General features: G+C 48.7%; 2 protein-coding genes and 2 long non-coding RNA genes across 6 annotated transcripts; 2 read left to right on the top strand and 2 right to left on the bottom strand.

Moving 5' to 3' along the window:
• Nucleotides 1–13,771: 13,771 nt before the first annotated feature.
• On the bottom strand, nt 13,772–25,648 carry LOC101930856 (membrane-spanning 4-domains subfamily A member 15-like). Of its 2 annotated transcripts, XM_005280557.5 has the most exons (6): nt 22,510–25,648; nt 20,861–20,980; nt 18,827–18,883; nt 17,581–17,712; nt 16,204–16,314; nt 13,772–15,828 (listed from the first exon to the last, which is right to left on the bottom strand). In XM_005280557.5, the coding sequence occupies exons 1-6, from the start codon at nt 22,771–22,773 to the stop codon at nt 15,691–15,693; spliced, it is 822 nt and encodes a 273-aa protein (XP_005280614.1). In that variant the 5' UTR covers nt 22,774–25,648; the 3' UTR covers nt 13,772–15,690. The 2 variants fall into 2 exon arrangements, with proteins under 2 accessions (XP_005280614.1, XP_065447841.1); XM_065591769.1 differs by lacking the exon at nt 20,861–20,980.
• A 6,868-nt stretch (nt 25,649–32,516) lies between these two features.
• LOC135982721 (olfactory receptor 9K2-like) lies at nt 32,517–33,143 on the bottom strand. Its single transcript, XM_065590921.1, has one exon. The coding sequence runs from the start codon at nt 33,141–33,143 to the stop codon at nt 32,517–32,519; it is 627 nt and encodes a 208-aa protein (XP_065446993.1).
• Nucleotides 33,144–38,391: 5,248 nt separating this feature from the next.
• LOC122173104 (uncharacterized) lies at nt 38,392–44,257 on the top strand. Of its 2 annotated transcripts, none has more exons than XR_010600268.1 (7): nt 38,392–38,456; nt 40,628–40,760; nt 41,307–41,822; nt 42,187–42,314; nt 43,195–43,274; nt 43,557–43,662; nt 44,162–44,257. It is a non-coding gene; the product is annotated as an uncharacterized LOC122173104 (long non-coding RNA). The 2 variants fall into 2 exon arrangements; XR_010600269.1 differs by having other exon boundaries at nt 43,554–43,662.
• Nucleotides 44,258–44,990: 733 nt separating this feature from the next.
• LOC135982720 (uncharacterized) lies at nt 44,991–46,457 on the top strand. The gene is made up of 3 exons (XR_010600267.1): nt 44,991–45,104; nt 45,467–45,602; nt 46,362–46,457. It is a non-coding gene; the product is annotated as an uncharacterized LOC135982720 (long non-coding RNA).
• The last annotated feature ends 24,415 nt before the right edge of the window (nt 46,458–70,872 follow it).

The following is a 70,872-nucleotide window of genomic DNA, read 5'->3' as shown; positions in this document are numbered from 1 at the left end:
TGAGCCCCTCTGTTCTAAGCTGGCAGGTGGGGCATTGCTATGAAAGGAACCCCAAGGTCTCTGCTGAGAGGGTTTGGCACAAAGCATAAGACAGTGTGGAAATCATCATCTTCCTCATCCCTATAACCACCACCAGTATCAGTCAACCTCCAGTTAGTGGAGGCTAGGGGGACACTTCCCCGGGTGCAGGTTGCCCTATAACCCCCTGCCATAAGGTTTTTTGAACCTTCCTCTGAAACATCTAGTGCCAGCCACGATCAGATGGAGGAGTCTGGGTTAAATGGACCCCACGGGTTTAATCCAGTGGGACATTTCCTGGGTATCATCCCATTCCCCATCATTTCTTCCAGTTCCCATCAGGCCCTGCGTCAGTCATGCTCCTCACAGCAGGGATGGGGTTTACCACATGCCATTTTCTCACCAGATCCTATTTTAAAATGGTGACCTCATCTGACTTGGGGATGGAGGTGATAGACACAGAACTCCAGGACGTCGAAGAGCAGAAGCATGATGGAAAGTCCCCTGAGGCACATAAAAGCCATAAACACAGTCCCACATGCTGCAGTGATGAGCGCAAAACCCTCTTACTCTGCACCTGCGTGCAGCAAGAAACCCAAAAGCTGGAGATTTGCCCAATCAGCTGCCTCCACATCACAGAGACCTTGTTAATTTCACTCCCTGGCGGCAGCAGCATTACAAATTGTGGGCTGTTTGTAATGTTCCCAATACCCCCTAGAGCTTGGGATGGGCATATTTTAATATGGAGCAACAAATGAAAGGACAATTTACCACTCAGAAGTTGCTATCTTCCAGTGACTCACCCTGAGGATCACTCATCAACTATGTAACCTCCTCCTCCCCTCAGGGCTTGATAAGTGTAATCTTGCCCCACTCAAATCCATTCAAAGTGCTATGGCAACGATCATTTTCCTGGCTCATTGCTCTGACCAGGCCATCTAGAGGTGGGGGAATTTTTTTTGCAAACTGTAAATTCATTGTGCATTTTTTGGGGCACCAAAACCATCAGTGAATTTGGGTTTCAGTGAATAGTTTTAGCCAAAAAAATCCCCCCCACTCAAAAAAAGTTGAAGCTGTTTGTTTCAACCATTTCAAAATGAAACATTTTGACTTTGTTTCAAAACAATGTTTTGTTTAGAAATTTAGCTGCAAGACAAAAGGGGGAAAAGCACCCCAGAATGAAATGACCCTTCCCCCCTCCCGCACACACAAAATAGTTTCAGTTTCTTGTTTTGGGTGTGTTTTTTTATCAAAACTAATTTAGGGAGGATATTTCTTTTCTGCCCCTGAACACCCCTCCCCCAAATATTCACTCTGCTCTAACATCACCCCTCTCTTTTCCTCCCTCCACTGGTTCCCCTGAAGCTGCATCAAACACAAACTACTCATCTTTCTGTCTAAGGCACCTCCCAGCCTCTTGTCTCTCTTACATTATCAATATCGGACTCCCATCTCTGCTCAGCCAATGACCCCAGCCTTCATCATCCATTTAAACTTTTTCCTCCCATGCACCTTCATGCTCTCTACCATGCTGCCCCTGAGGAAGAGCGCCCTAGAAACATCCCCAAAACTACTACTTCATTGTCCTCTCTCAAATCCCTCCTTTGCAATGCTGCCTACAAATAAACTTGACAATGGTTAGATTAATAGATTCCAGGGACAGGAGAGACCAGTGTGATCGTCTAGTCTAACCTCCTGTACAACACAGGCCATAGAACTGCCCCAAAATAATTCCTAGAGCAGATCTGTTAGAAAAACATCCTGTCTTGATTTAAAAGTTGCCAGTAATGAAAAATCCACCACAACCACTGGTAAATTGTACCAATTACCCTCATCATTAAAAATTCACACCTTATTTCCAGTCTGAATTTGTCTGGCTTCAACTTCCAGCCATTAGATAGTGATTGCTAGATTGAAGAGCTTAGTATGAAATATTTGTTCCCCCATCTAGGTATGTACAGACCAGCAGTTCCCAAACTTTTTGCCAGCACAACCCCATTTTAACGAATTATCTCCTTCCAGGGCATGGAGGATGCCATTTTGAGGAGCAAAATGGCATCCTCTGTACAGTGTGACCTCGCACTCAGAGTAAGCGTGAGGTTATACCACATGGGGGATGCCATTTTGCTGTACAAAATGGCCTCCTCCGCACACTAGCGATTGTTGCCACCCCATCTGCTGATGGTACAACACCATTTGGGGCCACGCCTGGGAACCACTGCTATAGACTGATCAACTCACCCCTTAACCTCCTCTTCGTTAAGCTAAATAGATTGAGCTCCTTGAGTCTGTCACTATAAAGCATGCTTTCTAATCTTTATGCCTTAGGAAGCCCATAGTCCTGAAGGGCAAAGGGGAAATCAGGACAATACTATTAAATCTTTCTGCCACGGGTAATGGGGAGTGAAGAGGAATTACAGGGCTCTCTGGAGCCCACTCATGCATGTATAGCATAAAGGCTTGAGTCGTAGCACATTGAAATTAGCAGGAAGCTTTCCATAGACTTCAATGGGCTTTGGGTCAAGCTCTAGATCAGCTGGCAGAGCCAACCAGCTGTTCCTCGAATGCGGAGATAGGAAGGGTTGGTGGCTAGAGGGCACAGAGCTGGGTTCCTGTGAGGAGTGCCGTCACCAGGCAGGTGGGGGTGTGATTCCTGACAAGGGGCACATGGGTTAAGTCATTTCTAGACACACAGAGTAACAACCACAGAACTCACAAAAGGAAGTTCGAACAGCCCCAGTTTTCTCCTTCCCCTCCCTCATAAAGTAGCATCCCCTTGTGACGGGTTCGGTCACAGAGATCACCTTGGGACTGTCACCTGATGTGTTGAAATTACCTTTGAGCCCGTTTTCCCTGACAGCTTGGGACTTCAGAACCCTGCCTTGTTGAGCCAGACATGTTAGCCTGCTGCAACACAGACCCAGGGTCTGAGCCACGCCCCCAAAGCTGCAGACTAACTAAAAACAGCTCAGCAGGGTGCCTGTCTCCAGCACCCAGACACACAGCTCCCAATGGGATCCAAACCCCAAATAAATCCATTTTACTCTGTATAAAGCGTATACAGGGTAAATTAGTAAATTGTTCACCCTCTCTTCATGTGTCATTATATAATGCCTGCATCTGTAACTTTCACTCTGTGCATCTGAAGAAGTGAGGTTTTTTTACCCATGAAAGCTTATGCCCAAATAAATCTGTTAGTCTTTAAGGTGCCACCGGACTCCTTGTTGTTTTTGTTCACCCTCTATATCACAGATAGAAAGATATGCACAGCTGTTTGCTCCCCAGGTATTAATCACTTATTCTGGGTTTATTAATAAACAAAAGTGATTTGATTAAGTATAAAAAGTAGGATTTAAGAGGTTTCAAGTAATAACAGCCAGAACAAAGTAAGTCACAAAGCAAAATAAAACAAAACACGCAAGTATAAGCCTAATACATTAAGAAACTGATTACAGGCAATATCTCACCCTCAAGAATGTTCTAATAAGCTTTTTTCACAGACTAGATTCCTTCCCTCCCTTGGGAGAGGGATAGCTCAGTGGTTTGAGCATTGGCCTGCTAAACCCAGGGTTATGAGTTCAATCCTTGAAGGGGTCATTTAGGGATCTGGGACAAAAATCTGTCAGGGACATTACTTGGTCCTGCTGTGAAGGTAGGGGACTGGACTTGATGACCTTTCAAGGTCCCTTCCAGTTGTATGATTCCTAGTCTTGGCCCAATCCTTTCCCTGATACAGTCTTTCTTAGATTCAGCAGACATCTCAGGTGGTAAGCAGGGGTTTTCTCATGACTGGACACCCCTTTGTCCTGCTTCACCCCCTTTTATAGCTTTGGCACAAGACAAATCTTTTGTCTGTGCTTGTCCCCACCCCAGCCTCATCAATGGAAAAGTACAAGGATTAAGTTGGATTCTAGTATCATATGACATGGTCACATATCACTGTAATACCCTCAGTCTCCATTCTTCCGGGGTTGGCCCACACGTACACAGGAAGGTTTGCAGGTAAATAAACTATTTACAACCAATTGTCCTAGTCAATGGGAGCCATCAAGATTCTAAACCACCATTAATGGCCCACACTTTGCATAATTATAATAGGACCTCAGAGTTATACTTCATATTTCTAGCTTCAGATACAAGAATGATACATGCATACAAACAGGAGGAATATATTCAGTAGGTTATAACCTTTGTTATAATACCTTACAAGAGGCCTTTGGCATAAAGCATATTCCAGTTACATCAGATTTACACTCATAAGCATATTTCCATAAAACATATGGAGTGCAACGTCACACCCCTCTCCAGGGCTTTCAGTGTTCTTAACTAGACATGTTACAATGCACTTACACCAAGCTCCCTGCTGAGCCAGGTCTGATCTCCCTCCAGGCGACAGCAGAACCTCATTGGGAAGTTCCCTCATTTCACACACAAGGCTTGTTATTTAGTGCCAGGTCACTGCTGCTGCTGCTACCTCCTCCCTCTTTATTCCTTTTTGTCACTCTTCCTCCTTCTCTGGGAGGCTCACATCCAGGGCCAGATTAACTCTCCTGTGGGACCGGGGCTATTAGATTTAGTGGGGCCCCTGGAGGTTTGTAGTGTGGGAGTGGGCTCAGGGCTGGGGCAGGGGATTGGGGTGCAGGAGGGGGCGCAGCTCCAGCTGGGGGCATGGCCCCAGGGATGGGACAGGGGGCTGGGATGCAGCAGGAGGTTCAGGGTGCAGGCTCTGGGTGGAGTTTGGGTGTGAGATGGGGCTCAGGGCTTGGATGGGGGTTGGGGTGCAGGTAGGGGCATGAGGTCTGGGAGGGAGTTTGGGTGCAGGAAGGGGCTCCAGGCTGAGGTAGGGGTGCAGGAGGGAGTGTGGGGTGCAGGCTCCAACTGGGAGGTGCTTACCTCGGGCAGCTCCTGGGCAGCAGTGCAGCAGGGGTAAGGCAGGACCCCTGCCTGCCCTGGCTCTGCACTGCTCTGCTCCCCAAGGTGGCCTGCATGTCCAGCCCCTAGGACAAGGGTCCAGGCTGCTCTGCACGGTGCAAGCTGCCCATGCCCCAGGTGCTGCCCCCACAGCTCCCATTGGCCGTGGTTCCTGGCCAATGGGCACTGTGGAGCTGGTGCTGGGGGCAAGGGCAGTGCGCAGAGATTCCCTGAACATTCCTTGCCTAGGGGCCACAGGAGCATGCCAGCAAGCCTGCGCTCGCGGCTCCAGCCCCACAGGGGAGGAGGGGGTACCGAGGCTCAGGGACCAGTGTCCGTCCCGCAGCGCGCTGTGGGCCAGATGAAAAGAAGCAGCAGGCCACATCCAGCCCACCGGCCTGCAGGGCCCCCCTTAGCCCCAGGCCCTGGGCTGCAGCTCCTAAAGCCCCTGCATTAATCCAGCCCTGCTCACATCACATCATTTCAGCTCCCTAGGAGATTGGCTCAGATGTCCTGAATCCCTCTGCAAAGGCTGTAAAATAGCCCAGATTGCTCTTTAAATAACCTTCCTACCCCAGCACTCTGTGGCCAGGTAATGAGTCTGATCAGCAGTACAGCTGGCAAATGTCCCATGTGATTGACAATGTGTGGAGTCATTTGAGCTTGACTACTTCTCTGGGTGAATGATCAGCAATCACTTAGATTGCAAAGGATTAATGGTTCATCCTGTATACTCAGGTTCCAGGTATAAATAGTTTATAAGTGGTTAATAGATGTCTTACTAAATGATTAATCAATTGTTAGAGAGACAAGGTGGGTGTTAACCAACCATAGCATATGCTACTCATATCTGTAATGTGCTTAGAGCATCTGTTAATCACTGAGTGATCCTTTTTAAGAGAAACAAGGTGGGTGAGGGCCAAAAAGATATTACCTCACCCACTTTGTCTTTCTAAGATCCTAGGACTGATACAGTTACAACAACATTGCATAATCCTTTATAAGACATTTATAAATGGAAATATCATGTAGAGTGTGACCAATGAATTTATAGCACCTGGGGTAGTGGTAATACCAGGACTAGGTCAATACAGTTCCGGAGATAGATGCATTCAGGGACTGAAACACTTACTGGAACTGAATGTTGTAACTTGGGCATCTTCACTTAATGAGCTGAAGATGGTGCATTAATGTAACTATATAATGTACCATTCAGTGTGGTGCCCGGTCACCCTCGGGTGGTGGTTTGGGTATGGACCCATTGAAGAGCCTACTAAAGGGTCAAGCTTTTCAGCTCAGGCAAGAGGGGCTCCTGCTGTTAAGATCCAGAGGTTGCAGGTTCAATCCGCACTGCCAAAGCTGGGGCATTATGTTACAAGCGGTGGCCCATGTGATTCAGTGGGGATTACATAACACCTTTGTGTTGTGTACTACTAGTCTCCACTCTGTGGCTGAGCTACAGCAGCTAGCCGGCTGCTGCTTTTCCCACTTAATGGATACAGTCCTTTAGCTCAAATAGGGGCAGGTGCTGCAATGCTGAAGGCCCCACATTCAAATCCTAATGACTACCCCATGGCTACAAAGCTGATCTCAGCAGCTGAAAGTGAAACTGTGCCTCTGCATCTTTTTTTGCCAGTAATAAAGATGCTGAGAGACAATTTTTCCTGTTATTTACACCTCCACAACCCCATCGGCGTCAAATTCTTCCCTCAGATATACTTGTGTGCCATTCCTGCCTTCAGGGATGTGGCACCAGGGTAAGTGAAGACAGAATGTGAAGACAGTGAAGCGAAGTGAAGTGAAGTGAAGTCAGTCCCTGCAGCTGGGACTTAGGCCTTATCTACACTACACAGTTTTGTCGAAAAAAGTTGACTTTTGTCGACAAAACAATGGAGGTGTACACACAAAATCCTCCTGCTGATTTAACTCCTCTGCTATCCTGACAAAACAAAACCACCTTGACAAGCAGCATAGAGCTCTTTGCGATATAGTTAGAGCAATGCAGTGTCAGTGTAGATGGTAGGCTTGCTTATGTTGCCCTAATTGGCCTCCAGGATGTGTCCCACAATGCCCATCAATGACCACTCTGGTCAGCAGTTTGAACTCCGCTGCCCTGCAGGTACACAGGCATGCACCCCATCCCCCTTTAAAGGCCCAGGAATTTTTGAAATTTGTCTTTCTGTTTGCTCGATGTGGACTGTTCACACAGCATCTTCCCAGCTGACCATGCCGGCTTGCTGCAACAGACATGCCACCTCATGGAGTTGTTGGATCTGCTGGGTCTGTGTGGAGAGGAGGCTGGGCAGTTGCAGCTTTGCTCAAGCCATAGGAATTTTGTTATCGACAGGCAGATGGCTTGTGGCATGCAGGAGAAGAGACATGAAAGGGGCATGCAGCAGTGCTGTGCTAAGATCAAGAAATTGAGGCAGGCGTATCAGAAGGCAAGAGAGGGCAACCAGTGTTCTGGTGCAGCGCTGAAGACATGCCACTTCTATTAGGAGCTGCATGTCATCCTCGGCAGTGACCCCACCGCCATGAGTCCCCTGGATACTTCGGGGGGACTGGAGGCAGTGGCCAGCACAGCCAACCCCGAGGATGAAGTGGTGGACGAGGAAGTGGAGATGGAGGAGGATGTGGGACATGCGACAGGGTTGTCAGAGCCTGTTCAGCTATGCAGTGAGGGCCTGGCAGAAAATGTTTTTAATGTACACCGGGCTGTCCTGGGAATGCTCCATTGAGATCTCTAGGAAACTTTCCTGTAGGTATTCTGCAATCCTCTGCCAAAGGATCCTTGGCAGAGCTGTCTTGTTTCTCCCCCCGCTGTAGGAAACTTTGCTGTGCCAACCAGCAATTATTTCTGCAGGGACCACAGCGGCACACAGGTGAGCAGCATACGGAGTCAGTTTGAAGCCACACACATGCAGGAGATGCACCCTTGGATCCTGGGTTACTCTCAGGTTCGATTATCCCATCCTGTGGAAAAGGATGCCAATATTCAGAATATTCTCCCTAGGTGCGTGTAGTGACCTTCTTTGCAAACCACCGAGACCCTTTGTCCCTTCCCCACTTGCCAACCTCCCCACCCCTTGCCGAACTCACCATATTTGGGACTCTCACCGAGCTGTGTGCTAGCAAAGGGACAGTGAGAAAGAGGTGTATGAGACTTTTGTGACTCACTGCTTTGAGTGCACTCACAATACTCTCTTTGTTCATTGTGTCTTTGGCTTCTGAAGGTGTGCCCTGGAGGACCAATGCCTACACACTGGTAGAGTGCCTCTGTCAGATAAGGATGTGAACCAGGAGGAGTAAGGAGGCTATGTTTAGAGACGTTTTGCAGTCAACAGATGCAGCACATAGCAAAACAGGAGTGTGGAGGGAGACAATTAATAAAAAACTCAGGCTGGACAGCCTGGAAAGGAGACAGAGGCAGGAGCAGATGATAAAGCTACTGGAGGGCTAGACAGAGATGCTCAAGTCCCTCATTGTGCAGCTGTCTGAGCATATCCATGCATGTCTCCCCCAGCAGCCAATCCAGAAAAGTGTTTCATGCCTTCCCCAAACTCCCCCAAAATCCTATCACCCTGCCGCAGTCAGGGAATCCCATTGCCGCGAAGCCATCACTAATTTCCTGCACATTACCCAGAGTCACAGTCTTTTGTAGCAGGAAGCAATTATTGGCCCTGCACACCAGGGCCGCCCAGAGGGGGGGGCAAGTGGGGCAATTTGCCCCAGGCCTCAGGCCCCACAGGGGCCCCTACGAGAGTTTTTTGGGGCCCCTGGAGCAGGGTCCTTCACTCTCTCCAGGGCCCCCATAAAACTCTCGTGGTGCCCGGGGCCCCGGAGCTTCTTCCACTCCGGGTCTTCAGCAGGAATTCGGCGGTGGGGGGTCCTACCGCTCCGGACCCGCTGCCAAAGTGCCCTGAAGACCTGCGGCGGGGGGGTCCTTCTGCCCCGGGACCCGCTGCCGAAGACCCCAGGCCCCCTAAATCCTCTGGGCTGCCCTGCTGCACACTTGCATCACTGCAAGCCCCACGGTGGACTTTCCAACTCCAAACTGATTCATGACTGACCAGTAGCAGTCTGGAGTTCCCAACTTCCCCAGAGTGATCGTTTCTCACTTTTCCACTTTGAGGAAAGTTCTCATTCTGGTGTCCTTGTGCTGCAGAGCAGGGACGAGCCCTGCATACAGTTCCAGGAAGGTGGCTTTGCGCATCAGAAAGTTCTGCAGCTACTATTCATCATCCCATATGTACATCACGATGCGATCCCACCACTCAGTGCTTGTTTCCCACACCCAGAACTGATGGGCATGTGCAGCTGCTCCGTGAATGCCAGCAGTAATCTTGTATTGTTTCTTTCCATTGCACAAAGCAGGGCAGGCACTACAGATTCACATTCTGTTTCCCACTCACGTTTCAGAGTAGAAAACACCCTATAACCTTTGGGGGAACACTTTTCAAAGTGATCACTCTATGGCTATATTTACATGACATCATTTACAATGGTGCAGCTGCTGAAGCTCTTCTGGAACTGAATAGAGACACTGGATTTATGGCTTATTACAACAACCTGTAACCTATAACCCCCCCTTTTTGTCCTATGACTACAGAGGTGTCAATAGGTCACTCTGCCTTGAATGGTCCTTTACAATATGCACTAATTACTTATGTTAAACAATCTGTTCCACCTTGCATTTTGCTGTGACACTGGGAGTACCTTGTCAAGACCTGAAGAAGAGCTCGGTGTGACTCAGAAGCTTGTCTCTCTCACCAACAGAAGTTGGGCCAATAAAAGGTATTCCCTCACCCACCTTGTCCCTCTTTTAAGATGAAGAGTTTCAAAAGTGACTAGCCGTGTAGGGGCACCCAAATGGAAACCTCTTAAAGGACACTCACCCTTTGAAAATTAGGTCCCTTTAAAGGATTTCTCGGGTGGGGGGGGGGTGAGGGGACCAAAAATCAGTAGGCATTTTCGAAAATCTTGGCAGTGGCCTAGTGGACTAGATTGGGACTTCAGGAAACCTGCATTCTTTTCCCAGCTCTGGTGTGCTGGGTAACCTTGGCACATCACTTCCCTTTGCTGTACCTCAGTTTCCCCATCTGTAAAATGGGGATAATGATACTGACCTCCTTGGTAAAGTGCTTTGAGATCTACTCATGAAGAGTACTAGGTGTGACATTATTGACATAAACTTTGACCATACAGATCATTGTTGCAACCAGGGTCCTATGGTTGCACCAGTTCTTATACAGAGGAGGCCAAGTGGGGTGTCTATTGGAAGGTTGTAGTTTGCTGGTTATGATTATGCTGTCTGTATCATTTTTGTATTTGAAGTTATGAATATTGGCTATGTATTTGTTTGATTCTAAGTAGCCTCAGTGAAGCATTTGGTCAACTTCTTGAGAAAGGACTATTCTCAGCAAGTGCCCAATCAAGAAACACTTAACTGACAATGGACTTTGGGAGACGCCAATCCACATCTGAGCTTTCCTGGAAATGTTCAAACTAACATGTAAACAATGGCATCGTTCTGCAAAAAGCTGAATCATTCATAGACATGTGACTTGCCCAGGTGACTGCAAACTCCATCTTGTTGAGGAGATTTTACACAGGAGAACAAGGGGGTTTCCACCCACAAAAGAGTATATAAAAGGCCCTGGAAACCCCTTCATTTTGTCTTCAGCTGGCTCAAAAGATAGCCTCTCCACCCCAAAGAGATGCCCGAAAGAAACTGGAACAAAGGACAGTAACTATGGGGGTGTGAGTGGACCCAGACTAGGAAGGAGTCTAGTCTGTGAAAGAAGCTTATCGGAACATCTCTGAGGGTGAGATTTACCTGCATTTCGTTTCCTACTGTATTAGGCTAAGACTTGCGTGTTTGTGTTTTATTTTGCTTGGTAATTTACTTTGTTCTGTCTGTTATTACTTGGAACCACTTAAATCCTACTTTTTATACTTAATAAAATCACTTTTTGCTTATTAACTAACCCAGAGCAAGTAATTAATTCCTGGGGGAGCAAACAGCTGTGCATATCTCAGTGTTATAGAGGGCAGACAATTTATGAGTTTACCCTGTATAAGCTTTATACAGAGTAAAATGGATTTGGGGTGGGTGGGTGGATCCCATTGGGAACTGGGTATCTGGGTGCTAGAGACAAGATCACTTCTTAAGCCAATTTAAGTTAAGTCTGCAGCTTTTGGTGGACGTGGTTCAGATCTGGGTCTTTGTTTGCAACAGGCTAGCATGTCTGGCTCAACAAGACAGGGTACTGGAGTCCCAAGCTGGCAGGGAAAGCAGGCTCAGAGGTAGTCTCAGCACATCAGGTGGCAGTCCCAAGGGGGTTGCTGTGACCCAACCCATCACACTAGCTATTATTATTAGTAATGGCTAGACTTGCCCCGAGGAGTTTCTTACTCTGTAAGGAGTAATCCCAGGTACCTGAGTCCTAAGCAGTCTACGCTGGAACATGACACCTGTCTGTCTAGTGGCTGTAAAGTCAGTGACATAATCATGCCAATACTAAGGTTGTTTACTATCACAGTGTACATATGTTGCCCTAAATCTAGTCTCTTATGTAACCATACCATTCTCTTTCAAATGCCGACTTGCTGCTCAGCTGATAACACACACTGTGAGTTTTGTGGGTTTATTGTACTGATCTACCTTGCTGATTGCTACTGGCTCTCTGATGCATTAGCCACTGGTTCAGCAGAGGTCCCCATGGGTATTTACAGGAGTCCAGAGCTTCCAGGATTCCTCGTCGTCATAGTGAGTGAGAGCAGTTCAAAGGTCAGATCCTTAGTCAGTGGAAATAGGCATAGCTCCTTTGCAGCCATTTACATCAGCTGAGAAGCTGTGCCTATGTTTCTATATATAGTAACCCGCCTTCTGATGTATCCTTGAAATCATTTTTAATGCTGTAAGCGGGACTCATCCTTTGAGTGTCTCTTTGTGGCTGGGTGCAGTATTGTAGTCCTTTCCCTGCTCCTGGTGTCCCTATAGGTTGTCAGCCTCACCTGGTGGGATTTCAGTGGCTCAGCCCTCTGGCCAGGTCACACAGCCAAAATGAACCCCTTCTGGGGTGGCAGAGTCCAATAAATAAACAATCTATCTGCTCTTACCAAAGTCTTCAGCCCTGGCTCTGAACCCTTTAAATTCAGCTCTTCACTCTGGCTTCCAAACAAGTCCTGTCCCATTCTTGGAGCTTAGGTTAGGCTTGTCCTCCGCTTCTTGGGGTTTACACCACTTCACTGGTGGGGGAACTCAGGCCTGCACACTACTCCAGATCCCAACCCAGGGACCTGATAAACATCAGCCATATACTGCTCAATTCAGTTGGTGGTTGCTAGTTCCCTAGAGTGAACACCTTTTCAAAAGGGAAAAGTGGAGAGCCCCACCTCCCTTTGTGGTTCCACTCCTGCTCCTCCTCTTCCCCCCAAGGCTCCACCCCCTGGCCAGTCCAGAAGCTGGAGCCAGGCCATGGTAAGAGCCACCCAGGGAGCCCCAGCTGCTGTGGAGAGCCCCGGACTCTCCACCTGCCCTGGGTGCGGGATTGGGGTGCCCGAGAGCAGCCCCCAGCCCATGTCCCTGCCCTCCCGGTGTCACTTGCCAGGGTAGGTGGAGGGTCCGGTGCCCCTGGTCAGGTCCCTCTCTCCCTGGTAACCCAGCTATACAAGTGCAGCCACAGAAAAACCCTGGCTAATCCTCAGGCTCCTGTGGCCAGAGAGAAACACATTTCCCTGCTCCTCTGCTCCCAGCCAGCTTCCACACTGCCCTGCTAAGGGCCTGAAGCTCCTTTTACCTGAGCCTGCTGGACTCTGATTGGGTGTCACTAGCCCTTGAAAGGTCACGTATCTGTAGTTTCCAAGATGGCTGTTCCAGAGAGGCCTGCAGGAGCTCCTTTGCTGCTTCATTCCTCCCACTTCGCTGCTTCCTGGGGCAGGGTGTACCAGGACCATGGGGCCTCCTGTAGAGAACCCTAAAGGCCATGTGCACCCTGTCACAAACACCTTCATCTCAATGAATAGGCTGCTCATACAACACTTACCCGCAATGCTCGCCTTTGAGAAGTTTCTCCGCTGTCCTTTGGGTCGTGTGCCCAATACGGAGAAGGCTGTGGGGCTGGTTCCTGTGAAACACAGCCCAGAAAGGCTGGCGTAGCTGGACTTCAGACTGCAAGTCCTAGGGAGTAGCATTCCAAAAGGCAGGTGGTATCAGGGACCACTGCCTGCTTGGTCCAGTCAGTACTGGCACCAGATTTGTGGTAATAGAAATAATGATAAATTCCAGAGTGGAGAAAGGCATTGGCTTTCTTTGTGCCATTCAGTCCTTGGCTCTCTGCTAGAGTTGGGTGAAACTTTTCACACTAAACTATTTTTGGTGACAAATGCAGATTTGGTGACACAAAAATGTTTTGTGAGTTCATGTCAATTTTGCCATATTGTTCATTTTGGGGAACCCTCCTCCCCAAATTCCTGAAAAAAATCAAATTGTTTTGATGTTTTCTAAGTGTAACCCCTCAATGTTTTGGCTCGAACCAACTTTTCATTTCAAAATTTCCTTTCATTTTGTTTTTAAAAAAATCTAAAAATGGTCAAAATCTAAAATGTTACAGTTTTGTGAAAACAAAACATTTTGTTCAATCCTAAATATTGCTTTTATCTTTGTGATTTGTCGAAAAATTTGAACATTTGTGTTTTCCCAAACAAAAATTTTGTCTCGACTTTTTGAAATTGCCAACAAATGGAAAATTCCATTATTCACCCAGCTCTAATGTCTACAGAGACTGGCTGCAAGGGTGTATCTCGCTCCAAGATGGCACAAAATACCCAGAGATCAGGATTTAAAGTTTTAAACAGGTGGTTTATTTAAAAAGTAAAATAAAAACAACCAGAAATACAACCAAACATAAAAAGATTGAGCCAGATGCAGGACATTTAGGCAAGTTTCAATATATCTTAAATGTTCCTATAAGTTACCAAACTTACAACCACAAGGGTATGTCTACACTGCGTAAAAAACCCATGTCACTGAGTCTCAGAGCCCGGGTCAGTTGACTTGGGCTCTCAGGGCTCAGGGCTATGAAACTGCAGTGTAGATGTTCAGGCTTGGGATGGAGACAGGGCTCTGAGATCCTCTGCCTTTATCAGGTCTCAAAGCCCAGGCTCCAGCACGAACATCCACACTGGAATTTTATAGCCCTGCAGCTCAAGCCCCACAAGGCCTAGTCAGCTGAGCCAGGCCAGCCGTGGCAATGCTGCGGGTCTTTTATTGCAGGGTAGACGTATCCGAAGGATGACTGTTATAAAGGTCACCTTACGCTAAGGATCCCTGATTTCCAGATAGGCTTTTTATAGCCGGAAGAAATTTCCCATGATTGTTCTTAAAGGACCTCATGCAAGGTCTATAGAAGCCAGTGGGAGACTCCCCCACCCAACCCTCCCACCCACCTTTCCCCTATAAGGCTCTTCTCAAAAGAAGCCAATAAGCATTAGAGAAAAATCACTCAGTCACACTACAGGGGAGAAAAAAGCCATGCCCATTTGTTTGGGGACTGGCTACACCATGAGGATAGAGAGACTGGTTATAAACCAATGGCTTCCTTCTTGCGGCAGCCATATTTACCTGGGAGGCCATGACTCCTCTGTCTAAATAGGGCTCTCCAGCCTTTTATCTGTGGAGGAACCCGGAGATGGGGAATTTCTCTTTATGGCCCAGGCCCCTTACCCCCTGCCCTGCTGTGCAGAGCAGTTGCCAACCCCTCGGGGTGGTGTGTCATAGGAGTTGAGGCCCATCATAGTGGGGTTTTTGTTACCTGGTGGCCTTGCCTACTAAGAACTAGGCCTCATTTTGCATGGGACACCAGGCTGTCAGATGATAACGCTTTTCAGCCACTGCTGACCTGCTGCTAGATTAGCATCAATGATCTGGAGGCTTCAAAGTCTGTGCCCTTCACCCACCCACAGTGAAGGCCTGTCTGGGTCGCTGCCTGGGACAAAATCCAGTGATGAAGAGAGAAGGGCCATAGTCACTCTGCAGCCATTGGACACTGGCTACGCTGTTCCAAAGCCGTGCAAAGCAGCAACACCCCTGGCCGTTCCCCCAGTGCAGCAGACCCCTGGATCAGGACTTTCCAGGGTGTGTGGCCAGGGCAGCTCTGTGCGCTGGCTATTCCCCAGCTGCCACGAGGACCAGGGGCAGCCAGGTGCAAATTAGAGCATCCCTCAAGGCTGTTTTAACTAGAACAGGGTCAGGATTCCAAGCTGCTACTCCCTGTTCCTGTGCTGGGTTTGTGCTGATGGAGGGTTGAATGCGGGCCTGGGAGAGCGCGGCTAGATACACGGGTGATTGTCACATGTTTGTTTGGAGGTGCTCCTGCCCCATGTTTCACTCTAGCCCCCTGCCTGCTCTCAGATCTCTCTGCCCAGGGGGCACTCATGCACAGCTGACGTGCTGCCCCTTTGACAGATTCATTGACCAATTCCCCATGCAGCCTACAGGGAGTGCGGGCTAGATGTTACCTCTTGGTTCAAGGCAGAGCTGGCCGGGGAACATGCTTTAAAGTCTTATCTGTGGGCAACACACAGGCCTGAGCCCGTCCCGGAAGAAGGGGAGAGCAGGTCCCTCGGAACTCAAGACAGGGACTGGGGTGGGAAGAACATTGGCAGTAACTGAAGGAAATCTGTCATGCAGGCAAGGGGCCAGAATTTGCTCCTCAGAGAAGGAGGAGCTGCTGCTTCTGCTCTTGGGCCGACTTCTCCTCAGGTTCTTTCTTGGGTCCCCCACTCAGACTGGTCCTTCGGATCATAGGCCGTATCACTGTAAGTTGGCGGATGAGGCAATTCTGCAGTGGGCACCATGAGGTCCGCCCTGATGGTGTTGGGCACAATCAGCATGGACTGGAAAACAGGGAAATCAGCCTCTGATTGGCATCATCATCACCACCACTTGGCATCATCATCACCACCACTATCACCCGCATGCAGTCTCAGAGGAACTGAGACAATGCCCACCGAGGTCCATGGACATCTCTCCAGTGATTCCACTGGACCATGTCCTGTTCACCAGCAGCATCCGCTACACCCACTGCCATCTTCCTGGCATCATTTGAATCATAGTGGCCACCACGCCCATGTTACCCCACTAATAGCCCCACTATTGCCTCCCTGAGATATACTCTGCTAAACAGGGATGGGATTAAATGGAAGCAAATCTCTCGCCATGCTTCCCAGACATGGAGCTGGCCAGCATGCCCGTGGGATCAAAACGCTCACCTCATGAGAGTTGAGGCGGGTTGCCCGGCACCAAAAGAGTGCGGTGGCGACTGCAATGCAGAACTCCAGGATAGTGAAGATCAGCAGCACGATGGAGATCCCGTTCCCGGCCTGCTCGAGAACAGAAAACCACAACAGCATAGCCATTAACACCATATACCCTCGACCAGGGCTGAGGCTGCTGTGTGCTACATACAACTCACACCCTCTCCTGCCTCGAGCTGCCCCCCAGAGTCCATTCCTGGAGGCACAAAAATCCAGTTCCACTTCTTCTTCTCATCCAACGAGGTACACCAAGAATCCATTCCAGTGGGCCCCCCCAGTATCAGCTCAGACTTTTCTATCTGCCAGGATGTTGCACCCCAAGGGCCAGATTCTTCACTAGTGTAAATCAGCTTTAAATTGGCTTCAATGGAGCAACATCGATTTACACCAGATGAGGATCCGTCCGCAGTGTCATCCTCAATCCAGGTTTGCAGGGTTATAGCTGTGCAGGCCCCAGGATATGGGTGAGGCAAAATCTTTTATTGGACCAACTTCTGTTGGTGAAAGAGACACGCTTTCCAGCTAGACAGAGCTCTGCTTCAGACCAACTTCTGTTGGTCCAATATAAGATTTTGCCTCACCCACTTTGTCTCTCTCTAATCCTCAATCCATATTATTTAGCATCTAGAATGTCCTGGGCACATCCCCTTCAGATTCTTGACTTAGACTTCAGCGCCAGCAAAGAGGAAGCCCCGTCCCTTCTCCAAGGGAATCTATCTCAGAGTTTATGCCTTGACCAGTGCATGATGGGGCAAGGACTTAGGAGTTTTGCTGGTGCTGTGTGAAGATTCAGGGAGTGTAGTTTAGGGTCCCACCTCAACAAAGCACTTTCATTCCAATTTTAACCTTTTTATACTTTTTTTCTTTTAAAAGGTTAAAATTTTTTAACCTTTTTATACTTTTTTTTCTTTAAAAAGATATAAAAAACAATTACGTTTGTTTTGAAATAGTCCTCTCAAAACGTTCTGTTCTGTACATACTGAAATGGGATATTTTGACATTTTCAAAACTGCTTTTCCCCAATTTTTCTTCCTAAACAAAACATTGTCACTGCTGGCACATTTTTAAACGTTTCAATTTTGATAAAAGCAGCATTTTTTGTCTACAAAGGGGGTCACTCTCAAAATGCCAACCAATGCCAATGTAATTTGTGCCATGCTCATCACCTTAGCATCTCAGCCCCCTCGCCACTGTTCCCATACCTACAAAGAAGGCTAGATCCTCCTCTGTCTCCATCTCTCTTAGAGCAACAACAGATCTCCCCAAGATGTTCATTCCAAACCAATGATCTGTGATCAGAAAGCCGCCGGCAGGATCTGGACAGTCACTTACCATCACTAGATAGTTGTAGTAGTCATAGTTGGAGTGGTACAGTCCATTTATATTCAGGTCTATTATAAAAGCCACTATCCCAAGTAATGCAAAGATGGCACTGATGACATTCATGGTCTGGCTTCCTTTCACCTGGAACATACACACAGAGGGGGGAAGGGATATTGCTAGGTGTGGATGAAATAAATAATCAGCTGGAAGCTGGTTAGTAACTTGCACGTAATCTTGCAAGTAACTTGAACCAACCCTCTAATCTGAAACCATGGATCTGTGTATCCTGGCTTTGTCTGGACCCAGGGGGTAAAAATCCACATTCTGAAAACCCAGCCTCTGAAGCTTTTCCGAGAGTTGACCTGTAATAGGAAACTCCAGAGATCACGAGATGATGTTCCCAGCCTGGGATCTTGCAGACCAAAGAGCTCAGGAAGATTAGATGTTAATATGGAGAATGAGAACATCCATAGCCACATTAGACAGGATTAAAATTAATTTAGACTAGGTATAAACTCTCTTGCTACAGAGAACAAACCAGTCATCAGCTATCTGTGGGTAGGAAGGAACTTTCAATAGCGGCAGGTTATGGGGTTTCTTGCACCTTCCTATGAAGCATCTGATATTGGCCACCACCAGAGACAGGGTTCTGGGCTAGATGGCCTTGGGTCTAATCCAATGTGGCAGTTCCTGTGTTGCTCAAGTTTGGAGGAGCATCTGAACTTTGGGTGTATAGCTGGCCCTCATGAGGTTGGTCCATAATTTGGTTATAGCTCCTCATAACATGGCTGCAGCTATGCAACTGAGAACTGTTATTGGTGGACGAAGGTTACGAGCCTACATAGAACTCGTTGGCCATCTCCCTATTGTATCCCTCTCCCTGGAATATGTCTGAGATGATGGTTTTCCTCATTCAGACAAACATCTCAGGACTTAGAGTGAGGACTTTTCTGATCTTCACACAAACCTACCCACTGGACTGCAACATAACCTCTCTCTCCACTCCCTGAACTTTTAACGGAGGGCAAACCCCCACCACATGCTACAGGGGGATGCCATGAAATATCATCAGATACTTCATGTGAACCCCACCCCTGCCCTGGAGAGGATCCTCTCCCACACCAGAAACCACACCTCCTGGGGGAGGGGAGGAATTCAGCCTTTGTGTTCACCTGCTGCCTGGCATTCTGCTTTCACCCTGGTTCGAGTGGAGTTAAACTAAAGCCTCCAAAGAGAAGGCAGTGCTAGGACTTACTGCGCATTCGGTCGGGCTCTTCTCAGCTCCAATAGAGAGGCAGCCAGAAATGATGAACTGTGTGGGGAAGGGGAAATGATCATTGTCAGGTACACCTTGTTCACGGCTGGTTGCAGGGCTGCTACTAGCCCATCAGGCATCTGTACCAGATATGGCCTAGCTACAGAGCTTCATTATATACACCAGATGCATACATTGTAAGATCCTTTAATGCACTGTCAGGAATGGCTACTGTGAGCTTAAGTAAGGAATGTCACACACAGCACTGCCTACTGCCAGAACAGTATAATACAGTTGAGCATGCCATTACTGTCTCATAGACTTTAAGGTCAGAAGGGACCATCATGATCATCTAGTCTGACCTCCTGCACATTGCAGGCTATAGAACCTCACCCACCCACTTCTGTCATAGACCCATAACCTCTGGCTGAGTTACTGAAGCCCTCAAATCATGATTTAAAGACTTCAAGTTACAGAGAACCCACCATTTACACTAGTTTAAACCTGCAAGTGACTGATGCCCCATGTTGCAGAAGAAGGCAAAAAACCACCAGGATCTCTGCCAATTTGACCCAAGGGAAAATTCCTTTCTGACCCCAAATATTAGACCCTGAGCATGTGGGCAAGACTCACCAGCCAGACACCTGGGAAAGAATTATCTGTAGTAACTCAGAGCCCTCTCCACCTAATGTCTGATCACCAGCTACTGGAGATATTTGCTGCTAGCAGTCGCAGATCAGCTACATGCTATTGTACGCAGTCCTGTCATACCATCCCCTCCATAAACTTATTAAGCTCAGTCTGGAAGCCAGTTAGGTTTTTTGCCCCCACTACTCCCCTTGGAAGACTGTTACAAAAATTCACTCCTCTGATGGCTAGAAACCTTCCTCTAATTTCAAGCCTAAACTTGTTGATGGCCAGTTTATATCCATATGTTCTTGTGTCCACATTGGCACTTAACTTAAATAACTCCTCTCCCTCCCTGTATTTATCCCTCTGATGTATTTATAGAGAGCAATCACATCTCCCTCAGCCTTCTGTTGGTTAGGCTAAACAAGCCAAGCTCTTTGAGTCTCCTCTCATAAGGGAGGTTTTCCATTCCTCCGAACATCCTAGTAGCCCTTCTCTGCACCTGTTCCTGTTTGAATTCATCTTTGTTAAACATGGAAGCACATAGTACTCCAGATGAGGTCTCACCAGAGCCTTGTATAATGGATATTAACACTTCCCTGTCTCTACTGGAAATACCTTGCCTGATGCATCCTAGGACTGCATTAGTCTTTTTCACAGCTTCATATTATTAAGCTGTGGGTCTCTTTAAACTTTGGGATAAATTCTGGTTCCCCTAAGGGATCCGTCTCTGATGGAAATGAGGTGGGAGCATGGACCCCATCATCCCTCACAGGATGGTGAGCTCAGGAAACAGAGTCTGCTTCTGCCAGAAAGCAGTTACCTCTCTGGACTCCTGCAATCAGGAATCTCTGCTGTCTGGCTGGAAGGTGGGTTTCTCCAGGTAAGTAGGCCCTATACTTTCAGGCACAGGGCCCCTAAGGCCCAAACTCTCAAAGGTAAGTGGCAGTTTGACTACTGTTGAAATCAGTGAATTAAGTCCCTAAATACCCCTGAGGATCCGGGCCTGGGGCATGGATCATCTTTTTGTTTTGTGTCTGCACAGCACTTAGCACCATGGGGTCCTGGTCCAGGACTAGGGGCCCCAGGAGATATTGCAACATAAATAATAATAATCCATCTAATTTGTCAGCATTCCGATCCTCTGTGCCTCTAAAAGACATTGCAAGTGAGAGACAATCCCCTTGGCTAGGCCATGGGACAGTCATACAAACCCAGTCCTCGGTGGGTAGAGAGGAGAGAAAATGGGCTGGTCATGGGAAGCCAGTCTGAGGTGGGCTGAGAGGGGAGAACACAGGATGGTCATGGAAAGCCAGCCCAAAGAGGGAGGAGAGGGGAGAACATGAGATGGTCATGGGAAGCCAACCCAGCCTGGATTCATTCAGTTCCATTTATGCTACTCACAGACACGCCTCCCAGGAAGGGGATCTCTCCAATCACAAAGACAGAGGTGTAAACGTTGGTGATGGTTGTCAGGACAATCCCGAAGCCGATGTGCATGAAGCCCATCATGATCTGGATAGTCTGAGAGAATGATCACAGCAATAACATGGGTCACAGTCACCCCTGCCATCACACTGCTGACTTTACAGAGGGGTGCCCAGCAGCTCTAAAGTTCAAAAGCACTGTGCAAATGCAGCATGGGCTAGGTATGGGCCATTAAGGGCACTGTTGCAGCTTATCACCGCATAGCTTGTGCTATTTAGCTTTGAGAGTTCAAACCCCGCTGTTGACTCAAGCAGGGGTCAGTGACACAAACATCAACTAGCCCTCCCATATTCTCCCTGTTTGATAGATGTAGAAATTGAGGCAGAGCAGTGAAGTGACCTGCTGTAGCACTTCCACCCAACCAAGCTGGGTTTAGTGCTCAGCAGTGGTTGACTCCTAGCCACACTGAGCTCAGGACCATAGGCCAGAGCCAGAGGAGAACAAGAGAAGGGGGAAGGCAGGAATTGCTGTGTGATGAGTTCTGACATCCTCAATGGTGTCTGGAAAGAGCATCATGAAAGGCCCTGAAGGCAGGACAGTGCAAGGGCCAGATTCCTTTTTCTGCCATATTCTGGGATTGTGGGGGGTCCCCATGTCCCCCCAGCATATCCCCCTCCGTGCATGGCCAGCACCCTTCCTTTTGGGGGCTGCTCTTTACCCAGCCAGAGGGGAGCCCTGCAAAAGATGCTCCCTGATGTGCCAAAGCAAAGCTCTGTAACCCCCTAGATAGGATGCAGCTCTGCAGAAACTTCAGCCTTTGCCAGCAGGAGAATGGGCCTATGAATCTGCTGTGTCTGGGAGCTGTGCTTTGCTCTGTGGAGCTCTTGGCAGGAGAGAACAGGCCCAGGGGGTTCTGTGGGGCTGCCAGCCTCTGCCCTCCCAAGCAGAGGGAGGGAGCAGGGCTGACCGTGGAAGCCAAGGCAGAGCAGAGTGCCCTCAGATGGGCAGGCCTTGGAACCCTCACACTATGCCCGTGCTGGCACTGGGACTCTGCTCTCCTGACACTGACCAGAGCCCCTGCTGCTGCCAGTGACACGCTCACCCTGGCCAGCTGCCAATCCCACGGCTGGCAGCACCTGGGGGTGCCACCTGGAACAGGTGTCAGCCCAGGTCTGCTTGCCCCTCCCTCCATCAGCTGGAGAATCAGGCTTGCAGGCCCCTGAGCAAGAGGCAGGGCAACCAGATAGCAAGTGTGAAAAATCAGGACGGGGTGGGGGGTAATCTGCCCCTATATAAAACGAAGCCCCAGATATCGGGAGTGTCCCTATAAAACTGGGACATCTGGTCACCCTTGCGTGGGGGTCACCTTGCCACACAAGCGCCTCTCAAGGAACAGCATTCCGGGCAGGGCCCCCCCGAGGGGCAGCGGCAGGGGGCTTTGGCTGCTGGATTTTCAGCCCAGGAGGGAGCGCTATGATCCTCCTCCGACAACCTGCATAGCGCAGGCCAGGAGGGGGAAGCGCCCCACCTCTCCCCGGCACTCGGAGGCGGCTCAGGCCCTACCATTCCCCGCACCCCCCTGCCCAGTGCAGCCCCCCCTTTTCCCATCTTTCAGCCACACTCACCCCCATCACTCGGTTCTTCCCCTTGGGAATCGTCTCCGCCGTGTACATCACGGCGCGTCTCCCCAGCCGTATGGTCCCCTCCCCTGGCATGGACGCCACCGGGGTGTTCGCTCCCAGCCCTTCGGGGTCCCCGGCGGCTGGACCCGAAGCTGCATCAGCCCCCCACCCCCCCGCTCCCACGCCTGGCTGAGCCTGGACCACGAGCGCCGGCCCGGCTCCCCAGCACCAGCGCTCCTCGGTGGGAAGGAGCCGGGGCGATCCCATTGGCTGCCGCGGAGGATGAGCTCACGGAGACAGAAGTGCTGGAGGACGCGCACACAGCAGGGAAAGGCGCGCAGGCGGGGGGGCGGAAATTCATTCACAAGCGCGAGCTCCAGCCCTGATTATGCAGGAGTAGGAACTGGGGTGGCAGCTCGGGGCGTGGGGGTTGAGTTGCAGGGCCCCCCCCGGCTGCGGCTGCGGCTGCTGCTGCCAGCACTTCAATCCATTCCATGAGGCGAGGAAAGGAAACGCCAGTCGCGGGGCTGATGGGGTCGTGGGTCAGAAGCGGAGAGCAAGAATGGGAGGAACCGGTATTTACAGAGCGGACCAGCTGGAGCCTGAGGTTTCAGAGGAAAGTGAGAACTCTCGTTTGCAAGGAGCTAGAGCAGGGAAGTGTCTTCACGCAGAGGCGCCCAGGCTCCATTGTTGACCACTGTGCTCCCTGAAGGGTTAGATGTGAACACTCTGTTTCAATCCCTACAAATGGTTATGGACAATCAGCCAAAGGAAAAAGCCAGCCAAAATACTCAATGGCCTCATGTAGGCAGAGTCCCACAGGCCCTGGGACTGCTTCCTTTCTTTTCTTGAAAATGTCACGGCCATTCATTTCATTGGGTGACTCCCTTGCTCAGTATATATGGTCAGATCTTGGAGGCAACAGGCTTCCAGCAGCTTGGTGGCCACTAAAATCCAGCCCCCAGAATGCCTATTTTCTGCTGCAGCAGAGAGAGCTCTCTGACACCCTAGCCCTAACTTAACCTCTACCCTCACCCTGAGGTCACTGCCTCACCCCAGTATCCAGAACCTATATAACCATAGCAATCAGGATTTTCTGGTTCCCCCATTGTCCCCCAGATCAATAGATCTCCACCCATGGAAACCTACAACATTCCCTGCAATTCTGGAATGGAGCAGATGCAGACAGACAGACATATCATCAAGTTGAGCATAAGGCCTTGCTTTGCATCCTTATGCCATGCCTGAGAGGTAGGGATGCATTAGCCCTCCTTTTATAGGCGGGGCAATATGGAAAAACTTTCTAACTCTAAGGGTAGTTCAGCTCTGGAACAGGTTCCAAGGGAGGCTGTGGCATCCCCATTGTTGGAGGTTTCTAAGTATGTCTACACTACGGGATTACTCCGAATTTACAGAATTCGATTTTTGGCAACAGATTGTATAAAGTCGAGTGCATGTGGCCACACTAAGAACACTAATTCCGCGGTGCGCATCCATGTACCGAGGCTAGCATCGACTTCCAGAGTGTTGCACTGTGGGTAGCTATCCCATAGCTATCCCATAGTTCCCGCAGTCTCCCCCGCCCATTGGAATTATGGGTTCAGATCCCAATGCCTGATGGGGCAAAAACCATTGTTGCGGGTGGTTCTGGGTACATGTCGTCAGGCCCCCCTCTCCCTCCCTCCGTGAAAGCAACGGTAGACAACCTGGGTGAACTGTGCAGATGCCATACCACGGCAAGCATGGAGCCTGCTCAGCTCAAGACAGCAGTCATGAACATTGTAAACACCTCGCACATTATTGTGCAGTCTATGCTGAACCAGAACCTGCAAAACCAGGCAAGGAGGAGGTGGCTATGGCAGTGCAGCGACGAGAGTGATGAGGACATGGACACAGAATTCTCTCAAACCACGGGCCGCTTTGGAAATCATGTTGTTAATGGGGCAGGTTCTAGCCATGGAACGCTGATTCTGGGACCGGGAAACAAGCACAGACTGATGGGACCACATAGTGTTGCAGGTGTGGGATGATTCCCAGTGGCTGCGAAACTTTCGCATGCGTAAGGGCACTTTCATGGAACTTTGTGACTTGCTCTCCTCTGCCCTGAAGCACCAGAATACCAAAATGAGAGCAGCCCTCACAGTTGAGAAGCGAGTGGCAATAGCCCTGTGGAAGCTTGCAATGCCAGACAGCTACCGGTCAATCGGGAATCAATTTGGAGTGGGCTACTGTGGGGACTGCTGTGATGCAAGTAGCCAAAGCAATAGCTGAGCTGCTGCTATCAAAGGTAGTGACTCTGGGAAATGTGCAGGTCATAGTAGATGGCTTTGCTGCAATGGGATTTCCTAACTGTGGTGGGGCGATAGATGGAACCCATATCCCTATCTTGGCACCGGAGCAACAGGGCAGCCAGTACATAAACCGCAAGGGGTACTTTTCAATGGTGCTGCAAGCACTGGTGGATCACAAGGGACGTTTCACCAACATCAACATGGGATGGCCAGGAAGGGTTCATGACGCTCGTGTCTTCAGGAACACTAGTCTGTTTAAATGGCTGCAGCAAGGGATTTACTTCCCGGACCAGAAAATAACCATTGGGGATGTTGAGATGCCTATAGTTATCCTTGGGGATCCAGCCTACCCCTTAATGCCATGGCTCATGAAGCCATACACAGGCAGCCTGGACAGTATTCAGGAGCCGTTCAACTACAGGCTGAGCAAGTGCAGAATGGTAGTAGAATGTGCCTTTGGATGTTTAAAGGTCACTGGTGCACGTTACTGACTCGCTCAGATCTCAGCCAAACCAATATTCCTATTGTTATTGTTGCTTGCTGTGTGCTCCACAATCTCTGTGAGAGTAAGGGGGAGACCTTTATGGTGGGGTGGGAGGTTGAGGCAAATCGCCTGGCCACTGATTACGTGCAGCCAGACACCAGGGCGATTAGAAGAGCACACCAGGAAGCGCTGCACATCAGAGAAGCTTTGAAAACCAGTTTCATGACTGGTCAGGCTATGGTGTGACAGTTCTGTTTGTTTCGCCTTGATGAAAACCCGCCCCCTTGATTGACTCGTTCTCTGTAAGCAACCCACCCTCCCTCTTCGATCACAGCTTGCTTTCAAAGGAAATAAAGTCACTATCATTTAAAAATCATGTATTCTTTATTAATTGATTATAAACATAGGGAGAGAACTGATAAGGTAGGTCGGGTGGGGTTTGGGAGGAGGATAGGAGGGAAGGAAAAGGCAACTTCAAAAGTTCAAAATAATGAAAGCCTTTTGCTTGGGCTGTCCACTGGGGTGGAGTGGAAGGGTGGATGGAGCCTCCACGCCCCCGCATTCTTGGGCATCTGGATTTGGAGGCTATGGAACATGGTGAGGGGGGAGGGCGGTTATACAGGGGCTGCAGCGGCACTCTGTGATCCTGCTGCCATTCCTGAAGCTCCACCAGATGCTGGAGCATGTCCATTTGCTCACGCAGCAGCCCCAGCATTGCATCCCGCCACCTCTCATCTCGAGCGTCCCTCCTCTCCTCACGTTCGTCCCTCCTGGCCTCACAGTCGTCCCTCCTATCCTCACATTGGTCCCTCCTGTCCTCACGTTCACTGGCATCTTTACTGTACTTTGATACCGTGTCCTTCCACTCATTCAGATGAGCTCTTTCATCGCAGGTCGATTGCATGATTTCCAAGAACATTTCATCTCGCGTGCGTTTTTTTTGCCGCCTTATCTAAGATAGCCTTTGGGACGGAGGAGGGAGGCTTGAAAAATTTGCAGCTGCGGGAGGGAGGGAAAAAACGGAGAGAAGTATTTTAAAAGATACATTTTACAGAACAATGCTTATACTTTTTCACAGTGAACAACACTATTCACATTACATAGCACATGTGATTTTGATACAAGATCGCATTTTGCATCTTATATTGAGTGCCTGCGGCTTTGGTGTTAGAGATCACAGATGCAGGGCCGGGCAATAGAATTCGGCTTGCATGCAGCCATGGTAAGCCATTGTCTTTCGGCTTCTGGAACCTTCATAAAAGCAGCGCCCTCCTTTCCCATACCAAGCAAAGCCCATTGAGTGCTGCGGTTTTCCTGTTAACGTGCAGCAGCAGAAACCAAACTAACCCCCCACCACCACCCATCCAATTCTCTGGGATGATCGCTTTACCCCTCCCCCCACCATGTGGCTGGTATCAGGGAAGATCCCTGCAGAAACCAAACTACCCCCCCCATCCAATTCTGTGGGATGATCGCTTTACCCCTCCCCCCACCGTGTGGCTGGTATCAGGGAAGATCCCTACTAGCCAAACGTGAAAAGCCAATGCCTCCCCGCCCCCCGCACCGCTTGGCTAACTGCAGGGAAGGATTTCTTTTCAGCCACAGGCAACCAGCCCCGTAGGAATGGCCACCTCTGTCCCCTTAAGTAAATTCCCGTATTTCAACCAGGTTACCATGAACGATATCACTCTCCTGAGGATAACAGCGAGATAAAGAACAGATGTTGCTTGAATGCCAGCAAACACTGGGACCATACGCTGCAAGGCTTTGTCATACAATGATACCAGATTACTTGCTACTAGCATGGCATGGTCAAGTGTCCTACCATGGAGGATGGAATAAGGCTGCACTGCCCAGAAACCTTCTGCAAAGGCTTTTGGAGTACCTCCAGGAGAGCTTCATGGAGATGTCCCTGGAGGATTTCCGCTCCATCCCCAGACACATTAACAGACTTTTCCAGTAGCTATACTGGCCGTGAATGCATCCCAAGTCCTCAGGGCAAATTAATCATTAAAAAACGCTTGCTTTTAAACCATGTTTTATATTTACAAAGGTACACTCACCGGAGGTCCCTTCCATGGCTTCATGGTCTGGGATACCGCCTTGGGAGGCTTGGGAGGGTACTTCAGTCAGGCTGAGAAAAAGATTCTGGTTGTTGGGGAGAATGGTGTGCTGCGTGCTCTCCGCAAGCTCGTCCTCCTCCTCCTCCTCTTCCCCGTCCGCAAAGTCCTCAGGCATGGCTGAGAGTACCCCCTCCTCGGAATCCATGGTCAGGGGTGGGGTAATGGTGGCGGCCCCCCCTAGAATTGCTTGCAGCTCAGCGTAGAAGCAGCATGTCTGCGGTCTGCCCCGGACCTTCTGTTTGCTTCTTTGGTTTTCTGGTATGCTTGTCTGAGCTCCTTAACTTTCATGCGGCACTGATATGAGTCCCTATTGTGGCTTCTCTCCATCATGCCCTTGGAGATTTTTTCAAATGTTTTGGCATTTCGTCTTTTGGAACGTAGTTCTGCTAGCACGGAATCCTCTCCCCATATAGCGATCAGATCCAGTACCTCCTGTATGGTCCATGTTGGTGCTCAGAAGACTGAATTGATTTGTAGCTTTCTTCTGGCAATAGACCTCAACAAGAATTACGATTCTCACCCCAGTTTTTGTCCTGTAATGTTAAAATGGCTTGTTGCGATGAAGAGATCTCTCTTGCTGGAATTCAAATAGATCATGTAGAGTGTAATTAGAATCAGGGTGTATATATTTGGTCTTCTGGTGTTTGGGGGCAGAATTCCTCAGCGCTCTGAATCTCAGGTCAGGCACAAAAGGTATCATTAAAACACCATTTATGTCTGCTGGCACCAGGAGATAGCTAGTCACCGCTATACTGTCTTCAAATACTGTTCATGTTTTTGGAAATGGTAATGCATCACTTTGTTCTCGTCCTCTCTTTTATGCAGTCCATAAATCTGAAAATCCCCCTAGGACTTCCAGTCAGGCATACACTTGGAAATGTTCCCCCCACCCACTTTCAGGGATTAGCTATGCCGGCAATGGGTTGAGGTTCAAGTATTATAAGCAACAGTTATTTGCTTCAAAGGGCGAACTAAGGTAGGGCTGCCTCACTGTAAAACAAGTCTCAACCATACGCTACTTTTAACAGCAGAGGGGTCAGGCAAGGAAGAGTCTCCAAACCTCCCCCATAGCCAAATTCTTTTCTCTGCCATCGTGTTGTGAAAACTGGGCCTGAAAATTTGCTCTAATTGTGATCTCTACTGTAAAAAGTATATGAAACATTATAAAATAATACTAGAATAACAAAACTTGTTGGCAAAATAGATCAAGCAGTTTTCAATAATAAATATTATAAACAGGTGCAAAAGAACTAGACAGAGAGACTAAATTAGGTCCATAACTCAAGGAATATGTTGAAATTATGCTTGGTAAAAACAGAAGATGTGGAACCAGAAATTAATAGACCAAAATTGGTATATCAGATATTAAGCCAAAATAATGAGCGGATGGGCTATTCCACCCAACATTTCTTTTCTTGGTCCTGAGAGAAAGAGACTTTGGGGGGAACCTGGGGGTATATGAGGAGAGGGGCAGTCTAGGGGAAGCACACAGGACCCTGGAGAGTGGGAAGCCTGGGAACTGGGCATTGTAGCTGCCCCTCAGATGAGCAGCTGTGCACAGGGACCTGACTGGTTTCCTTTCAAAGTGGTGACATAAGCAACATTGTTCTGTGCAATGGTTTGATTCTATTTCAGATGGAGATCTATTCCACTGGAAACTTTTTGACCTGCTCTGTTCGTGAACCTCTTATTTCATTTGCTTGTATACATCTCAGCTATGATCTCGTGAGCTTCAGGCTTGACCCCGCTCTCGTTTTCACCAGCCACGTGTCTCTCCACTGAAGCCCATGGAGTTGCACTGGTGAGAGCAAGGTCAGAATCTGCTCTCAATCTTCATACCATTCCTTCAAGTCCCTCCATAAAACTCACCCCTCTCGCAAAGGCTGCAGAAAACTGTCAATAGATAATAGGCAGGGTGTGAACTGTTCCTATGGCATTTGCTACGACTGATTGACTTACTGCAGCTATGAACCATGCTCACAGAGACAAGGTGGGTGAGGGAATATCCTTTATTGCACCAAGTTCTGCAGGTGAGAGAGACAAATGTCTGAGCCACACAGAGCTCTTTCTCGGGTCTGGGAAAGGTACTCGGAGCATCACAGTTAAATGCAAGTTGGAACAAATTGCTTGGCATAAATTGCTAGCACATATTGTAATGGACCATTGAAATACCTTTTCCAGACCTGAAGAAAAGCTCTGTTTGGCTGAAAACTTGTATCTCTCACCAACAGAAGTTGGTCCAAGGTAAGATAGTAAACCATCCACATTTTCTCTCTAATATCCTGGGGCCAACATGGCCAGAACTACACTGCATATAGCCCTGCTCTAAGACAGTTTGTATTAAAACATCCTGTTGTTGTTTCTCCCCCCCTTCCTTCCCGTTAACTCATGGATTCATAGATTTCATGGCCAGAAGGGACCACTGTGATCATTTGGTCTGACCTCCTGTATAACGCAGGCCAGAGAACTTCCCCTGCTCTCCAACTTCTGCATGTGAATAAAGTGCCAGATTAAGTCCATGCTTTCTTGCTCCAAAGTAACTCAAAAGTGGTTGAAGTTTAAAATAAAATGTTTGCCAGGTGTTTGTTGTGCTCAGTTGCAAATGACATCTTGTAGATGCAAGGCCAGGCACTATTCTGGGTCAGTAAATTTAGTCTGAATATTTATTCCTCTGTAATCTTAAACTCATGGAACAGAATATGCTGGAACACAAAGTTGCACTGGACTGACCAAACATGCATACTAATGAAGACATCCTGTGTTGACTTTATCCAGTACGTTAGTGTGATGCATCCTTATGTACATAGAGGACTTTAAGGATTGTGACATCACACAGTGCTTATGTAATGAAAATATCTTATCCAAAGAACATGAGTTGTATCTTTTGTTCTCAGCACAAATATTATTATTAAAGGAACTCATATGGGCAAAGATGAGTCCCCAATAACCATGTGTAGTAAAAATATCCCAAACATACACATTGCTGCTCTGGCAGCTTCTAAAACACAGAACACTGTGAGCACCACTAGAGAGTTTACAGACTACTTAAAGGAATATCACCTTATTGCCGGTATACTACAGTCAGAGGATGACATGATGGATTACCTACCATTTATCATCAAGCTGTTTTTTTTAAATTATTAATATTATTTTAGCACAGCCAGCAATGTGCATGGGAGGCTTCAAAAATCAGATCCCTGCCTCAGAGAGCTTACAATCTCAATATCACACAAGATTCAGTACAATAGAGAAACAAACAGGAAGAAGAGAACATAAGGTTTACTCGTAATGTTTTCAAAAGTAACTAGTGATGTGGGTTGTCACCATTGTGGATGCCCAAGTTGACATACCTTAAAAAGGCTGTTGAGAGTGGGTGAAAATCAGGTTCCTTTGAGGTGTCTCAAAGTGGGAGGCCAGAAATTGACTCATGGAAAATCACTTCTGAAATGTCAATGTGCTAGAGTACACTTAAGCAGCTACTTTAGCCTCTCATGCAAATCCATTTTTATCTACTTTTATGGCCCCTCTCTGTGTTGGAGCATCTCACAGCTTTTAATGGATTTATTCTCATAGTATCTCCATGAGGTAGGAAAATCATAGAAACAAAGAACTGGATTGAACTTTGAGAGGTCATCAAGTCCAGTCCCCTGTACTCATGGCAGGACCAAGCACCATCTAGAACATCCCTGACAGGTGTTGTTCTAACCTGCTCTTAAAAATCTCCAATGATGGAGATTCCACAACCTCCGTAGGCAATTTATTCCAGTGCCTAACCACCCTGACAGTAAGGAATTTTTTCCTAATCTCCAGCCTAAACTGCCCTTGCTGCAATTTAAGCCCATTGCGTCTTGTCCTATCATCAGAGGTTAAGGAGAATAATTTTTCTCCCTCCTGCTTGTAACTGCCTTTTAGGTACTTGAAAAATGTAATCAGGTCTCCTCTCAGTCTTCTCTTTTCCTGACTAAACAAATCCAGTTCTTTCAATCTTCCCTCATAGACCTTTAATCATTTTTGTTGCTCTTCTCTGGATTTTTTCCCCAATTTCTCCACATCTTTCCTGAAAACTGGTGCCCAGAACTGGATGCAATACTCCAGTTGAGGCCTAATTAGCGTGGAGTAGAGCAGAAGAATTACTTCTCGTGTCTTGCTTACAACACTCCTGCTCTTACCTCCACATTGCAAGTGACAAACTGAGGCAAAGGGAGACTAAACCCAAGATTTCTAAAGGTATTTAGGGAGTTCAATCCCATTTATTTCAATGGGAGTTAGGAACTGAAATTCCTTTTAAAAAATCTGTCCCTAAGTGATTTGCTTAAGGTCACAAAGGAAGTCTGCAGTGGAGGAGTTTAAACTCAGACCCCTTAAATCTTAGGCAAGTGCAATACCCTCTGAACAATCCTTCCTTTCTCATGTGTGTGTATAATGATGTGTTTCTGTCTACCTGTCCCCATACATAACCATCTCTCTGTCTATCTATCCCTGTTTAAAAAATCTATCTATCTAGTGTCTACCTGTCTGTCCCCAAACAGAACCATCTGTATGACTATCTATCTATAAAAAACATCTCTCCATGTACACCTCCCTTTATTTAATTGTACAGTGATTTTAGGTGGGGGCAGTGGGAATTAAGTTAATAGCAGTGGCAAACAAAAACAATTACAGTATCCGAGTATCTCCTCTTTATATCATCTGCTGAAGTAACCAATATAATTCAAAAAGTAGTGGAACAGCAGGGAGAGATGCCTATATTGCAGAAATCACATATCAGTGCATAAAGGAGAAGCTGTAACACAGTTACTGGACACTGTTTTTCAAGGGAAATAGTGTCTTTCTTCATTATCTGGCTCAAGTTCCATTTCCTTATTGTATTCTCCTGTAAGTCACATGATGACAGAAATTTCTGCATAATGACTTAACGAGTGAGAACTAGCTCATATCTGCACTCCAGTACTGATCAGTAAAAACCAGTCCCCATATTTACTTACAGCGAGGAATAATTTTCTGGTATATTGTTTTCCTCAGGGCATCCTTCACCTCCTTGTTCCTCAGGCTGTAGATCAGGGGGTTCAGCATGGGGATCACAAGGGTATCGAACACGGCCACCATTTTCTCTCAGTCCACTGAGCTGCCAGATGAGGGTCGTAAATATGTAAAGATCAGAGTCCCATATAAGATGGAAATGACAGTCAGGTGGGAGGCGCAGGTGGAGAAGGCTTTGTGCCTTCCTGCAGTGAAGCGGATCCTCAGGATGGCTAAGATGATGTAAATGTAGGAGATGAGGATGATGAAAATGGTGCCTATTGTTTCTATGATGAAATGCACGAGCTTATTGATATGAAAGTCAGAGCAGGAGATTTCTTGGAGTGGGCAAATATCACAGAAGAAATGATCGAGGACATTGGAGTGGCTGAAGGACAGACTGAATACAGTACACATATGCACAGTAGCATTGACACAGGCACATAGGTAAGAGCCAGCCACCAGCTGGAAGCAGACTCTCTTGGACATGATGACATTATAAAGCAATGGGTTGCAGATGGCCACGAAGCGATCGTACGCCATCACAGCCAGGAGGCAAAGCTCATTGTTGGCACAGAAAGAGAAGAGGAAAAACTGAACCACACACCCAGGGAAAGAAATGCCTTTACTCTTTGCTAGGGAACTGACCATCGCCTTGGGGGCAATCACAGAGAAGTAGACAACATCTAAGAGTGACAAATTGCTGAGGAAAAAGTACATGGAGCGGTGGACTTGGGAATCAACCCTAATCAGCACAATCATCCCGACATTCCCCACTAGGGTGCAGAAATAAATGGCACAGAAGAACACCAAGAGGATGTTTTGCAGCTTTGGACTGTCGGTTATTCCCCGGAAAATGAAGCCAGTCACTCTGGTGCAGTTCCCGGGAGCCATTTCTCCTGTCACTGTGCTCTGAGTCAAAAAAAGGCAGAGGGGGGGATAGAAACAATGGGTACCACAACAATAAATCTGATGTACAGTGGAGTCTCATGTTATCTCTTAAGAGATGCCTAAACAACGGAAATTTAATTTAGTCATAGATTCCAAAGCCCAAAGGAACCATTTTGATTATCTAGACCAGTGGGTTTTTTTTCATTTGCGGACCAATCAAAAATTTTGAATGGAGATGGAAATTGTAGACATAATCTGTGGACCCCTAGGAATCCACAGACCACGGGTTGAAAACCAGTGTCCTATGGTAACAACAACTTTTTGAGGACCCCTTAGGTATAGTCTGTGGATCCCAAGGTGTTCGCAGATGATAAATTCAACCCCCCCGGTCTAGTCTAATTGCTTGTATAACACAGGTCATAATATTTTTCCAATATTTTTCATTGTAAATTAGAGCATATCTTTTAAAAAATCATCCAATCTTGAATTAAAAATTGTCCATAAACTAAGTATCTACCACGACCCTTGGTAAATCATTCCAAGGGTTAATTACCCTCACTGTTAATAGAGGCTTTTTATGTAGAGCTGTTTATCCAAGAGTTCAGAGTATGGGCTATACAGCCTGTGCTGAAGCCCATGGTCTTTAGCAAGTTCACAAATAGAAATCAGTGCCCCTCTGTCCATTTCTCCACAGGCAGGCAGGTGGGGGTGGAGGGGTTCAAACACCGCTTGGATCAATGCTCTCCATCCTAGCTCAGGCTTTGGTTGGTTTCCTTCATTTCCCCCCAGTCCTGGTAGCTTATTCTGGGACAAGTATCAGAGGGGTAGCCGTGTTAGTCTGAATCTGTAAAAAGCAACAGAGGGTCCTGTGGCACCTTTGAGACTAACAGAAGTACTGGGAGCATAAGCTTTCGTGGGTAAGAACCTCACTTCTTCAGATGCAAGTAATGGAAATCTCCAGAGGCAGGTATATATCAGTGTGGAGATAACGAGGTTAGTTCAATCAGGGAGGGTGAGGTGCTCTGCTAGCAGTTGAGGTGTGAACACCAAGGGAGGAGAAACTGTTTCTGTAGTTGGCTAGCCATTCACAGTCTTTGTTTAATCCTGATCTGATGGTGTCAAATTTGCAAATGAACTGGAGCTCAGCAGTTTCTCTTTGGAGTCTGGTCCTGAAGTTTTTTTGCTGTAAGATGGCTACCATGTAAGGTATCTTGCATCTGAAGAAGTGAGGTTCTTACCAACGAAAGCTTATGCTCCCAGTACTTCTGTTAGTCTCAAAGCTTTTTACAGGACCCTCTGTTGCTTTATTCTGGGATGTTTCTCAGGCAGCATGAATTCTCAATGGCCTTTCAGGCAGGGCCGGCTCCAGGCACCAGCAAACCGAGCAGGTGCTTAGGGCGGCACATTTTCAGGGGCGGCATTCCAGCCAGCCTTTTTTTTTTTTTTTTTTTTTTTGGCGCTTGGGCGGCAAAAGCCTAGAACTGGCCCTGGCAGCAGCAGCGCGTCCTGCACCGGGGGTGCCCTGGGGCCGCTGTGGTTCGCGTCGGGGAGCAGCGCCCGCACCTTATGGCCTCCAAGCACGGGACATTCAGGCGGGGGGCCACCCCTCGGGGCACACGGAGCCGCCTGCAGCTGCTGCAGGGCAGCCGCTCCCCAGTGCCACAGCTGGGGTGGGGCGAAGCAGCCCGAGTTGCCCAGGGACTGCGGCAAGGCAGCCAGGAGCAGCAGCAGTGGAGCCATAGTGGGGACCGGTGCCCGGGGCGCTGCTGTGCGGGGCCTGCATTCCGCTCTCCGGGGCTCCACTCCCTCTGGGGTTGCCCTGCCCCGGCTCCTCTGCCGGGCAATCCCCCAGCTCTGCCCTCCCGGGTCCTGGCCGGTTATGGAGGCGGGTGCCCCGGCTTGGGGGACCCTGAGCTGAAGCGCGGCCCGGGAGCCCCGCTGCTTACCCTGATCCTGCCAGCACCGGACTGGCTGGAGGCAAGGGGGGAGTGGGCGGAGTCAGCACTGGTGGGGGGAAGCCCAGCGCTGGGGCAGCAGGGAGTGCGGGTGGGGTGGGGGGGAGAGCCCAGGTTTGGGGCGGCAGGGGGTGTAGGTCAGGGAGGGAGAGCCCAGGGCTGGGGCGGCAGGGAGGTGCGGGGGGAGCCCAGGGCTGGGGTGGGGGGTAGCCAAAATTTTTTTTGCTTGGGGTGGCAAAAAACCTAGAGCCGGTCCTGCTTTCAGGAGAACTGGGAGTGCAAACCTGCTAGGGCCTCCATAATAGCTAGGTCCCTACCAAATTCAGGGCTCACTTTGACTAATTTAAAAACCCTCTGGACTTGAAATTGACCAATGTCACCATTTCGATGTTTCCATCTGAAATGTCATGGTATTGTAACCACGGGGGTCCCGACCAAAATGGGAGAATAGGGGAGTTCAGAGGTTGTTGTAGGGGGGGTCACAGCATTCCCACCCTCACTTCTGTGCTGCCTTCAGACCTGGGCTCCAAGGGCAGCAGCCAGCAACCTTCCTGAAGCTAGAGGAGGTTCCCAGATGTGCAGGTGGGTCCCTGCTGTTGGGAGCACATCAGCTTCTACCTACTACTTGGGAGCACCTCAGCTCCTACCTATTAGTCCCTGGCAGATTAACGCAAGAGCCTTGGCCATTTTCGGGGCATCCAGAAAAATGGACACCTGAGCCCCAGAAGGAACTGCAAGGGAAGCCCCGAGCCCCAGCTATAGATGCTGGGCAGAAGCCCCGAGCCCAGGCACCCAGAGTGCAAAAGAGAAGTAAAGCACGCATTTTTGACAATGAGGGAGACTAGTCATTGGAACAAATTACCCAGGGGAAAGGTGGAGTCTCTGTTTCCTGGTGTCCTCACATCACAACTGCCCATCATTCTGGAAGGTGCCTTTTAGTGAATTACAAGCAATTGGGCTTAATATGGTGCAAAGTGTGTGAAATTTCATAGCCCGTGAAATAGAGGCCAGATTAGGAGATTTAATTGTTTCACAACCAATGTCTCTATGAAAAACTCAGTGTGGGGCAAGGAACAGACTCTGCTGTTTTACTGGGTGGCCTGCTTGCTCCCCAGAATCAATAATGAGCAAGTGGGGAGATCCAGGGTGCAGCTCAAACATCCAACCAGGCTGGCCAGAAGCAAACATCAGGCCTACAAGGGAAAGGTGAGTGTGGCAGTGACTTCACAAAGGCCTTTGGCAGGAACTCAGCCTATTGGGCAAAGATGATGAGGTGGCTGTGACCTCACAGAGCTCCCTTGACAACAGTCAGGCAGGACAGGGATGCAGGGCAGGGGGAACCTTGGAGACCCTTGTAGCCTTGCTGCAGCAAGTCTCCATCTCGCAGTCTCTGTGAGGACCAAGAGACGGTTGGTGTGGAGGAGATATTTTGGCAGTTTTTTTCATTTCTGTGTGGATTTTTTTGAAAGAAATCGTCATCTGTGTAGAAGGTAAGAAAAAATATAGGCTCTAAGTACAAGATAGGGGACTCTATCCTAGCAGATTCAAAGGTATCACCACCCTCCTAGGGAAAAAGTTTTTCCTAATATCCAAGCCTTCCACACTGCAACTTGAGATCATTGCTCCTTGTTCTGTCATCTGCCAGCTCTAAGAATTTCATGAGAATCAATCTTTCATTAGAAAAATAATTAAAAAATACAAATACAAAAAACTTTGAGTGAAATCAATCCATCCTGATCTTTAGTGTCTGGGGGTGTGGGCCTCGGAGGCCAGACTGAGACCCTCATTGGCTAGTAACACCCAGGAAGCCAGTAAAAAAATTCTGGTCCTCTTAGCAACCAAGCCTCCATAATCCAAGGAACACCTGAGGGCTGCGGGAGATATAGGGGTGCTGAGAATGTCTAACTCATGACTGAAAATACAGAGATGTATTATTGGCTTTGGTTGGGGGGCAAGTATAAAATCCTTCGGGATTCTTGCCCCAAACAACAATCACTCATTGTCCTTTAGAGCACAAGGGCTCTAACGCGCCTGACGTGCTCAAATCTCTTGCCTGCTAAGACTTAGAGAATTTTCTCCATTCCCATGATACAGAGGGAAAGAGAAAAGAAGTGACCTCTCTTTGGTCACACAGTAAGGGCATGCTAGAGCTAAAAAGAGAAGCATAAAACAAAAGTTGTATCAAAATGTTTTGCATTTAAAACTAACTGATTTCTTAAACAAAGGAAATTTGATGTGTGGTTAGTGAACTGAAATGATACATTCTGGTCTTCACGTGTTTCTAGATTTATGAACCAGTAGATCCATCCCCTCACACCTAGTTTTTATCCATAGATTGAGGGAGGAAAACAAGTTTGCCTGTTTTGTGAACTCCCAATGGCTTTCTTGAATTTCAACGAACTAGTCAATTGAACTGAACTATTTGAATAAACTGAAACGAAGACAATATTTTCTGCACCTTTCAAGGAAGCTACTGCTGTCCAAAGCTGGGTTAGCATTTCAGCTAACTTTGATTCCAGGGCCTTGGCTATCACGTCAATGACTTCACAAAGGCCCTGGCAGGAACTCAGCCTATTGGGCAAAGATGATGAGGTGGCTGTGACCTCACAGAGCTCCCTTGACAACAGCCAGGCAAGACAGGGTTGCGGGGCAGGGAGAACCTTGGAGACCCCTGTAGCCTTGCTACAGCAAGTCTCCATCTTGCAGTCTCTCTGTGAGGACCAAGAGACAGTTGGTGTGGAGGAGATATTTTGGCAGTTTTTTTCATTTCTGTGTGGATTTTTTTGAAAGAAACCGTCATCTGTGTAGAAGGTAAGAAAAAATATAGGCTCTATGTATGAGATAGAGAACTCTATCCTAGCAGAGTCTCATGTAGAGGTAGAGAGGTTTGATATCTCTGTACTGGGCACTGGTGCAACCACTCCTGGAATATTGTGTCCATTTCTGGTGTCCACAATTTGAGACGCTTATAAATCAGAGAGGGTTCACAGAAGAGCCACAAGAATGATGAAAGGATTAGAAAACCTGCCCTGTGGTGACAGACTACAGGAGGTCAATCAAAGAGAAGGTTAAGCGGTGAGCCTATGGGAACAAATATTTACTAATGGGCTCTTCACTTTACCAGATAAAGGTTATGAACAGACAATGGCTGGAAGTTGAAGCTAGACCAATTCACACTGGAAATAAGGTGAGCATTTTTAACATCAGAGTTTGGAGCAATTCATTGAGGGTTGTGCTGGATTTTCCACAACTGGCCTATTTTAAAATCAAGATTGGGTGTTTTACTAAAATATCTGCTCTAATTCCTATGGGAATTATTTTGAGGGCCGAAGTGAAACAGAAAGTCAGACCAGAGTGGTTCCTTCTAGGCTTGGAATTTATGAATCTGAGATTTGCTGGGGGCATTTGGAATTTGTCCCTTTTTGCTTCCTTCTTCCTCCTTCCCTCTTGACTCTTCTTCTCTTTTCTCTTCTTCCATTTCTTTCCGCTGCTCTTCTTCCTGGGCAGGGTGGGGCTGTGCTCCAGCTGTCATTGTAGGAGATCCTCACAAAGAGGTGGGGCTGGAATTGTGCGCTGATGGTGATCTCCACCGTAGTGATCTCCTGTGGTGACTAGTGCTGGCTTTTGCCTGTCTGTTGAGAATGCTCAGCCTCCAGGCCTGAGAGTCTCCACAGTGATCAGCCAAGTGTGGGGCTATTGCTGGGTTAATAGGGAGGAGACTCAGCCACTCTTGGCTGAGTGCAGTGAGGCCTAAGGCTCAATTCAATGGCATTTCTTTGTCTCTAAGGCGGTAATTTTTGAAGGCTACATCCAATTGATTCCAAAATTTCAGGGAATTTCTAGGCATCAGTGGGAAGAACCTCGTTGATTTTGGTGACAATTGGAAAACAACACCACCAAAAAAGCCTGATTTCCACCCTGTGCCCCTTCCATTGGTACTGTAAGCTGAAGGGCCTTGTGACTTGAGAGTGAATTCAGCCAGTCAGTGCTAACTCTCCACAGGTGATTTACATAAGTCAGTAAATGAACCTGCAGGTTTCCGTGAGAGCGATGCCCAAGGCAGGGTGCAGGCTTAGGGTTTATGCTCAGGGTTAGTGGAGTGAGTGAGCGACAGGTGGCTGAGTTACCTCTGGTGTCACAGTGTTACTGCTCAGGTTCCTCTGCCTGCTGCACCAACTGGGCAGTGACTGTCCAGGGGAAGGTTTTGTAGATTTGAAACTTATAAACCAGGAAGCGCAGAAGAGGAATGGCTTAGATGATTTGGCAATAAAATGTAGGTTTTGTGGCAATATCCTGTGCAATTGCTACTGGTTCAGGGACGGAAACAGCATTCCTGCCCCTCTTACCACTTCTGAGCAGGGGTTGGACTAGATGACCTCCTGAGGTCCCGTCCAACCCTGACATTCTAAGATTCTATGATTCTTAGTCTGGCCTCCATAAAAGAGACTAACTAGCGTTTCGGATACCTGTTTGCTTAAGACTGAGCAATAAGGCACAACAAATTACTGATATGATGAATTTTGCTGCTTCCTCTCTAATAGAATATGAGCAGTTTATGATTCTCTCGAATGAAGTAAAAAGCAACAGAGGGTCCTGTGGCACCTTTGAGACTAACAGAAGTACTGGGAGCATAAGCTTTCGTGGGTCAGAAGAAGTGAGGTTCTGACCCATGAAAGCTTATGCTCCCAGTACTTCTGTTAGTCTCAAAGGTGCCACAGGACCCTCTGTTGCTTTTTACAGATTCAGACTAACACGGCTACCCCTCTGATACTTGACTCGAATGAAGTAGTTCTTCTAAAATCAAGGTGAATACCAATCAATGGCTATTTCAAAACCAAAAAACCCCCAAAAGGATTTTTTTTTATTTATACTGGATTTTTAAAATGTAAATTTAAAAACAGTTTGTTTCTTTAACAAACCTATCGGGGATAAAAAAATTTTGTCAAGCTGGACCTTACAAATCTCTAAGGATGAAGAGTCCACCCCCTCCATAGGTCACACTCAGAGCCAGGGAGACTGGGAATAGAGTCCCGCTGGCACTTCCCAGCTCTGGAAGGGAGTGTTCCTCTGGTGGTTAGTGCGGGAGCCTGGACAAAGGTTCTATCCCCGCTCTATACCTGACTCCCAGTGCGACTCTGAGGCAGTGGCTTCTCCTGCCAAGGCCTCTGTTTCCATCAGTGGGGCTGGGGACACTGCCCTAGAGCCCTTGGGCCGTCACGCTTCAGGAATGTGCATGAGGTACTAGGAGACCTGGAGATGGGAGGTGTCCTGCTGACCGTAGGTCAGTGTTGTGAAACCTGAGTTGCTAGGCTGAGTTTATCCATCCCCTGGCAATAAAACATCGTCTTGTTTTCACAGCCACTTTCGATCTCCTGGCTTCTACCCCCTACCCTGCTGGCAGGGCATTGTGCAGCACCCTTTCCAGCCCACCTGGGTGCAGGAGATCGAGGAAGAGAGCATCTGCCATCCAACTCTTTCCCATCTAGAGCAAGTGAGTGGAGTTCTCCAGAGCCATCCCCAGTGTGGTGGGAATGGCCCAGCAATAGGGCTCCCAGCCCTTCCCTTGCAGGAGATTGTTCCCCACGTCGAGAGTCTTTGGGAAGGGCAGAACCTGCCAGGTGCTGAACACCCACAACCGCAATCAGTGAAATCAGTGGGAACTGAGGGCGACTCCTCCCTCCTAGGATTGGCACTTTGTGAACGAACTTTTGTTGGGGACTATACGGTTTCTGCTCTTTCTCTGGCCTGGGAGGGAGTGGGGCCTACTGGGGTGGAGGGAGCTGCTTGTCCAAACTAACAGAGAGCCCCATTGCTCTGAAAGGACGAGACTCTCTCAGTATCATTGGTGAGGGGGAACGTTGGGAGCAGCATGTGCTGTGAGCGGCTGGCAGTGTGTGTGGACAGCAGCCCCCTGCCCTGGGGTGGGGTGTGTGGTGAGGAGGAATTGCCTCAGCAGAGGGGACGTGGGCAGGGGAGCAGGCAGGCCCGTTAATGAGAGGCTGCCTTGAGCCCAGACTCATGGCTGCTCCCCACTCAGTTCCAGGATGAAGAGGCTGAAGCAGATGCTCAGGAGGAAGGCTTGGCAGGTGGCTCCGGAGCCAGTAGGGAGCACCGTCCGTCTTGCCCAGAAGGAGAGCGGCTCCTCTGTCCCCGCAGGCGGGGAAGAGGCCAGTGAGCAGGCAAAGCAGAGGAACTCCCTGACCTTCTGGAGGAAGAGAAAAACACCAGCTCCCTTAGCAGGCCCTGAGGCACCTTCTGGTCCCAAATGGAGGTGGCCCAGGGTGATGCTATGTAGGAGGGACCCAGGAGAGGGTGGGAGCCGGGCAAGGTGGCTCTGCGGCTTCCTTTACAGGAAGCAGAGGAGCCAGGAGCCCAGCCCCAGGGCCCAGCAGGAGCCATCCACCAGCCTGGCCACTGAGGAGCCCTCCAGCTGGCCCACTGCAGGAGCTGGGCGACTCTGGCACGGGAACCAGCAGCTCTGCCTATTCCCGAGGGGCCAGAAGCTCCTCCGTGGGGTCTGACAGTCCTGAGGCTGAAGGCTCCCTCTTTGCAGGTGAGGGGAGACCCAGGGGACAGGGGGAAAGACAGGGGTGGTGGGGGACTAGTAACACCCTATGCCCATTGGCTCACCAAGGCGCCAGGACTGAGCCACGGGAGCCCCACAAACACCAGTGGGAGTGGCACAGCCACACCCTGTGGCAGGGGATGCTGGGCAGAGTCGGGGGAGCTCCAGCCTCCCCTGATGATATTGGGGGCGGGGGGGCTGATGGGCCTGAGGGCGTCTCTGGGAGGGCAGGGTGGGGCCCTCTATGCCATGGGGTTCCTTGTTGAGGATGGGGAACATTGAACCATTTCTCTAAACTGCATCCCCCCAGTGGCAGCAGGGATTATCCTTTCTCCTTCTCTCCCTGGTGCAGAGACCCCCAGTGCCCAGCTGGAGTGGGTTGAGGAGGAGGAGGAGGAGGAGAAGGAGGAGGAGGAGGATGTGTCCCCTGAACAAGACACCATCAGGACCATCCAGCAGCACCTCCAGGGCAGAGCTGAGGTACAAAAATCTTCCAGCTGTGCTGACCTCGAGTCTGTCCTGCCCCTTGTTCCATCCCCACCCATGCAGGAGGGGTCTTGTCCCAGAGAATCCATCACCCCCAATGGGAGGAACTCCTCCCCTGTTACTTGGCATCCCAAAGTGGGGGCAGTTGTCTCACGCAGGCTAAGGTGTCCGCTCCCTGCAGACACTGTCCCAGTTACAATCCCAGTCTGTGCAGGGTGACACTGGTTTCAGGAAGTGGGGCGACTTTCCCTGTCCAACTCCATGGGGTTCCTGAGCCGTGGAGCTGGTGTAGGTGGGTTGGGGAGGTCCCTACCTAACCCTCTCTCTCTCTCTCTCTCTCTCTCTCTCTCTCTCTCTCCCCCCCCCCCACCCCACTCCTAGTTGGTGGAGGACAGGGCCAAACAGCTCCGCTTCCTCCATGCTGTCCCACGTCTGTGCTTCTTGGAACAGAAGCAGGGGCTGGACACTCTGGAGCCCCACTTCTCCAAAGTGGCCCTCGTGAAGAGCATTGCGGTGAGTGGGACCCCATGTCTGGCCCCTGGGGCGAGGGACCCAGAAATGGGAGGAAGAGTTGGTGGGGCCAGAGGGGGAAGCAGAGGACAGGGGTTCCTGGGGCTGAGGGCTGGGGAGCAGGGAAGAGAGAGCTTCTGACACCGATCGAGAGCTGGCAGTGGGGGAATTGTAAGGCCGGAGGGGAGGGGAGGAGAGGGGGAAGGAAGTTTGATGGATGGGAGGAATGGGGGGCCCAGCTGGTTGGGGGTGGGGGTCACACTGGCTGTTTCTGCAGAGCACTTTGGCCTCCTCCCTGGGAAGTGCCTGTGGGTCTGTGGGTCCTGAGTCTCACATGCAATTTTATTTTCTTGGGGTCTCTCAGGAGCTGATTGAAAATCTGCCCATGGTGCCAGAGCCAACCTCCATCATCTCCAGCTCCATGGCTGCAGTTTGCAGCCTCAGGTACCAGGAACCTCCCATCTAGCTACCCTAACCCTGGTACTGATTGGGTCTGGAGCCGGGAGTCCCAGATCCTCTCTGGCCTAGATTACCCCCAGCCATGGCTGTTTGCATCCCTCAGCAGAGGAGGCGGGAACATCCCCTCTTTCCTGGCTAGGGGGTGATTTCACTCCAGTAGAGTGGCCATAGGGAGGGGATCACTGTGGGGGAGGGGGTCATGTCCATGTCAGTGCCAGCGCCACTCCGGTGCTGCCAAGGATAACACGGGCTCCTCTCTCCCAGCAGCAAACTGAAGCCGACGCTTGCCCTGGAGCTGGAATCACGCCTCCTGCGGGCTCTTCTTTACACCAACTTCACCATGGGCACTGGGCAGGATACCACCCACTGACGGGTAGGTCATGATCCTACTTCTCTGTCCCAGGAGCAGGAGCTGCCTCTGGTCCCTGTTCCCTTGGTTTGATGGAGCTGCTGAGAATAGGGGAGGGGTGAGCAGAGCTGGGAACAGGCCCGGGACAAACTGGCAGGGAGGGCCCCTTCCCTCCAGGGCGGATTGTGTTACCCCTCTGTGGCTGATCCCAGCCTTCCCTCTCCTCATTCTGTGCTCTGCTGCCTGGACTCTCCCAGTGATCCTACCTCCCACTCATGGCAGTTTGGCTGTTCCATAGTCTGCGGGGTACCAGGCCCTGCGCAGAGAACTGCTAAGGGCAAGGATTGAAGAGCCAGCAGGCATCCGGCCATGAACTCTTGCTAAGTGTCCCTGGAGTGATGTGAATGGGAGAGGCCAGGATGTGCCTTTTGGGTCTGGCCAAGGCTCCCCAGAGAACCCCCCTGGTCCCGTGACTGGTGTAGCCCCATGTCCCATGACTGACGGGTGTTCCCTCTTCTTGCAGGCTCTGCACAATACCTATTTACAGAGCCTGGATGCCATGCTCGGGTGCCTGCTCACCGAGACCCCCACCACAGACAAGCTGCAGCACTTCTTGGAGGTGAGTAGAATGGGACGGTCTGGGGCGGAATTTCCCCTTAACCCCGTCAGAGGGCTGCAAAGGAGAGACTAGAAGAGTCACGTTTCCATTGTGTCCTCCCAGCTTGGACCCAAGCGGCCACACGTTCCCAGAGCTGTCAGTGCAGTGCAATGTTGGGACCCTTATGCCTCACGGGGCGTGGGGGCGGGGGAGGGAAGGAGCTGGGACTGTCAGCCAGAGCTCTGCATGGTTGCATTAAGCACTAACAGTGAGCACCAGGCCTGGCTGGGGACTGAGAGACTGAAACCCCTGTGAGATCTAGGACATGGGCCTCTGAGAAAGGTCACTGGCCCCTTTCTAGGGAGACCCTGAGATACAGGAGGAGCCTCAGGGAATCAGCTCTTCTGTCCTAGTGACACTGCAGTTCCTGGAGGGATTGTCCTCATGGCCACTCCATCCATCCTACCAAGGCTTTTGCAGCTGGTGTCTGGGGGTCTAGGGCATGTGACTTGATCCTGACATGCTATTCATGGAGCAGGGATTCAGAGCAAATAGACCAGCCCCAAGACCGAACATTGTCCCAGCCTGGAGAGACAATGACAGCTTGTGCCCAGCAAGATGTGGGCAGTGTCATGAACCCCCACATGAGAAGTCAGCTATTCCCCCCTGAGCACAAGGTCTCAGCCCCATGGGGAGGGGGGAGGCTCATTTGTAGAGCACGTACACCTGCCCGCTGACCCTCCTCTCCCTCCTTCTCCCGCAGCATGTCCATTTCTGGCTCCACTCCAAAAACACCCAGGAGAGAGCTAGAGCCATACGGAGCAGCGCTGCCCTGCTCCAATTCGCCACCTCCCTCCCAGGATTTGACGTAAGTGACCTTTGACCCCAGCATCCTGCAGAGTCAGGGCTTGAGTCAAGTTCCTCATCCCCTGGCTAAGTGGTCCCCTCTGGGTCCATAAGGGACTGCGTTCCATAGGCCACTAGCTGGCAGGGTCGTGCCTGGCCTCAGGGCCCTTGTTATTCTGGAGCAGCCAGGCAGCGAGTGCTCATAGAGGGTCCATGCCCTGGTCCCTTTGCTCCAAGCTCCTTTGGGGTCAGAGAGAAAGAGGGCTCTAGTTCCTCTCCCTCAGCGCCTCCTACAGATGGATGGAAGCATAGCTCTGGTCCAGGGGAGCTGGAGAGCTGAAGGGAGAATGTTGATGGATTCCCCTCTTCTCCTCCTCCCACCAGACCTCCTCCGATTTCCCCAAGGCGGGCAACTTTGTGCTGCAGCTGGGTTTGTACATCTCTGACCCAGCCAACGACATCAGCCAGCAAGCCAGAAGTGGGATATATTGGCTGCAGAGGCTCCTGCTGCAGAGGAGGGGTAAGAAACCCAGCTGGGCAATGGGACCCCATAGAAGTGAGTCCCTTGGCAACTAGCTCCAGCTGGCCATTGGGACGCCAATAGAACTAAGGCCTCTTCTGTTAGACCAACTGCAGCAGGGCAGAGGGACTGCAATGGAAACAAGGCCCCTGTTTTGGGGCCCCCACTTGCTGGCCATGGGACCCTACAGAAAGAAGCCCCCTCCTCTGAGACCGACCCCAGCTTAGATGATGACTCACACTCACCTCCCTAATTCAGGGAGAGAGGAAGGGGACGAACATGCCAGGGAAATTGGCTGCTTTACCTCAGAGTCTGGCTCCGTCCCCCAGCCCAGGGAAATCAGCCCACCCAGGGGGCTGCCAGCTGGTGAGGGGACAGGAACAGAGCTATTGAGACACGTGGAGGGAAAGAGCCCATCATGACGGCAGGGGCAGAGGCAGGGACCACAGGGGAAGGACACAAAGCTTGTAGGATGTCACCAATTGGGTAGCTAGGGCCAGATCCTGACTTCAGTGGGTGGGGGGGTTCTCAGTATTAGATGCCACCATTAATAGGTGCCCACTCCCAGAGCACAATGGCCGTAAGGGTCCCATGATTGCTGTGATGAATGAGACAAATCCCCCTTCAGGTACTAAACTGCCTGGTCCATTGGGAACCACGAGAACCCTGGCCAGTGTTCACCCAGCAAAGGGAACAGAAGGAAACAGGCACTAAAACCGGAGGCCAAACCTCCCCAATGGGTGTGTTTTTCTCCCCCAGGGTTGAACATCTAAGAGGTGAGCGATCTGTGGTGTCGGGACGGGCTCCAAGACACCGAGCGCCTGGCCTACAGAAATATGGCCAGGGTGGGGGAGGTAAGGACTCTGCCGGTGCATTGCAGCAGTTCAGGTGTGGAGCTGTCTCCCCCAGCAGTGAGCATGTTATGGAGGGGGAGGGATAGCTCAGTGGTTTGAGTGTTTGCCTGCTAAACCTAGGGTTGTGAGTTCAATCCTTGAGGGGGCCATTTAGGGATCTGGGGCAAATATCTGTCTGGGGATTGGTCCTGCTTTGAGCAGGGGGGTTGGACTAGATGACCTCCTGAGGTCCTTTCCAACCCTGATATTCTATGAGACTTATTTCCAGCTGACAGTGTTCTGTTGCAAGAGCCGAGGACTCTGGGTTGGAGCCTTGCTAATGGTCCAGGCTTGTGTGTTTTCCTTTTTATGTCTACGTGGCATAAAAGGGATCCCCTGGTGGGTTGAGTTAATGAAGGATTGTATCTCCAGGGATCTGACTCCGCTCACTATCTCCCCTGGTGTCTGAGAGGGGAGCCCCTGAGTCAGTGAGTTGGGAAGCTCACACCAGCTATTGCTGGACCAAATCCTCGTTGGAGTCCCTGCCCCCGTGGAAGCACAGGCAGGGTGTGGGGTTTGCTCAGCACCATGGTGAGTCAGGGAGCAGAACCTGCCCCTGCCCTGGGCATTGGGTGAGGAACACTGAGCTCCTACCCTAGGCTGAGTCACTGCACCGTGACACTCGTGGGAATGTCAGTGGGGTGAGGAGCTGGAATGGAAGCAGATCTAAAAGGCCCTTTCCTCTAGTGGGTAAGCTGCAGGAGATATCGCTGCTGGGAGCAGTAGCGATCCTTTCTTGTTTGTGTGAGCTGGGTTCCAGAGCGCGCAAACACATTCCCAGCATGTCATGGCATCTGCAGTGAATCCTGCTCCAGAAAGAGCTATTCCTCAGTGCCTGAAACCTCTTACTGAAGGGGGTTCCTTGGTCCACGGGACCCCAAAGGTTGGCTGCCCCAGGACTCTTCTCCACCTTGTGACCCACTAGAGGGATTTGGAGCTTGGTTCTGGGCAATTGCCAAGGGCTCAGGTGCTGTTGGTTTTAGGTCTTTGGAGAGATCTTTATGGAAGGCCACAGAAGAACTTTCCTCCAGGCGGCGCGTCTGGCCATACACGACCCCCAGCTCCGTGTCAGCCAGGCTGGCCGGTGCTGACATATTCCATCCAGGGGGAAGCCTGCCAGCTGATAGGGGACGAGGTAACCAAAGAAGGATCAATTGGGGAGGGACCCCCAGGGCCTTTCACCTCCAGGCCATTGACAGTCACTCCCATCCCATCCCATCCCCATGCGCTGACCTGGGAGCAAGGAGAGTATGAACCCTGGTGCCAGCTTGTCCCCTGAGCAGCTCAAAGCAGGGCAGACCCAGCTCTCCAGCAAGGCTATTTCCTAACAGGCATCACATCAACACGACACACTGCCATTGCTCATGCTAGGGGCTGCCAATTCCCCTAGCAAACTCTGTGAGCCTTTCCTACCCCTCTGGGCCTCAGGCTGGTTCCTAGTGCTCTGGTATCATGTTATCCACCACCTGCTCTGGGAGAACTGGAGGAGTCAGTCAGCAGAGGCTGCTCAAGTGCCCCATTCCCCAGAGTGACTGTCCATGTTGTCATCTTAACAACAGGGGCATCCCTTGGGAAAGGTGTTCACATCCTCTCACCCCACAGCACTACTGCCCAGAGCCCCCCAGCTGGAGGGGGAGAGGGTGGCTGAGGGGATTCTGATGAGCGGAGCTGAATCCCCAGCTGGGTTGGGAGGTAGAACAGCTCTCACCAGGGGACTGAGAGGAATGGGGGCAGGAGTTCATTCCACAATGGTGGGAGTGGGGTTGGAGGTCACTAGAGAGGAGACAAGATTTCTTCTCGGGGGTGGGGGAATCCGTCCCTTAGACGTGGGGAGGGCTGGGGTGGAAATTCTGCTGGTTCCCGTTGCCATTAATGCCCTTCGTTGCCATGGGTGTCGGAGTCTCTGACTAATTCTTGTTCTCTTGCAGCAGGAGGATGTTACAGCGACGATAATGGCACACCTGTTCTACATCCGGTGCTTGCGCCAGGTGCCCAAAGCACTGCAGGGGCTGTGTGCAGTGGGACACCTTTGAAGCCCCCCCCTCGCATGACCAGAAGCTCCCACACCCTGCCGCAGGTACTGCTCTTTCTCACTGGGCCTGGGGGAGAAGGTCTGGGGGGAGTGGACATAAATCCCATAGCACTGAGAGAAACCCAGGCCGAGCACCTCGCTCTCACCACCATGTCCCACCCCGACCCCTGGAGCTGGGGCCAGGCCAGATATGGTCCCTGCCCCCATGCCTAGAGGCCAGTTTCGGAAGCATCAGGCTGTCAGAGCCGTGGGGTTGGCTCAGAAATGAGAGCATCCGCAGAGCCAGGGGTTATCCTCAGTAACCACTGCAGTCTGGGAGGGGTGGCCCGATGTGGAGCCCCTCCCCTGCCGTCACTGCTCAGACCTCCCCCTGGCCCATGTCACCCCTGACACAGTGAATGTCTGACCATCCTCCACCTGGGGCCCAATCCACCCACCTGGTATCTGAACCCTTCCCAGCCAGGAATGAAACTCCCCCTAGCACCTTGGGGCAAGGAAGGATCCTCCCATGTGACAGGTGGGGTCTGAGACACAGAGGAAGATCTGTGCTCCTGGTCACACACTCCTGGGGATAGATCTGGGAACTGGACTGAGTCCCAGGCTAGTCCCTTTCCCCCAGGGGCACCTTCGCTTTCTGCCCTTTATTCTTCCCTCCTGCAAGGGGGGGGTCTCTGAATGTGAAATGAACCAGGAGGGTGATGGGGTCCTGGCACAATGCCGGGGTGGGAGCTCCCCTTGGCTTGGACCCAGGGTCAGAGACATCTTTGTCATCTTGCTTGCCTTCTTTTATTCCTAGGAAAGGAATCCCCTGCTGAGGGGTCTCTAGAGCTCCAGCTGGGCATTGCCTAGGAGAACCTGTAAGTCATCCTGGTTCCTGCCTGCACGCACCACCCTACCCTGCCCTGCCCTCCGGTTCCTCGCTATTGACTCTAGCTTGACCCTTGGCTCCAGTCTCTGGTTATGACTACGGCGTGACCCTTCTTGGCTCCAGATGTTGGCTACCCAGCCTGGTTCCGTATTCTCCTTGCCCTTCTTGAGGCCTGCTCCAGGCCCCACACTGACCCGCTCCAGTATTGCCTTCTCCTCCTGATCTTCCCCAACCCCTCGGACTTTGACTACCCAGCTTTGACCCTCGGCCTGTATCTGGACTTTGGCTTGGCATGGACTTGGCTGATCTTTGGTCTCTGACTACCCGGCTATGACCTCTGGCATGGACTTAGGCACTGTCTCTGCTTCTGCTTCGTCGATGAACTCTGATCTTGGTTATGACCCTGGTGTGTCCCTGGACCTTGATTCTGATTTTAGCCTAGGCACCATCCTGCACCTCACTGCAACCTGCGCTTCAACCACTAGGCCTAATTATCAGATGCAGCATGTGACATTAGGTGGTGCAGCTTTTTGCAGAAAAGCAGGCTCTCTGCAAGTAAGTGGCCCGTATGCAACAGGGGACCCATCACACCAGGTGTGAACCATGGCCTCACTATATGGGCCTGGGCTGATGATGCCCCTACTAGAATTGTGCAATGGAAATGACTGAAAATGTCGGGGTTCCTTTAACCAGCCTCCGCCCCTGGACCTACTCCACCCTTCTTGACTCAAACACCCGGCATTCCTGATAAATACCCGCCTTACATGGATACCTTTGAAAGAAATGGGGACTCATTGTCTCTGCACCGGGACTATGACTGCCCTATTGGCCTACAACCTTGGTTGAAAGTTGCCTTCACCAGTATTTACACATTGTTGGAACCAGAATTAGTGGCTCTCCCTGCGTACAGTCCTAAGAGTTTAGGAGCAAATAAGCGTTTCCCAGGGGTGCCCAGGCCCTTTTTGGGAAGAAGAAATGTAGGACTCTACTACGCCTCTCTTTAGACAATAAGCCCCTGAAAAAAGTGATCGTTTGGAACCATTACCCCCTGCTGTGAATCCCACAATTGTTGGCTCACAGGAAATCTGCAAAGTTGTTCATCAAACTTCATCTGCGAGGATTTCCAATCTAACACTCATTTGGGCAGGGGACAAATGAAAAACAGATTTCAAAGCACACTATAGACATTTTAACTGTCTGATATGCCATTTGAGCGAACTAACGGTCCCCTGACCTTGCAACACTTCATCAGTGATGTATTTGGGGACATTGTGGATCCACACAGTCTCATCTATTCAGGTGACAGACTTCTCTTTTTGGAGAACCCAGAGCAGCACGTGCACCACATCCGAACCTGGAGAGGTTTCGGCAGCATGGTCTCAACACAGAATTGGAAAAGCATACCTCCAGCCAACTCTCCTCAGAGTTTTAGGGTACGTCCTCTCCCCAGAAGGTGTTACGATTGATCCAAATAGAGTGGAAGCCATTCATAGATGGGACGAAGTTTGAAGTCCTCAAGAAGACAGCACTTCCTAGACTTCACGCGCTTTACTGCTGCTTCGGCCCAGGGTTCTCAGAGCCAATAACCCCCACACGAGCTCTCCTCCACATAACAGCCACATTCGTTTGGTCACCCAAATTCCAACAAGCCCATAAACAGCTCAGAATTGCCTTCACCACTGCACCTATTCGGAGACTCAGCATTTATCATGGAAGTAGACGCATCTACTATGACCACCAGGGCCTGCTTCATTTGGTGGTGCCAGATATGGGCTGAAATTCAGATTTAGCTTGACTGACGTCACTTCTGCGCTTTCACCAAGGCACCACTCACCAAACTTCTTGGCATCTCAGGCCTCTGGAGACCCTGCCCTGGCCATAGGCAGCCATTGCAAGGAATTTTACCGAATCAAATGGCCACATGATGGAACTGACTCTCATAGATCACCTGACCACAATGGCGTTCTTCATCCCCTTGTGAACATGTACCATCGATTGAGAGGACAGATCAGTTCCGAATTTGCAAAGGGCAATGAAACCTTTATTTTGCTAAATGTAGCTTTCCCACTGATTTCATGCCACGCTACGAACGGCCTCTCCGAACTTCCCAGCTATCGACCTGAGTCACATTCAAAAAGAATGAAGGGAGCCCCTTCAGGACACTAGGAAGGAGTTCAGATAGTGTACGGACTGCTGATGACAAGAGGGAAGCCATTTGCTGAAGGGAGGTACAAAGTCCCTGGCACTGACCAAATCCCTAAGCCCCATCTGTTGCAGCAGTTCATGACCCATCAAAAAGAACAGGAGTACTTGTGGCACCTTAGAGACTAACAAATTTATTTGAGCATAAGCTTTCGTGGCCTACAGCCCACTTCATCGGATGCATAGAATGGAACACACAGAAAGAAGATATTTATACATACAGAGACCATGAAAAGGTGGAAGTAGCCATACCAACTGTAAGAGGCCAATCAATTGAGATGAGCTATCATCAGCAGGAGAAAAAAAAAAAAAGTTGAAGTGATAATCGAGATGACCCATAGAAGGTGAGGATACTTAACATGGGGAAAATAGATTCAATTAGTGTAATGATCCAACCGTTCCCAGTCTCTGTTCAAACCTAAGTTAATTGTATCTAATTTGCATATTAATTCAAGTTCAGCAGTCTGTCTTTGGAGTCTGTTTTTGAAATTTTTTTGTTGCAAAATTGCCACCTTCAAGTCTGTCACTGAGTGGTTAGAGAGGCTGAAGTGTTCTCCCACTGGTTTTTTAATGTTATAATTCCTGATGTCAGATTTGTGTCCATTTATTCTTTTGCGTAGAGACTGTCCGGTTTGGCCAATGTACATGGCAGAGGGGCATTGCTGGCACATGATGGCATATATCACATTGGTAGATGTGCAGGTGAACGAGCCCCTGATGGTATGGCTGATGTGATTAGGTCCTATGATGGTGTCACTTGAATAGATATGTGGACAGAGTTGGCATCGGGCTTTGTTACAAGGATAGGTTCCTGGGTTACTGTTTATGTTGTATGGCGTGCAGTTGCTGGTGAGTATTTGCTTCAGGTTGGGGGGCTGTCTGTAAGCGAGGACTGGGCTGTCTCCCAAGATCTGTGAAAGTGAGGGATCATCTTTCAGGATAGGTTGTAGATCTTTGATGATGTGCTGGAGAGGTTTTAGTTGGGGGCTGAAGGTGACGGCTAGTGGCATTCTGTTATTTTCTTTGTTAGGCCTGTCCTGTAGTAGGTGACTTCTGGGTACTCTTCTGGCTCTGTCAATCTGTTTTTTTCACTTCAGCAGGTGGGTATTGTAGTTTTAAGAATGCTTGATAGAGGTTTTGTAGGTGTTTGTCTCTGTCTGAGGGATTGGAGCAAATGTGGTTGTATCTTAGAGCTTGGCTGTAGACAATGGATCGTGTGGTGTGTCCTGAATGGAAGCTGGAGGGATGTAGGTAAGTATAGCAGTCAGTGGGTTTCCGGTATAGGGTGGTGTTTATGTGACCATTGCTTATTAGCACAGTAGTGTCTAGGAAATGGACCACTTGTGTGGATTCATCTAGGCTGAGGTTGATGGTGGGATGGAAATTGTTGAAATCCATGGTGGAATTCCTTGAGGGCTTCTGTTCCAGGGTCCAGATGATGAAGGTGTCATCAATGTAGCGCAAGTAGAGTAGGGGCGTTAGGGGACGAAAGCTAAGGAAGCGTTGTTCTAAGTCAGCCATAAAAATGTTGGCATACTGTGGGGCCATGAGGGTACCCATAGCAGTGCCGCTGACTTGAAGGTATAGAATGTCTCCAAATGTGAAATAGTTGTGAGTGGGGGCAAAGTCACAAAGTTCAGCCATCAGGTTTGCTGTGATATTATCGGGGATACTATTCCTGATGGCTTGTAGTCCATCTTTGTGTGGAATGTTGGTGTAGAGGGCTTCTACATCCATAGTGGCCAGGATGGTGTTTTCTGGAAGATCACCAATGGATTGTAGTTTCCTCAGGAAGTGAGTGGTGTCTCGAAGATAGCTGGGAGTGCTGGTAGCGTAGGGCCTGAGGAGAGAGTCCACATAGCCAGACAATCCTGCTGTTAGGGTGCCAATGCTTGAGATGATGGGGCATCCAAGATTTCCAGGTTTATGGATCTTGGGTAGCAAATAGAATACACCTGGTCGGGGTTCTAGTCATGTGTCCGTACAGATCTGTTCCTGTGCTTTTTCAGGGAGTTTCTTGAGCAGATGGTGTAGTTTCTTTTGGTAATCATCAGTGGGATCAGAGGATAATGGCCTGTAGAATGTGGAGTTAGAATGTGCCAGCAATGCCCCTCTGCCATATACATTAGCCAAACCGGACAGTCTCTATGCAAAAGAATAAATGGATACAAATCTGACATCAGGAATTATAACATTCAAAAACCAGTGGGAGAACACTTCAACCTCTCTAACCATTCAGAGAGGGACTTGAAGGTGGCAATTTTGCAACAAAAAAACTTCAAAAACAGACTCCAAAGAGAGACTGCTGAACTTGAATTAATATGCAAATTAGATACAATTAACTTAGGTTTGAACAGAGACTGGGAATGGTTGGATCATTACACTAATTGAATCTATTTCCCCATGTTAAGTATCCTCACACCTTCTATGGGTCATCTCGATTATCACTTCAAAAGTTTTTTTTTTCTCTTACTTAATTGGCCTCTCAGAGTTGGTAAGACAACTCCCACCTGTTCATGCTCTCTGTACGTGTGTATATATATCTCCTCAATATATGTTTCACTCTATATGCATCCGAAGAAGTGGGTTGTAGCCCACGAAAGCTTATGCTCTAATAAATTTGTTAGTCTCTAAGGTGCCACAAGTACTCCTGTTCACTTAAAAACAGAGTTCCCACTGCCAAATAGCTGGAAGTCCCTTCACAATCACTGCTAAATGAAACAACATTGTGCAGAACCAAGAGCAGCCCTGCTGTACCGTTAGGAAGGCCTGCAGGAGAATCAGCAAATCAATCTATGATTCTCTGCTTATACGTAGTAGTTACCAAGTGTGATCACTGAATGGGTGGGCGGGTAGCTCCATTTTCTGGACACCCAGCTGGCCAGTAGCTATAAAATCCCTCTGAGAAACTGCTCTCTAATTGCTCTACCTGTAAAGGGTTAAAAGTCTCACTGCTCTGCATAGGTGAAAGGAAGTGAGTGGACATCTGGCCAAAAGAGCCGTAGGGAAGGCTAGAACTGTTTAAAATGGAGAAAAGACTCCTTTTGTCAGTGAGCGAATGGGGGAATGAGGGACTAGTGTGGTAACAGCAGCAGTGTGGCTGTGGGGCTCGGCTGGTGGCTGGGGCCAGTCGCCTGAGCATGAACCCAGCCAACCCCATGAGATGGACCCAGGTCACCAGCCCAACCCACCATGCGGCTGCTACTGCTGCCCTGTTAGTGTGCGAGCTCCAACAGATCACGCTGGGGAGACCCCACAGCTGCAAGGTAGATGCCCCTGAGCACATGGCAGGACACAGCAGGCAGCTGGAAAGCGGAGCCCAGGGACAGTGTGGTGGGGAGAGAAGGGAGGTCAGCCAGAGACCTGCCTCATCTGCGACGCTCCCACTGGGCTGCTCTGGGCCCTGCATGGCGCCTGGATCCCCAAGTAACCACAACAGCAAAAGCCTCATCGCCTCGGCCCGAAGTCTGCACTGATCAGAAGCAGGCCTCACCCAGAGTGTATCCTGCCCACCCCCCCACCTCTCTGAGAGATCTACGGCTCATTACTTCAGCTAGGGATGGACCGACATGCCCTGAACAGCTCCAGCTGGTTCAACATGCCGCACAGGTCACCCCAGTACCTGCTCTCTGCTCCAGCTCCCCTCTCACAGAGTCCAGGGCTAGGGCTCCAGCTGCTGTTCACACCTTCTCCACCAGGGAGATTGTCCCTGACCTCTCCTGACAGCTGCATTCCAGCAGCTCACCTGGACAGGGAGGCTTTTCAATACAGGAAGCAGAGCTCTCCCTGTTAAATTCGACCTAAACTCATAGTGTAGACCAGGCCTAAGAACAGGTGGGGCAAACACCTGTCAGGGATGGTTTAGGTTTACTGAGTCCTGCCTCAGCGCAGGGGACTGGACTCGATAACCTCTCGAGGTCCCTTCCAGCCATAAGTTTCTCTGATTCTGTCATGGCCCTGCCCTGCCTCCCAGGGGTACAATGAGGATAAATACAATAAAGATGGTGCCACACTTTGAGATCTCTGCCTGAAAAGCGATAGCGATGCATTATACCAATAAAAAAGCCCAGATAGGGCATAAGCACAGACAATGTTGGTGTCATTCTTATATGGAAACCCTAACTTGTACGGAAACCGAGACAAGAAAGGTAATGCAGAGCCAAGGTTGGCCAGCAAAGGACCGCCACCCCTCTCCCTTTCATCTGTTAAGGCAAACCCAGGCCCCCTCTGCTGATCTGGCACTGCTCCCTCTCCAGGGCTTTAACCAATAGCCTCATCACACATTTACAATGCTCTTACTCTGCTTGTCATGCTGGGTCTATTCCTGGCACCCTGCTGGCTGCAGGTGTCTCTGACAGGAGGCTCCCAGCAAAGCCACCTGAATGGCTTTATTGCTTTCACAGCTGGAATCCACCTTGGAGTGTGTTGCCTGATTTTAGGAGGTTAATATTACTAATTTGGATAGTATGGCTTATAGACTCGCCAGTTAATCTGATCAGAAGATAATAAAAGATTCTTGTCCCAGAATCAGGCTACACAGAGTTTGCAAGGACCCTTGGGATGTATGACAGGACACTCACACACAGACACATGTAACCTTAACGACTTTTATTGAGATAAATAGAATAGTAATCATATAGTAAAATAATCAGAGTTACAAAGGCAATAATATTGTTCTAGAGATACATGTGACATTATATACTAGAGAGCTTTTGAGTAATATACTCACCCCCTTCCTTGATAACCTGGTTGTAAGACACAAAGGACCAGCCTCACCTCTGGCATGCCAAGGGAGTTCAGGTCCAGGTTCCTCAATTCTTGAGTGGGAAGTGCAGAGCTTAGGAGAAGCTGAAGAGCTATCGAAGCTAACTTAGTTTTACTTCACTGACTTAAAATTTACAATTAAGAACTAACAGACTAAAACCAAAGAAGCCTGGAAACTTGAAGCTTAGAAACCCAGAAGCTTCCTTGGCATGGTGGGTCACCCAGAGCTTGAGTACCTGAGCCCTCCTATGTCCAAACTTAGTTTCCTCACCCACAATCTGTTGGGGGTACACTTACTCCATAGGCTGGTATGTTTGTATGTATTGATGACATATACATACATATTAATGACATTGGCTCATTGTCACATTTGTTATTTCAGTCCTACCCAGTTATTTCGGTTCTTTCCCTGCGGTTTACCTGTTAAGTTTAAAAGGGTATGAACTTAAGAAGCCCCCTATGGCAACCTGCTTCCGCATATCCTTTATCTATCTAGGTTAAAGGTTGCAGCCATATATGGACCTTATGCTTTAGCTCATCACCACCTATCTAGGTGAAAGATTCCCAGACATATGTATACTAACTTTACCTTAGCTCAACATACAGGATGTGGCCTGTAGGTCCCTTGTCTTACAGCCAAAATACTTTTATATTAACCTATAAATATATTATAATAAAAAATAATCAAACCCATAAGAAAATAAGAAATTAATAAGAAAAGATATATTGGCAAGCAAACAGGCTAGCCCTATAGGCTACAAGTGGGACCCACCTCCACCCCTCTTCTTCCAGCCCCAAAACTCCCCTCTCCCTGCCTGATACCAGAATTCCCCTTCTTGTTCCTGTCTGCACACCTGCTCCACAATCAACATGTTTTATTTTAAATTTTAGCCACTTTTAAACATTTTGGATTGATTTCATTACAAAAGCAAAGGACACAGACAAAGTCATTTTGAACCAAAACGCCAAATCATTTTGATTTTTTCAGAATGTATTTTAGGTTTTTGTTGTTTTTTCCCCCCCTGACTGACACCATTTACCAAAACCAACACTAATTCCCAAAATGTTTTGGGGGTTGCCAAATCGGCATTTTTCACTGAAAAAAGTTTCAGGCACAAAATGTCACCCTGTTCTAAATCGCACTTGAGAATCAGCCTGAGGATGTTCTGATCAGAGACGGAGGGACTGATGCTGGTTTCTGGGTGAACTCCTGCTTCCTCTAAAGCTGTAGGTTGTGCTTCTCCAGTGCAACACAAGGGTGGAGGGCTTGGACCTAATTACCAGAGAAGGGAGTGTCCATCACTAGAGACTGAGAGGAGAGTTCAAGGCTTGGTCCATCCTGGACCTTTCTGCTGACATTACCCAATGAGGGGGACCATGGAGCTCACCCCCCTGGATAGGTTGACAATAGCATGACCCTCACGGTGGATGGATCTTGCTAATGTATGGCGCAGAGCAACCAGGGATTGGGAATGTAACATTTCAAATGGGAGGAAGGGGGGTTATTGTAAAGCAACAGACCAAAACAATATACTGCCAAGAGCAAAAACTGAGCCAGATTCCAGCCATCTGTTTCCATAAGGAACCAAATATGCAACAGCAACACTGCTGGGGACCTCTCTGCCTGACTATCCAACCCTATTCTCCAGCCAGGCTTTTTATAGCCACTGGAGAGATCCCATGAGCACTTGCTCTTAAAGTGACAGTCTTTTATACACAGATTGTCTTCTTAACTAAGTAGCACTTGATACCCACATGATTTCCAAATACCATTGGAGCCTTCTTTTTGAGTCAGCAGAGCAGAGTCCTGTTTGAGTCAAACCAGGATCGATATCTAGGAGCAATCAGTAGAGTGATGCTCTTGCTAGCCGGATCAGTGGAGAGTACAGAGAGAGAGAGAGAGAGAGAGAGAGGGAAGAAGGGAGGGAGGGAGGGAAATGAATGGATGGGTGCTGAGGGGGGATGGGAGCATACAACTTGATCTTTCCCATGCTGGGGAAGGGCAGACAGGGATGTGCCCAGATCTGTAAGGCACTCACTCATAGGTCCATAAAACCAGAGATAAGAGTCTAATTACATCTTATTAATTTGGTTCTGGAACTTCTATTTGGCACCAGGCACTAGATCTGAACAGAGGCATCTCAGGAAGGGCTGGTGACATTTTCTGTCTGAAACTTTTTTAGGTCAAAAATGGAGATGGAGTGACCCTGAAATGCTTCATGAATTCGTGCCGGTTTTGCTGAGCTGGTTTGGCAAAACAAACAAACAACCTCCCAACCCTAAAAATATTCTGAAAAACTCAAGGTGTTTCACTGACATTTTTGAAATGTCAAGTTTTTTTTTTTGCTTTGAAATGTCTTTTCTTTTAGAAATTTACTTTTTTTTTATTTTAAAATTCCCAAAATCAAAATCTAACATTTTGTTTGACCCCCAGACCATTTTTTTTAAACTTCTTGATTTGCCAAACATTTTATTTTAGGTTCGACCCAATTATTTCCTCCCCCCAGTGGTATGGAATTACCAGGGAACTGAAAAATCGGTTATTCACCAAGCTCTAATCCCAGTGGTAGATATTTCATGTGGAAACTGCTCATGGATAATACTTTTCCTAGGTCTGTGCAAAAAAGCATTGTAGGAAAGCTGAAATGTGAAAAGTGTGTTGGATTGGGGAGAGAGGCTGTATCTCAAGAACCCCAAGATCAGATGACCTCAAATTTGTGCCACAATCTCTATCCTGGCTCCTGAGTTGGCATGCCAATTTACAAGTCAATCTGACGTAGAAGGTGGATTTTAGAAAGGTTTGCAGAGATTGGATGATAAACAGAAACTCTGGTGCGGTCTTGGCTGTGGTGGCCTGTGATGAGTGGGTGGATAGGTACAGGGAGCTGGAACAGATGGAGAGTTTATTCTGTGGGGAAAGTTTCTGTAAATGTAAAACCAACAGGTAAATCCAGGATCGATTCCTCCCTTTTGGACAGTTCATCGCTTCTGGATCCCTCTTTGTTGCAGCTGAAAAGAAACTCAAAAGGGGCTGAGTGAGTTACAGCATTTTCTCCTCTTTTGTGTTTCAGAGAGATATAAAGCCACTGAGAAGGAGCATGTGTGCACGTGCAAAAGTGCCCTTACCCCGATCCCGAGGTCACTGTTATCGGACAGTCCCTGTCCAGGCTGCTCCAGGCTTAAGGGATATTCTGGCAGCTGTGGATTGCTGGATACAGACATGAACCCCAGCTGATCATTCTTTCTTGGGCCACACCCCCTATGCTAGCAAATGAGGGGGCATAGCAGTGGCTATAGGATATATAATTATTTCTCTATATGGGTGTGATGGTGTCCATTCACCACAGCAGCATCTCCTGCTGGCTGTCATGGGGATTAGCTATGCCAGCTAGTGCACCCTCTCCTGGTGGTGCCACTCCCAGTGTCTTCTCCGCCTGCAGATCTCCCTCAGTCCAAGTACCATTGCATCCTCTTTATGACTTGGCTGTGTCACAATTTGTATTTCCCCCTTCTGGGGTTAGGTATCACTGTCCACCAGTCAAGCCACCGTGGCAAATGGGGGTGGGGGACTCAGGCCAGCCCACTACGCCGGGTCCCAGCACAGGGACCTTGTAGATAGAAGCCTCCTGCTGCATCTCTAACTTCATTCAAAGCTGCTTCAATTCCCTGAGCCACTTCCCTGCAGCCCCAGCACCTTCTTCACCCTCTTATCAGGGCTTTCAGTAAGTAAGGGCTGGTCCACACTAACCCCCCACTTCGAACTAAGAGCTCGACTTCAGCTACCTGAATAACGTAGCTGAAGTCAAACTATCTTAGTTCGAACTTACCGCGGGTCCACACGCGGCAGGCAGGTCCCCTGTCGACTCCACGTACTCCTCTCGCGGAGCAGGAGTACCAGCGTTGACGGCGAGCACTTCCGGGATCGATCCGGGATCGATTTATCGCGTCTAGACAAGACGCGATAAATTGATCCCAGAAGATCGATTGCTTACCGCCGGACCCAGAGGTAAGTATAGACGTACCCTAAGTCCCAGCAGCCAGCCAGGAGCTCCCTCTTGCTCCCCCAGTCCCTGCCAGCAATGGCTCTGTCCAAGGTGCTACCTTTGCTGCAGCCTGCTAGGAACACAGTCCTCACTCCTTTGTCTCCCCATGGCAACTGCCCCTATTCTGCCCTGCAGCTGCTTTTTTTACTAGACCTCTGGGTCCTGATTGGCTGCTCTGTGCTGCTTCTCTTCCATTGGCTGCTTTCTGCACAGCCTCTCTAGGCTGCTTAGAGGACTCACCTCCACTGCTCTTTTCTGGGACGGGATGTGGCAGGCCACAAGGCCTCCACTATCCCCTTTCACTCCTGTGTGGGGGGTGAATACTCATCACAGTATGGAAAAATCTTTGCAGAGCTGGATCTGCAGGGTTTAGAGCTACTTGTGCTGGTAGAACTTAGGGGCCTTATAACTTATTTCTGCTCTGCTCAGAATGTTCCCCAGAGAGAGCAGTTTGGGGAGAGAAGCAGAGACCCTATCTATCTGTTACAGCCTAACTGGACCCTGGATGTTGCTCCTGCTCTGATAGAAAGGGACCCCTGCTGAGTAAACCTGGGATTCATCTCCTGGATACTGTTGGGTGGTGTTACAGGGTGGTGCCTATAGGAGATATTGTGTGTAGAGGTAGGACCAAAGCCTGAACACACAAACCCCAGCGGACTCTGGGGGAAACTCGATACAGAGCTTTCAGTTACTCCCTCTCTGCACTGGGGGCAGGAACCAATTGGGGGGAGGCCCCTGTATTCTGGAGCTGTGCCTAGGCCTACTTGGCTCTTGTTACAAGTTAGAGCTGCCTCAGGGCTGCTCAAACTTAGCCTTTGTTTTCCATGGGGCCCCTGGGGGGTTTGAGAAGCATAGAATAGCCAGAATGCAGTGTACTCTGGTCATGCAACCGATTCTACCTTTTATGCCAGGGGCTGAGATCAGGACTGGTGCAGAGTATTTATGCCCATACTACACCAGCTGGGGATGCCCCCTGTGCAGCTGGTGTCCTGAGGGGACATTCCCACCCCTTTCATGCTACCAGAGGCTTAAGGGTTCTTAAACTCAGACTCATACTTTAAGGCCAGAAAGGACCATCATGATCATCTAGTCTGACCTCCTGCATGTAGCAGGCTACAGAACCTCATCCACTCACTCCTGCAATAGACCCCTAACCTCTGGCTGAGTTACTGAACTCCTCAAATCATGATTTAAAATCTTCAAGTTACAGAAAATCCACCATTTACACTAGTTTGAACCTACAAGGGACCCATGCCCCATGCTGCAGAGGAAGGTGACCCCCTCCCCCCATGGTCTCTGCCAATCTAACTCAGGGGAAAATCTTTGGTGCAACAGCTAACGAAACCTTTGCTCTGAATCTGAACTTCACGACTCAGCCTGGTCAGAGCTTCACCTCTAAAGAAGCCCAGAAGGTACAGTCATGCTGCACAGCTGGAGCTCACAGCCTTTTTTATCTCTAAAGACAGGAAAAGATTGTAAGGTGGGTGGGAGGATGAGGATACGAACAGGAGTGACACTGAAAGGGTGTGTCTGAATGCAGGAAAATCCTCTTTCCTAAGCATAGCTCTGCCAAAATGAGTAATTAATCCCAGTTGCTCTGGGCATCCTTGAGCTATGATTTATATACTCAAAGAAATATTGGGCTGGAAGGAACCTCGAGAGGCCATCTAGTCCATCTCCCTGCACTGAGGCAGGACCAAGTACACTAGCCCATTCCTGACAGGCGTTTGGCTGCCCATTTTAATGATATGGTCACCTCTGATGGTTCCGATTCACCGTACAAGCTTTGCAGGGACTGAACCAAGAACACCTCATCTAACATGTCCCGTCAAGACTTTCCCCTATGCAGCAAAGTTAGCCACATGCAACACAACCTTCCTCAGCTGCACCCTTCTTCAGCATAGCAAGAAATCAGGTGTAAAAAACTACACCTATGTAATTTTCACAACAACATAATACTGAACCCTTGGGCATATCATCATGAACAAGGATCAAACCTACAGCCTCTGAAACTTAAGTTCTACTAGCTGAGCTGGAAGTCCCAACTTTACTAACTAAAGCTGCCAATTGCTAGCTGTGGCCTAGCCCCCACGAGAGAGGGGCAGAGAGTCACACTGAAAATGGGTTACAATAGCCATACTAGTTTTTCCCTACAAACGTAGAGGCACACGGGTAGCCCATGTAGTGGGGGTACAATACTTCCACATCTGAATGAGCGCATTTTATACAGGTGCAGATGACACGAGTAACATTTCTGCTTGATGTTTTCAGCAGCATCAGAGGCTGGTTCAAATATCTAGGTGCGTCTCTAAAAACACACACCACTAGCTCAAGCCCTCACCCAGAATTTCTGGGATCATTAAATACCTTTCCTGAATGCCTTTAACAGACAGTACTGCCCCAGTCACAAGCAACTGAGTCTCTACATGAAGCAAGGAGAACTTAATTCAGGAAATGGAACCTGGCATCGACTTAGGAAAACACAACATTATAGCTACATGAATGTTCAATAAAAGACTCCCCCCCCCCCCCCGCCGCTCATGATAACTTTGGCTGTAGGCCATTAACTCAGTTCTCCACCCACAAGTGTGAATATCCAACAGGCAAATGTCCTGTACCACAGCCCTTCCCCATTTCCCACCAGCTGAACCCCACTCAAGGTTTGGAGTCAGCTGTTAGCGTAGTCCCGCAGTCCAGGCATGCACTCAGACAGTCCTGTCCCCAATCTCTTGGGGGAATGCTGTTTGATCCTCTCCTGAGACTCCACTCCCAACCCAGCTGTAATGACTTCAGCTTTATTTATTGGTTGGACAGAAAGAATCTCACCTCTCTTTCTGCAGCTTCCTTCATTAGGTTCAGCAATGAGCATTCTCTGTGTTGTCCTCCGAACACATACCTGCTGCTACATCCCCTCCAATAAAAAATAAATACATCCTCTCAACAACTAAGAATGTTCAGTGGGAGAAAAATTAGTAGCACATAGGATCCTTGAGCAAAATCCTCCATGGGATACATTCCTTGCCCAAAACCTTTCCTTTTTGCACTCAGTTCCATTATGCAACCAATTCTGAGTTTTTGTACAGGTGACTCCTGGACAGGGCCAGATTAATCTGTTGTGGGCCTGGCACCAAACATATTTGTGGGCTCCCATGGGACACTACAGCAGGAGCACTGGAACCTCCCCCCACACCGCATCTCCCCCCTCCCCCCAAGGCCTTGCCCCGCCTCTTGCTGCTTTTGCTCCTCCCCCTTCCCCATCGCTCAATGCTCTCCATCACCATCCCCCCACAGGGGTTTAAGCAAAGTGAATGAAGCCACTCTATGCTTTGCTTTATATGTCCATATACTTCCTTTCTGACAAACAAAAAAACTTCATCATGTGGATCAACTAGCCACTTCCAAGAAATCCAGGCATAAACATGCATGACATTTTCCTCCATATATGAGCCTAGTTTGGTCCTTCATAACCCCATACAATTTTTGGCCACTCAGTGCATGGCACTTTCTAAAGCCAGACCTTAATTACATTTATTACTAAATAATGTCTTAATGTGATAAACAACAGTAGTGTTTAATGTCTTTGGCATCCAAAAAATCAAAGACTTCTGGACATGGTAACAAATTCTTTATAATAGTAAAATTATAAAACAAAGCTATATATTTTATATATATATATATATATATATATATATACACACATACACACACACACACACACACCAGAGCAGGATTAGAATTAAAATCCTTGCACAGAGGATAAAATGCACAATTTCCAGTAACAATAGAAAAGTTGTGTCTAATACTCTTCTCACCATGCTGCCTTCATCTATAACTATTCCTTAATTTCTGGGGGAGAGCCCAGAGCTGGGCTGGTAGGGAGCTGTGGGTCAGGACTGAGAGGCACTGGCAGAGATGTGCAGGGAGCCCAGGGCTGGGCTAGCAGGGGGCTGCCCAGTTTGGTCCCCGGAGAGAAGCAGGGGTCCAAAGCAAACACAGTGAGGTGGGGAGGAGGCAGACAGTATCCCCCTCCCCTGGGGTGGCGTGGAGCCAGTACATACCTCTCTCCACCGAAGCCAGGTCCTTGGGAGCCAGTTCTCTCTCTCCAGCTGAGCTGCAGCTCCTCCAGACAGCAGCAGCTGCTCTTCAAGCCCTCCTGGCAGGGACACTGACTGTGGTTACTCCCGTAACCCAACTTTCAGTGTCCGGTCAGCAGTGCTTACCAGCACTGCCAGGTCTGCTTTTTGACTGGACTTTCCAGTAAAAACTGTACACCTGGCAGAGGACACCAGATCAGGGGACTATGGCCCCATCACTTTTAAAAGGGCAAGCGATGGGATTCGGAGGGGACGGAGAGGAGAGAGCAGAGAGGAGCGAGCGGCGGATGGAGCCTTGGGGGGGGGGCACCAATGGTGCATCTTCCCCAGCACCATTGGTGCCATTATAAACCTGGTACTGCTCCTGGAGTGTCTGACTGAATTCTGGGTAGAAATCTTATGCAAATGAGCCAGCCCATTGGCCATCCTTTTCCCTGTTCACCAACAGATGGGAGTAGAGAGCTTCATACTCTCTAGAACTTTAGGCCACTGGGCTTTTGCAAAGAAGCAGGGAATTGGACTCTAAATACATAGCAGGGAAACATGTTTAGTTGTGAGAATTTGCTGACATATATAGGCCACCCAAGATTGCAGGTTACTTGGCTTCACAGTGGCGTGATTATTTCCTGGGATTGCCTATAAGGAAGGCTGAGCTTCTGGTTGAAAAGAAAGGGCCAGTACTTACCTGGTAGAAATTGGCATTGCTTCTTTAACTTCAATAGAACTATGCTGATTTTTGCAAGCCGAGGATCTTTCCCATTATGGGGCTGATAATTCTTAAAGCAGAGACTTAAGAGAAAATGGTAGCCAGTAAGGATCAAATGAATCATTATGGCTAGCACTGTTCAAAATTTTGTCAAAAAAGTTTTCCCCATCAGAAAAAGCTGGTGTGACTACATTGGCATTTGGGTTTTGTTGTTGTTTATTTGTTTGGTTATTTTTGGCAAAACCTTGTCTATTTTGATTAACTTTCCTAAGAAAATTATTTTCTACACAATTCTTTCATGTTGGAAAAGATTTATTTCTGAAAAACTTGAAATTTCAGTTTGGAAAGAAACTGTTTTGAAACATTTCAGAGTGGTAGCCGTGTTAGTCTGTATCAGCAAAAACAACAAGGAGTCCTTGTGGCACCTTAGAGACCACACCCTGCTACAAACCCTAGAGCCAACTCTGTCCACATATCTATTCAAGGGACACCATCATAGGACCTAATCACATCAGCCACACCACCTGGGGCTTGCTCACCTGCATATCTACCAATGTAATATATGCCATCATGTGCCAGCAATGCCCCTCTGCCATGTACATTGGCCAAACCGGACAGTCTCCACGCAAAAGAATAAATGGACACAAATCTGACATCAGGAATCATAACAATCAAAAACCAGTAGGAAAACACTTCAATATCTCTGGTCACTCAATAACAGACCTCAAAGTGACAATTCTTCAACAAAAAACCTTCAAAAACAGACTCCAATGTGAAACTGCAGAACTGGAATTAATTTGCAAACTGGACACCATCAGATTAGGCCTGAATAAAGACTGGGAGTGGTTGGGTCATTACAAAACCTAAACTTAATTTCCCCAATACTAAATTTCTCCCTACTGTTACTCACACCTTCTTGTCAACTGTCTGTAATGGGCCACTCTTACCACTTGAAAAGTTATTTTTCCTCCCTTGGTATCCTGCTGTTAATTGATTTATCTTGTTAGACTGACCTCACACTTGGTAAAGCAACCCTCATCCTTTCATGTATTTATACCTGCTCCTGTATTTTTCACTTCATGCATCTGATGAAGTGGGTTCTAGCCCAAGAAAGCTTATGCCCAAATAAATGTGTTAGTCTCCAAGGTGCCAAAAGGACTCCTCGTTGTTTTTGTTTTGAAATGTATTTTGTTGCATTTTTAAAATCATTAAGGGCAGCTGCTAGCTAGTTCTGACAGAAACATCTTATTTTCTAGCAAATCATGTCCTGTTTTTGCTTAAATGACACCTTGTAAGGTAAGGCAGGGTGTTTCAGGTAGGGAAACTGAGGCTCAGATGCTAAATGACTTTCCCCAGGTCATACTTTGTGGCAGAGCTGGGAATTAATTCCAAATTTTCCCAGTCATGCCTTCATCCTCAAGGGACTCTGGTACCTCCTCTTCTGCATTCCTATGCCAAGGAGATAAAATAAACTAGGAAAAGTGACTTACGATCCCCTTTGAGTTTTTAATGGAACAAAAAACATGATTTCTAAAAATATTGGGATCCAGACACCACTAAAGAGGGGGGAAAAAAAACTCAATGTAGATCACCTGCTGAAACCATCCCTCCAACACAGGAGCCTACCGGGCTGCTGACAGTGTTCATTTATCAGATACAATGCATCTGACTGAGCAAGGCAAATGGTGTGGGGAGTTATTACTGCAAGTGTTTAACAGGTGGGTGAGAGGGAAGGCTTCATAACGGAGGCAGCCTTTGAGGTAGGGAGTGATGGAGAAGAGGTAGCTGGGAGCACGTAGGGAGAAGGACTGGAGATTTCAAACTGTTCTTTTAGGGACCTTTCAGCTACCTTTAACTCAATTTTTATTGCAAACTCGTTTAACTGGCAATCCATTCCAACTGTATTCTGAAGTCAATGGAATTGCCCACATGCATTAAGAGAGGCATCTTAGAAGGGCTGGTTGAAAATTTAACTGTTTGTTGATGGAAAATTGGGTTTTTGATTAAACTAAATTGTTCATGAAAAGTGTTTTCTAGAAAAGCAAATTTCAATTTTTGATCAATTAAAAAAAACACACACACAAAAAACCCCAAACTGAAATATTTTGATTGAAATCTACCACTGTGGTACTTTCTGGGAGTTGTAGTTCAGTTTCCTTATATCCCCATTCTCCTCCATGGGCCAGGCTCCCCAGCTGGACTACATCTTCCATGATGCACTGTGTCCACTCACCCACAAGGGAGACCTAGAGTAAATGATACATCATGATTCACACTGTTGTGATTGAGAATATAGAATTTGGCTTATAACACTACCACCAAGTTCTGTTTACTCCTGGATCTCAAAACCCTTTACAAAGGAGATTAATATCATGAGCCTCATTTTACAGCAATGGAAACTGAGGCACAGGGAGGCAACATGACTTGCCCAAGGTCACCCAGCAAATCCAGGATTAGAACTCAGGTCTCCTGCATACCAAGCCAGTAATCTATCCATTAAACCACACTGCCTCCTTGTTTAGGTGCACAAGTCAGGGCATGAGAAGCCCTTGCCTCCTGCACTGAGTGGCAGTGGCTCCTGAAGAGCACATTAAATGAAAGCAGCGCTCACAGTTTTTTGCTGCAATCCTAAATTAGCGAAGTTTATATACGCAGTGCAGCCCCCTCCCTTTAGGAGAAAGGGTTGCCAAGCAGCACTTGCGCTGCTAGAAACAACTTCCACATATGTATGAATTATGCTTTTCAAATCTGTATGATTCAGCTAAATCAAAGCCAGTTTGCACCAGAATCTGAACGGTTTCGCTGACAGATGTCAGCTCCCCCTACCTCCCACTTCAGCGCTGAAGCACTCCAAAAAAAGTTCACAAAAGAGAATGGATAATGAATGATGTTTGTTTGGGTTTTGTTTTCTTTCTCCAGAGAAGCCAGTTTTGTTCAAATTTTGACTCTCTGGACATGGATCAGGGCTTGAAAGCTTCACTCCAAAGCTTTTATCTTTCAGCCTGATCAGAGATACTGAAAACAAGATCAGGAGTACTTGTGGCACCTTAGAGACTAACAAATTTATTAGAGCATAAGCTTTCGTGGGCTACAGCCCACTTCTTCGGATGCATATAGAGTGGAACATATATTGAGGAGATATATATACACACATACAGAGAGCATGAATAGGTGGGAGTTGTCTTACCAACTCTGACAGGCCAATTAAGTAAGAGAAAAAAACTTTTGAAGTGATAATCAAGATAGCCCAGTATAGACAGTTTGATAAGAAGTGTGAGAATACTCCCCTTGTAAGTATTCTCACACTTCTTATCAAACTGTCTATACTGGGCTATCTTGATTATCACTTCAAAAGTTTTTTTCTCTTACTTAATTGGCCTGTCAGAGTTGGTAAGACAACTCCCACCTATTCATGCTCTCTGTATGTGTGTATATATATATCTCCTCAATATATGTTCCACTCTATATGCATCCGAAGAAGTGGGCTGTAGCCCACGAAAGCTTATGCTCTAATAAATTTGTTAGTCTCTAAGGTGCCACAAGTACTCCTGTTCTTTTTGCGGATACAGACTAACACGGCTGCTACTCTGAAACCTGAAAACAAGATGTTATATTGGAAATGCTTAGGCAACCTTAGCTGTATTACTGCCATGGATGCTCCAACTATTGTTAAATGTCCATCTATGTCATAGTGTCTTAGACTTTAAGGCCAGAAAAGACCACCAGATCATCTAGTCTGACCTCCTGTAGATCATAGGCCAATAATACCACCCAGCACCCACACACCAACTCCAGCAACTAGGCCAAACTATTACAGCCCTCTGGACACTAAACTATTGTGTGCCACAGGCAGAGAACAGGAGCAACAGAAGTGTTGAATAAATATTTCTATTCTGTATTTGAGACTAAACAGATGCTAGTCTCATCATACGGTTCCATTCCACTAGTAGGAGCTTGGCTGTCAGTGGGTGCAGAGCACCCATTAATTTTTCCCCATGGGTGCTCCAGCCCCGGAGCACCCACAGAGTCGGCGCCTAAGTTTAGTTCCCAAGCAAAACAGAACCTGCCAGAACTGGTACAAAGCAGGAGAAGACTTACCTGCAGCCTTCTTTCCTCTTCCAACTCACCCTCTGAGATCCAGTGCATCCCGTTACTCCCAGCTATATAGCCAATTGTCTCATTACTCCAGCAATTACTATCAGGTGTCAGCAATCTCCCCAACAGATGCCGGCTAATTGCTTCCAGTTAACTTCTTCATGCTGCAGCCACCTCAGCTACCAGGCTGCTACAGCCAACCCTCTGTCACCCCCTGCATTCCCCTTCCCCCACCCCGTGTAACAAGTTCTGATGTTCTCAGTGATGCCCAATGCCCGTAATAGTGCAGGACCTGGAGCCTGCCCATCAGGCAAAATTCTTACCTGGTTTTGGTTTGAATTCCCTTCCTCAGCCTCCCTCACAGGGCATCTCTCTCAAAGCTGTAAAGGCCACTTGGCTTCCCTTCCCTGCAGTGTGCAATCATCATTCAAAGGTTCCCTGCTTTTGAGCCTCTTCTGTGTTGATCCTCAACTAACTTAAGAGCATCACGTGTGATGCAAGAGCCTCCCTACAGATTTTTCTAGTGCACGCCCTTCTCCTGCAAAATGGCTCATGAACATGGACTCATGTTTGGGGATGGGAGGGGGAACAGACTCACCAGTAGCTACACTGATTCCTTCCCAAAGAGCTTCTCCATGTTGCAGAGAACACGGGCCGACCTGGCTGTTGAAATCTGGAGGAAGGTCCATGACTATCCCGTTGGCAAACATTGATAATTCCATATGGACAGTATAGGATCTTCAAGAGACGAGGCGGATGAAGATACATTTTTTTACAAGCAGAGGGGTTCTCAATGACTGTGGGACTTTTTCCGGTCCCTCATTTGTGCATGCATTAGGGCAGAGTTCCTCTGGGTGGTATCTACTGATTCCTGCCCAGGGCAGTGGGGGTTGCCCTGGGTGCTATGGTTGGTTTCACCCTCTGGATCCTTCGTTTTGATCCTGTGACCTGCATTCCCATTTCTGTTTTTCCATTCGTTGTCCCCCAATCAGTTAAATTCTGGGTTCCCTTCATCTGGAGGGGTGGGCCTTTTGTTTTTCTAATGGGCTCCACTCACTATCCCAGAATTCAAATAGGTTCGTGCTTTGCAAATGGGTTCTTTGTTTCCTTTCCCTTTGGAAAGGGGAGAAACAGAAGGGAGTGAAGAGAGAGAGGAAGAAGAAAGGAAGTAGAGAGAAAAATGGAAAGTTGGAGAAACTGGCAAAAGAAAACGAAGGAAGTATTTTTTCTCCACAGAAAAAATAGCCAAACTATTTTTGCTAAAACTTTACCAAAATATTTACCTTTGGGCCAAAATATCAGCCTGAAAGATAAAAGTTTTGGAAAGTTATGACTGAAAACAGGGGATTTGAAAAATGGGAACAGTTAGGCAACCTAAACTAGAGGTATCATTAGTGTTCCACCTATAACAGGAATCTCCATCCTTAGAGGTTTTTAAGGCCTGGCTTGACAAAGCCCTGGCTGGGATGATTTAGTTGGGGTTGGTCCTGCTTTGAGCAGGGGTTGGATTAGATGACCTCCTGAGGTCTCTTCCAACCCTAATCTTCTATGATTCTAACAGTATATGATCCTC

The sequence above is a fragment of the Chrysemys picta genome, chromosome 4 (genome assembly GCF_011386835.1).
Source record: "Chrysemys picta bellii isolate R12L10 chromosome 4, ASM1138683v2, whole genome shotgun sequence".
Lineage (NCBI taxonomy): Eukaryota > Metazoa > Chordata > Testudines > Emydidae > Chrysemys > Chrysemys picta.
Note: the sequence above shows the minus strand (reverse complement) of the source record. Positions and strands in the feature narration are given on the sequence as shown.

Bases quoted from the DNA above. Each gene is read 5' to 3' on its own strand.
- LOC101930856 (XM_005280557.5), bottom strand. From the start codon at position 22,773: ATGGGATCGCCCCGGCTCCTTCCCACCGAGGAGCGCTGGTGCTGGGGA. The intron at 20,981-22,509 runs GTGAGTGTGGCT...TCATTCTCTCAG, and splicing joins GGAAGAACCGAGTGATGGGG to ACTATCCAGATCATGATGGG. The intron at 15,829-16,203 runs GTGAGCGTTTTG...CCTGTTTTCCAG, and splicing joins CCCGCCTCAACTCTCATGAG to TCCATGCTGATTGTGCCCAA.
- LOC135982721 (XM_065590921.1), bottom strand. From the start codon at position 33,143: ATGTACTTTTTCCTCAGCAATTTGTCACTCTTAGATGTTGTCTACTTC.